This window comes from Nicotiana tabacum, chromosome 3 (assembly GCF_000715075.1).
Source record: "Nicotiana tabacum cultivar K326 chromosome 3, ASM71507v2, whole genome shotgun sequence".
NCBI lineage: Eukaryota > Viridiplantae > Streptophyta > Magnoliopsida > Solanales > Solanaceae > Nicotiana > Nicotiana tabacum.
In genome coordinates, this window is record NC_134082.1 from 64,834,979 (window position 1) to 64,906,147 (window position 71,169).

General features: G+C 36.7%; 5 protein-coding genes and 1 long non-coding RNA gene across 17 annotated transcripts; 1 reads left to right on the forward strand and 5 right to left on the reverse strand.

The window, feature by feature from the left end:
* Window positions 1–17,635: 17,635 nt before the first annotated feature.
* LOC107819913 (D-2-hydroxyglutarate dehydrogenase, mitochondrial) lies at window positions 17,636–26,348 on the forward strand. Of its 2 annotated transcripts, XM_075249508.1 has the most exons (17): window positions 17,643–17,875; window positions 18,850–18,900; window positions 19,005–19,193; window positions 19,309–19,410; window positions 19,764–19,811; window positions 20,019–20,089; window positions 20,618–20,736; window positions 21,028–21,123; window positions 21,209–21,318; window positions 21,411–21,491; window positions 21,836–21,936; window positions 23,052–23,160; window positions 24,366–24,471; window positions 24,782–24,867; window positions 24,946–25,071; window positions 25,841–25,936; window positions 26,026–26,348. In XM_075249508.1, the coding sequence occupies exons 3-17, from the start codon at window positions 19,137–19,139 to the stop codon at window positions 26,038–26,040; spliced, it is 1,323 nt and encodes a 440-aa protein (XP_075105609.1). In that variant the 5' UTR covers window positions 17,643–17,875; window positions 18,850–18,900; window positions 19,005–19,136; the 3' UTR covers window positions 26,041–26,348. The 2 variants fall into 2 exon arrangements, with proteins under 2 accessions (XP_016501581.1, XP_075105609.1); XM_016646095.2 differs by having other exon boundaries at window positions 17,636–17,875; window positions 18,850–19,193.
* A 669-nt stretch (window positions 26,349–27,017) lies between these two features.
* On the reverse strand, window positions 27,018–29,172 carry LOC107819914 (peroxidase 72-like). The gene is made up of 4 exons (XM_016646096.2): window positions 28,733–29,172; window positions 28,362–28,553; window positions 28,092–28,257; window positions 27,018–27,674 (listed from the first exon to the last, which is right to left on the reverse strand). Exons 1-4 carry the CDS (start codon window positions 28,955–28,957, stop codon window positions 27,262–27,264), a joined length of 996 nt encoding a protein of 331 aa, XP_016501582.1. The 5' UTR covers window positions 28,958–29,172; the 3' UTR covers window positions 27,018–27,261.
* Window positions 29,173–31,333: 2,161 nt separating this feature from the next.
* On the reverse strand, window positions 31,334–34,208 carry LOC107819912 (uncharacterized). Of its 2 annotated transcripts, XR_012707597.1 has the most exons (3): window positions 33,793–34,021; window positions 32,328–32,707; window positions 31,334–31,929 (listed from the first exon to the last, which is right to left on the reverse strand). It is a non-coding gene; the product is annotated as an uncharacterized LOC107819912 (long non-coding RNA). The 2 variants fall into 2 exon arrangements; XR_012707596.1 differs by lacking the exon at window positions 31,334–31,929 and having other exon boundaries at window positions 32,139–32,707; window positions 33,793–34,208.
* Window positions 34,209–34,769: 561 nt separating this feature from the next.
* LOC107819915 (uncharacterized) lies at window positions 34,770–35,965 on the reverse strand. Its single transcript, XM_016646097.2, has 2 exons — window positions 35,629–35,965; window positions 34,770–35,313 (listed from the first exon to the last, which is right to left on the reverse strand). The coding sequence occupies exons 1-2, from the start codon at window positions 35,836–35,838 to the stop codon at window positions 35,092–35,094; spliced, it is 432 nt and encodes a 143-aa protein (XP_016501583.1). The 5' UTR covers window positions 35,839–35,965; the 3' UTR covers window positions 34,770–35,091.
* A 13,317-nt stretch (window positions 35,966–49,282) lies between these two features.
* LOC107819918 (bZIP transcription factor 44-like) lies at window positions 49,283–51,498 on the reverse strand. The gene has a single exon (XM_016646108.2). It carries the CDS (start codon window positions 50,140–50,142, stop codon window positions 49,627–49,629), a length of 516 nt encoding a protein of 171 aa, XP_016501594.1. The 5' UTR covers window positions 50,143–51,498; the 3' UTR covers window positions 49,283–49,626.
* A 137-nt stretch (window positions 51,499–51,635) lies between these two features.
* LOC107819916 (thioredoxin domain-containing protein PLP3B) lies at window positions 51,636–55,940 on the reverse strand. Of its 10 annotated transcripts, XR_012707598.1 has the most exons (11): window positions 55,785–55,940; window positions 55,381–55,474; window positions 55,160–55,288; window positions 53,986–54,060; window positions 53,850–53,897; window positions 53,611–53,753; window positions 53,007–53,079; window positions 52,703–52,764; window positions 52,279–52,603; window positions 52,084–52,181; window positions 51,636–52,016 (listed from the first exon to the last, which is right to left on the reverse strand). XR_012707598.1 is itself a non-coding variant. In XM_016646098.2 (10 exons), exons 3-10 carry the CDS (start codon window positions 55,241–55,243, stop codon window positions 51,916–51,918), a joined length of 684 nt encoding a protein of 227 aa, XP_016501584.1. In that variant the 5' UTR covers window positions 55,244–55,288; window positions 55,381–55,474; window positions 55,785–55,939; the 3' UTR covers window positions 51,636–51,915. The 10 variants fall into 10 exon arrangements, 8 of the variants coding, with proteins under 8 accessions (XP_016501584.1, XP_016501585.1, XP_016501589.1 ...); XR_001655812.2 differs by having other exon boundaries at window positions 52,084–52,603; XM_016646098.2 differs by lacking the exon at window positions 52,279–52,603 and having other exon boundaries at window positions 55,785–55,939.
* Between the last annotated feature and the right edge of the window lie 15,229 nt (window positions 55,941–71,169).

Here is a 71,169-nt window from a genome sequence, read left to right on the forward strand (position 1 = left end):
CCCCTAATTCTGTCCAGACCCCTCTTTTATACTGACCTTGCCCCCCTCTCAAAATTAGTCAAGCAGAATACTCCCACTAATTCTGCCCATGATCTTCTTTTAATTCCACTAGAGTATGTTTTTCCTTATTTAATGTTCAAACAGTCATGGGTCACATATTTTAATCAATCCCTTTTAAGCCTTCCCCTACCATTATGTTTTGTTCCCCATTAGCACTAAACAAATGCATTAGTTTAATGTTAATTAAGTGCTTTACTGACAGCCCACTTGGCAGGACCATTTTGCCAACTTTTAAACCCCAAAACTACCCCTGAAATTACTGTGATTTACTATCCTAGTCCAATCCCTTTTAATTTGTGCTTACATCTTTCAGCTATAACCAATCCTTAAAGAAGAACCTAATCACTGATTAACTAAAGCTGAATTTAAACACAACTTAAATTCTATCGGACTCCAAACTCAAACAGAACCACAGTTAGATTCAAACCACTAAACTCACACAACAAATGAACTCACATCAGAACGAACAATATCGCAACCAATATGAAGGGTTTAATGATTCATGGAATAGACTAACGCAATTCTACACTGAACCTAAATACGAGCAGATGAAACTGTAAACACATTGAATGAACAACTGAATTCATATGCCAAATCACGTCACAGAGTAAGGGACCAAACATCACATAAAAATGAAATAATTCGGCGTAACAGCAAACGATTTGACCAACTACTGAACTACAATTAACCCGAATTAGTCGACGAAACATTATAACCATATGTTGGCTAATAGAAGAAGACTGGACTAAGAAAAATCTGATGGAGAAGAAAGAAAGGGAAGTAATTGAAAGAGATAGAACTATAACGAAACTTAATCAGACAAGCCATGAAACAATCAAAAGAAAAAGTAAAGAAAAATAAGTACCTTAGAATTTCAGTCCCAGTTCCCATTTGTTTTAGTTAAAACTCCCACTTGTGTTTGAAGCCGAGACGGACCTTAATCGAGTGTTCTCGACTGAGAACACACGACTAAGGTCGACCACGACCCCAATTCTTTTCCTTTAGGGTTTGCTCTTTCGTTTTGAGATTAGACCAACTCCGCTCTGATTCGCGCAAAACCAGTAAAGGATTTGGGACGAGGGTGGTCCAGTGGATAAAAGGTGTGAGTTTGGTGGTCATTGAATGGATTAGGGTTTGGTTCGATTCTTCGATCTAAGATTCAAAACAGGCTGGGATGATTCGAGGTTAAAGGGGTATAGATTTGGACTGAGGGGGTCAAAGTGGTTTAGGGGTGTGCATTTCATGGTCACCAGCATCGTTGCCGCCGGCTTTCAGGCGAAGGGGTATGAGGGCGGCTAGGGTTTGGTTGGGTCGTTTGGTTCGTCTCTTTGAAAATGAGGCGGGTGAAGGGGTTTGGGGTGTCTTGACATATTGAAACCTAGTTGATTAATCTGGGTCATTGGATGATGGGAACCAACGGTCCAGATTAATTTACTTAAGACAAACGGGGTCGTTTAGTAGTAATGGGGTCGGGGCGGGTATAGGAACGGGTATGGGGAATGGGTCAACACGGGTTATGGGAGGGGTGATCTGGAGTTGATCTGGAGATCAACGGTCCAGATTGAGCGTTACTAAACGACGTCGTTAGGTTTGTCTCTAAGACGGACAGGATTGGGGCGGGTATTGGCTGATTTTCTTGAGCAAGAACTGGGCTTTGGTCTTGGGCTTGGCCGAATTGGCCCAACCAGATTTCCTCTTCTTATTCTTTTTTCCTTTTCAATTTTCTTTTCCTTTTAAACTAATCTTCAAAATTAAAATCCTAAAAATCCTAATTTAAATTGTAAAACCAAATTTAACTTAAAATGCTAATTAACTCTTAAAAACAAATGTCACACAAAATTAAATACAAAGATAATCACGCAATTTGCCATTAAACCCTAAAAATGCAAAGTACATATTTTTGTGATTTTCATTCTCGCAAATCCAAATATTATTTAATTAACTCCTAATTGTAAAATTAAATCCTAAATGCACATGCAACACATATTTTTGTATTTTTCTTAATTAAAGTAGAAATAAATATGCACAGAAAAGTACAAATAAGTCATAAGCAACATAAAACTATTTTATTTTGAATTTTTGGGAGTAGTTCTTGTAGGGCAAAAAATCACGTGCTCACAAAGTGTATCGCAAATCCGAAGATAACCGCCGTATCAGTCATGGTAGCGTACGAAATGTTGAAGAATGGTTTTATACCAGGAAAGGGTTTGGGGTCAGATCTGTAAGGCATCATACAGCCCGTGTCTCTTCCTGAAAACTTGGGAACATTTGGTCTTGGATTCAAGCCCACAGCCGCGGACATAAAAGAGCCAGGGAATTGAAACAGAGGATATGGGTCCTTCCAAAGCCGGTCTCACATCTTTCCAGATCATTTGTCAAGTCCGGTACAAGGAGTCGCCCAGTGACAGCAATTCCCAGTTCTGTGATTGATCCGGACAAGGAGTTAAACGAAAGATTTGAGAAGTTGTTCGACAGTGTGAACATGGTGGAAATTGGAGAAGGTTCTAGCAACGCGGAAGTGCAATTTGTCGGGCCAACAACAAATCTTAATAATTGGAAGGCTACTCCTCTTCCTACTCGGAAGGAGTCTTGGTAGTTTGCTTTGATTTTCCTTTAAGTTTGTACGGATTATTCCAGGGTTGTAATCCAGATTTCATTTTTCAGTCTGTTTGAGTGTGCAAACCTTGTTATCTTTTATCATTCAATAAAATACAATTTCCCTTTTCTTCATCATTCCTGATGGTTTTCCTTTTTGTTTTGTTTTCTTTTATATACAGTTCTTTTTACGTTGGTTCTAATGACGTGGTATGCATCAGGAATCCTCAGTCCAGTCTTAAAAATCAATTCGATTTCGAAATATTAGTTCAAGAAGTAGATTGTGACTACAAATCAGAATACGATGATGAGGATGAAGCCTTCGAAGAAATTAGTAAGGAGTTAATTCACTTCGAAGAAAAACCCAAACCCAACCTGAATGACTCAGAAGCCGTCAATTTAGGGGACACAAACAATGTCCGAGAGACTAAAATAAGTGTCTACCTCGAGCCAAAAATCCGGGAGAAGTTAATCAAAACACTCATCGAGTACAAAGATGTTTTTACGTGGTCATATGACGGCATGCCGGGTTTAAGCACTAATTTAGTGGTCCACAGATTGCCCACTGATCCAGCATTCCCTCCCATCAAGCAAAAGTTGAGGAAATTCAAAACTGATATGAGTGTGAAGATTAAAGAAGAAATTACCAAACAGTTGGATGCAAAGGTTATTCGGGTCACTCGATATCCTGTTTGGTTGGCTAATGTCGTGCCTGTACCGAAGAAGGATGGCAAGATCAGAGTATGTGTCGATTACCGCAATCTCAACAAAGCAAGTCCGAAGGATAACTTCCCACTACCCAATATTCACATTTTGATCGATAATTGTGCCAAGCGTGAGATTGGATCTTTTGTAGATTGTTACGCCGGGTACCATCAGATTCTAATGGATGAAGGAGATGGAAAAAAGACGGCATTCATCACGCCATGGGGAACTTATTACTACCGGGTAATGCCATTTGGTTTGAAGAATGCTGGGGCAACTTATATGCGGGCAATGACTACTGTATTTCATGATATGATACACAAGGAGATTAAGGTATATGTAGATAATGTGATCATAAAATCAAAACATCAGGCCGACCACATCGGAGATTTGAGGAAATTCTTCCAGAGGCTTTGCAGGTACAACCTCAAGCTTAACCCCGCCAAGTGTGTATTCGGTGTTCCATCCGGAAAACTGTTGGGATTCATAGTCAGTCGGTGAGGCATCGAGTTAGACCCATCGAAGATCAAAGTCATACAAGAATTGCCACCTCCGAGGAACAAGACTGAAGTGATGAGTCTGTTAGGAAGGTTGAACTACATCAGCAGGTTTATTGCTCAACTCACGACAACTTGTGAGCCTATTTTCAAGTTATTGAAGAAGGACGTTGCGATCAAGTGGACTGATGAATGCCAAGAAGCATTCGACGAGATAAAGGGATACTTGTCTAACCCGCCTGTGCTGGTACCACCAGAACCAGGGAGATCATTGATTCTTTACTTGACTGTCCTGGAAAATTCATTTAGCTGTGTACTGGGGCAGCATGATGTCACTGGCAGGAAAGAACAAGCCATCTACTATCTTAGCAAGAAGTTCACAGCTTATGAGGTTAAGTATACTCACCTGGAAAGGACATGTTGCGCCCTAACTTGGGTGGCACAGAAATTGAAACATTATTTGTCATCCTACACTACTTACCTCATTTCACGCTTGGATCCATTGAAGTATATCTTTCAAAATCCTATGCCGATAGGAAGACTGGCGAAGTGGCAGATTTTGCTCATAGAGTTTGACATAACCTATGTGACTCAGACTGTAATGAAAGCCCAAGCATTGGCTGATTATTTGGCCGAAAACCCGGTCGATGAAGAGTATGAGCCATTGAGGACTTATTTTCCTGATGAAGTGGTAATGCATATTGACGAGCTAGAACAGGCCGAAAAACCAGGTTAGAAACTTTTCTTCGATGGGGCTGCTAACATGAAAGGAGTGGGGATAGGAGCCGTGCTTATTTCTGAAACAGGGCGTCACTATCCTGTTACAACTCAACTTTGTTTCTATTGTACCAACAATATGGCTGAGTACAAAGCATGCATTTTGGGTTTAAGGCTAGCTACAGACATGGATGTCCAGGAAGTCTTGGTCTTGGGAGACTCGGATCTTCTGGTACACCAAATTCAAAGAGAATGGGAAACACGAGATTTGAAGCTCATACCATACCGACAATGTTTGCATGATCTTTGTCAACGGTTTCGATCAGTGGAGTTTAGGCATATTCCCAGGGTCCATAATGAGGTCTCCAATGCATTGGCTACCCTAGCGTCAATGCTGCACCATCCGGACAAAGCCTATGTCGATCCTTTGCATATTCAAGTACGAGATCAGCATGCTTACTGCAACATGATTGAAGAAGAACTTGATGGCGAACCATGGTTCCATGATATCCAGGAGTACATCAGAATGGGGATATATCCAGTGCAAGCCACGGGGGATCAGAAGAGAATAAATTCGACGGTTGGCAAGTGGATTCTTCTTAAGTGGAGGAGTTTTGTATAAAATAACACCAGACCTTGGATTGTTAAGATGCATAGATACTAGACAAGCTATGGCTGTCATGTCCGAAGTACATTCAGGAGTTTGCGGACCACATATGAGCGGGTATGTGCTGGAAAAGAAAATTCTCCAAGCAGGTTATTAGTGGCTCACCATGGAGCGAGATTGTATCAATTTTGTGCGCAAATGTCATCAATGCCAGATACACGGAGATTTGATTCATTCTCCACCATCGGAATTGCACACGATGTCGGCACCATGGCCCTTCGTTGCTTGGGGCATGGATATCATTGGACCAATTGAGCCAACAGCATCCAACGGGCATAGATTCATTCTAGTAGCCATTGATTATTTCACCAAGTGGGTTGAGGCCAAAACTTTCAAATCGGTGACCAAGAAAGCAGTGGTCAATTTCATTCACTCAAAAATCATCTGTCGATTCGGAATCCCAAAGGTGATCATCACGGATAATGGTGCTAATCTTAACAGTAAATTGATGGAAGAGGTATGCCAACAGTTTAAGATTACGCATCGCAATCCTACCCCATATCGTCCCAAGGCGAATGGAGCAGTTGAGGCAGCCAACAAAAACATAAAGAAGATACTTCGGAAAATGGTAGAAAGTTCTAGGCAATGGCATGAAAAATTACTGTTTGTATTGCTAGGTTATCGCACTACTGTCCATACTTCAGTAGGTGCAACTCCTTATTTGTTGGTATATGGAACTGAAGCAGTCGGAAGTTGAGATCTCATTCCTTCGGATTGTCGCTGAGGCTGAAATTGATGATAATAAGTGGGTCAAGACCCATTTGGAGCAGTTGAATTTGATTAATGAAAAAGATTAGCAGCAGTGTGTCATGGCCAGTTATATCAAAAGAGAATGACAAGAGCATACAACAAAAAAGTACGTCCCCGGAAGTTTGAAGTGGGCCAGCAGGTGCTGAAACGTATCCTTCCACACCAGGCTGAAGCGAAAGGCAAGTTCGCCCCAAATTGGCAAGGGCCATTCATTGTGACCAGAGTATTCTCCAATGGTGCTTTGTGTTTAACAGATATCGAAGGAAAATGCATAGACACGACTATTAATTCCGATGCAATAAAAAGATATTATGTATGATTTCTTTGTTATAACTGTTAATTGTTTGTATTTGACATTATTTCGAAGATTGGAATAACGAAGGCAATTTTTTCTACTATCTAAACACTTCACCCTTTGTTCCCCCTTTTGAGCTTTATGTACTTCTTTCATACCCCTCTTTTGGAATCAATAACGAAAAAGAGAGAAAAAGAAAAAAAGAAAAAGAGAAAAGAAAAGAAGTGAAAAGTATAACAACAAGGAAATTCACGTGTGAACTACGTTTGACCTGATTCATGTTAAGGATACGTAGGCAGCTTCCCGGCTCGGTTATAGTATAATAAAATATCAAAAGATCCCCAAGCAAGAATACAGGGCAGAAGTTGTACTTGTAATAAGAAATGTGATTCCAATAGTTGTAATTTTAAACCCGTGTCAAAATTGCTTTGAGCCTTTGATACCCTTTCTTTCTAAACCCATCTAAAAGCCCACATTACGGTCCAAAGAAAGACCTTCCGATCAGTCTTCGAGAGATGCCAGGTCGAGCAATGTACAGAGAATTCATATCAGGGGCAACACTCCAGTTTAAGTAAGAAAAATTGAAAAATGAGAGAGTCTTATTGGTGAAAACCCTCATAGGCACCATGAGGCGACGAAAGCTAAGAGAAAATAAAAATGAGAGAGTCTTACTGATGAAAACCTTCACGGGCACCATCAGGTGACAAGTAATTGAGGAATCAACAAATGAGAGAGGTTTGTCGGTAAAAACCCTTCAGGGCACTACAAGTCGAACGAGGTCCGTAAGTTGGCGGAAAGTAAAATTGGGTTGTAGAAATCTTGGAGAACAAAGTAAAACAATTGGAAAGGAGATTGGTTAAATAGACTGGGTTGATTAATCCAAATGCATACCATGATCATTGGTGCCGGTGATTTCGCTCAGATAAGTCCCTTTTCCTGTCTCCAACAGTCATCCAAATTTGGATTCTTTTCTTTATTCTTAAAATCCTTGCATTTTATTGCTGTTAATTTTACTTCTCTAAAGCTCTACCAAGTTTAGCCTTGTAAGAAGGAATTTCAAAGCTTACTACCAGTTTCGGAATTGCACAAAGCAAAATGTAGCTGGAACATGCAAAAAATAATATGATGAAAAATGGGACCTATGGTGTAAGCAAAAGTTAAAACTGTGGAATGGTTCAGTAATGTCGCGGGAGATGTACAGTTTCAGGCAGAAAGGTCAGGAGGGTAGAATAGCAGTTGGGGATCTTCCAGTTAAGGATCAGTCAGGAGGTCAAAACGATCTTTTCGATCAGTCCAAAACAGTTGGACGAAGCAAAGAATGGTAAAGAGAAAACCACCTCCAGCATGAATGCCACGATGAACCACCACGTTTTAAACTGACGAAATTTTCTTTGATTTGAAATAGGGGTAAAAATGGCATTTATTTCGGGAAATCATTCGTAGGAAGAGTAAGTACTAGGCAGAATTGATCGCAGAAATTCTCAGGACCCTCTTGGAAAATAGGACTTAGTTTAAAATTCAAAATAATCATGAGTAGCGGAATTTGGCAAGAGTGCACCCTAGAAGATTATAAGTGGAACTTTGAAGTTTGTATGTTTGAGATACACTTTGGACATTACCCCATGAGAACAAAGATTCTGACTTCTCTTCTTTCCCAGAATAATGATTATGATTTTCTGTTTCCTCAACATTTTCCCCAAGCAGAAACGCCATCTTTTTCCGCCTTTTGTAAAATTAGTCAGAAATTTTCAGGACCCTCCTGTAAAATGGGACCTAGTTTAAAAATCAAAACAATCATAAGTAGCATAAATATACCCCAAGGAATATAAGTTGGTTTCAAAGTTTGCATGTTTAAGATAGGATGTAATTAGGAGTTTTCAGGACCCTCCTAGATAATGGAATGTAGCTTTAAGACCCTCTTAGATAACAAGATTTAGCGGAAGTCACACCTTTAGAAGATATAACTTAGATTTAAAATTGTCGTTTAGGTAAGAATTGTCAGGACCCCCTGGATAATGGGACCTAGCTTTCGAATTCTTAGTAATATTTGGTAATATGATTCAGTTTAACACTCACATATGTGCCCAACCTCCAAACTGGGGCAGAAAGTTTTCTTTGTTTTATCTGTTTCATTGAAGTCAGGAGCCCGCCTGGAGAGCAGGGAATACTTTCAAGCGCAGCAGTCAGGAGCCCGCATGGAGAGCAGGGAATACATTTCAAGTTAGCAGTCAGGAGCCCGCCTGGAGAGCAGGGAATGCATTCAAGTTCAGCAGTCAGGAGCCCGCCTGAAGAGCAAGGAATACATTTCAAGTTAGCATTCAGGAGCCCGCCTGGAGAGCAGAGAATACATTTCAAGTCTAGCAATCAGTTTGAAGTCAGTAAAGCGGAGGGTTACAACAAAAATCCCTAGCAGAAATCAGAAGGAAGACCACAAGTCGATCCAGAAGTAAAGAAACAGCGGAGGAAACACAAATCAACAAGACAGCAAGGCAAGAGATGCAAGATCAAGCTGAAGATATAGGAGTTTGCAATTCATAGTTTAGTCTAGCTTCTTGTTTTCTTATAGCATGGTGTAATAAGGAGGTCGGTAAGCAGTAGCAGCAGCATGCAACAGTAGTAACCGCAAAATCACAATCCCATGGTAGTCCCAGCTACCAAAACTTCCCGAACTATATTGACCCGATTCCCTTTTAGCTAGGGATATGTAGGAAACCTTCGAAGCAGAGGTTCGGTCAAATTTTTCAAAAAATGCCTCACACAGAGTACTCAAATGGGCAAAAATCGCTCGTATCCGCTCACTTTATCTTTGCACGAAAACTCTTCGTGTTTTCAGACAAAGAGGGGCAGCTGTGAGCACGTGATTTTTGCCCTATATGAGAATTACTCCCAAAATTCAAAATAAAATAGTTTTGTGTTGTTTGCAATTTTTGTGAATTTTGTGTTATTTTTCTTGTATTGTTTGCATTTGTCTGAGCATGTTTTATCCGTTAAATTAATAAAAAATACAAAAATATGTCGCATTTGCATTTAGGATTTAATTTTACAATTAGAAGTAATCAAGTTTGTTTTACAAAAATGAAAAAATCACAAAAAAATCATTTACTTTGCATTTTTATCATTTAATGTCAAATTGTGTGATTTTATTTTTAATTGATATTTAATTTTGTGTGATAATTATTATTAAGGGTTAATTAGTATTTTTAAGTTTATTTTGGTTTTACAATTTAATTTAGAATTTTTGGTAATTAGGAATTAAAAAAAGGAAATAAAAGAAAAAATAAATGAAAGAAAGAGAGGAGGAATCAGAACCAGGCCAAATTTCTTTAGGCCCAAACCAGTCCTTGTACCCCGATCCATCCCAAACCTGCCCCAGCACTTAAACAAAACGACCCTATTTCGCTTGGGCTTGATCACAGCCGTTGGATTTTTTGTAATCCAATGGCTCACATTAATCCCTTCAATCTAATATATCAAAATATCACAGACCCCTTACCCCCTCTCATTTCCAAAACCCCCCCGTCCCCCCCGTTCAGTCGTCTCTTTCAGAGAGACCAAACAACCAAAAACCCTAATAGCTGCCACCATACTCCACCGCCGGAAACCCGGCGGCCAGTGCTCCGTTCACCACCAAATTCACGCCCCAGCCTCCCCACGACCTCTTAAACCTAACCCCTCTAACCATTCCCCTCGAATCCTGATCAGGGCCTTCGAATCTTCAATCAAAGATCTACCAAAAAAACCTAACTAATCCAATCGATTCCAGGCTAACACCCAACGTCCACCTGACTTCCCTCGTCCCTAAACCACACCTGGTTCCCCTCAAATCAAATCGGAGCTTGTCGAATCTCAATTCGAATGAACCAACGCTGAGTTTTCAAATCAAGAGCCTGTATTGAAGATTTGAGGCCGAAATAGGTTTTATTCGTGTGTTCTCATTTGAGAACTCGTGATTAAGACCTATTTCGACCAAAATCAAAAGATGTCGGATTTTGTTCAAGCCGAGTTGGTCGTTCATTTCAGGTATTTCCCATTTCCATTTGGAGTTTGTCATTTAGCTTTCATTTTTCTCACTTTCTCTTTTTTTTGTTTCATCTCATTTTTTAGGCTTCATTCGATATGTGTCTTTTCGGATTAATTTCCTGCCACGTCAATTTGTTTTGGTTTTGTAATTGGTGTTGACTCGTTAATTTTAGTCAATTGTTGAAGCTGGTCAGTTGGTAGATTTGTTAGAACATTTCTGATTTTGCAATCGATAAATTAAGTTTGTCTGTTTGCTAAAATTAAGGATTAGTTCATCACAATGTTTGAATCGCTTAGTCGGTCGTCACATTGTTTTGAATTGCTTGGTCAGTTGAAATACTTTGAAAATACATGAACTGTTGTTTAGGTTGTCACCTGAACCTACTGTGTCATTCCCTGTAAGGGTGTTCTGAATCATTAAAATCCTTGGACTTTATGTTGTTGCTATTTGATTCAACCTGGTTCAAGCTTAAGCTGTTGTTGAGTTTGATGAATTGAATCCTACTGTTTAGGGTCTGAAATGAATCTGACATTGGTGTGAATTCAGTGTTGATATGATAATTTTAGTCAGATAGTAGTGAGTTATAAGGTTGCATTCAGAACTTAGGGAATTGGTTATAGCTGCAGTCACAAGGTCTTCAGGGGTATTTTGGGGGGTTTAAAAGTTTGGCAAATGGTCTTACTAAGTGGGCTGTCAGTAAAGTACTTAATTAACCATTTATCTAATGTGTTAGTGGGGAACAAAACATAATGGTATGGGGAGGCTTAAAAGGATTTGATTAAAATATGTTGCCCATACCTGCTTAAACTTTAAATAATGAAAAGACAAGGGTTAATGGGGAACAAAAACATACTCCAGTGGAGTTCTAAAGAATATCATGGGCAGAATTAGTTTCTTAATTCTGCCTGAGTGCCCTTACGAGCAGGGTCAGTATTTGGGTATAAATGGAGGGACTTAGGACAGAGTTAAGAGATTTTTAGAGAAGGGAGATCAGTCTTTGATCAGTTTTTTAGAGAGTTAAAAGAGTTCAAAAGGTTCTGAATTTTGAGACCTTAGGAGTTTGAGAGAGGTTCTATTTTTGGTTCCTCTCTAATTAGTATTAGAGAGCAGTATTGAGGATCAGTTTTCAGAGGTTAAATTTAAAAGAATCTTTGAGGAGAGTTGAGTCCAATTTTTGAGAGTTTTAAACAATCAGTTTCTTCTAGAGAGTGCTGGAGAGTTTAAGAATAGAAACCCAAAAGAAAGATACTGTTTCATTGCATCCGTAGGTGTAATTCGAATTCTTGACAGTGATTCTTATTCCTTTTGATTGCTTAAGTGGTTCAGTGGTCTACTGGTTCAGTTTTGGGTTTAATACAAGCTTGGTTGAGTCTGTTTGTTTTGGTATTTGCTGTTGCCGTTGGTTTACAAACTTTCTGGGTTTTTCTGGAGTATTGATTGAGTCGCTGCTGCTGGTGTATTGCTGTTGTATTGACTGATACTAGCCTGTTGCTGACCTCCTTCTCTTCTCATTGTATTGCCATTTCCAGGTATCCCTTGAATCCATAGAAGATGAGATACAGAAATATGTAAAGTTGTAATTACATGAAGCTTGATGAATGAATGATCTTTGGCCTTCAGTCTTCAATAACAACTTGTTTGGAATCCAGTAGCATAATGTGAAAGTAGTTAGTTTAGTCTGTTTCATCCTAGTCCAAGTAGTGTATTCTGGGAACCATGTTGCTCTTTCTTTCTTATCTGAATATTTGTGGTATGTAAAGTTAATTGAATACTTGAGATACTATGTATATGGACTATTAACCTATGCATATTCTCTTCAATAGAATCGACTTTAGTGTGGTTCAATTTTATTATAGTCCAAGTATGGCACCCTGTTCTATAAAGTATTAAAACTGGAATATGATGGAACCTAAAAGGTTAGGAAGAATGTATATATTTGTATCTGTAATTCCATGTATAATAGATAGTAGAAATGGTTTATACTTCATTGTTTAGTGTCAATAACCCTAGCCTGGATATCATGTAGTCATAGTTCAGAAGTTGCATCTCTTATAGCTTCGATATTGAGTTATTATGATTCGCCCACTAATTGCATATTGAAGGAAAGGATTGAGGCATTAGTGTAAGTTCGTTTGGTTAAAGTCTGAAAGTTTCGGACCATGGATATTGGGCTTGAATGCGTGGCAAACAAGCCCAAAGATTTCCAACCCACAGAAAGGTCTCCTAGGGGAGATTAAAAGAACGTTGGGCTCTAGAACTGATCCACGACTTTGAGCCCAAACGCTGGTGGCTGAAATGTCGGGTTGCTGCAATCGTGCACAAGCAAATTCATTATTTGGACTTGGCTGGAAGAATTCAATTCATAGTTCAACGTATTATAATTCAATACATAATGAATTAGGACTCTTTCTTTTATTTTAGAGACAAATAAAGTAGAGAATCATAGTTGCTCTTAGGTTTGCCCTTTAAATAATGAACGAGATGAGCCTCGCCAAATAAAGCACCTAGATTGTGGGGGCCCTCGATAATTGTATATATTAAAATACTTAGATTTCGGGACGGGCCGTTTAGCGAATTTCACGGCCTTCCCCAAAATAATAACGTGTTAGTCTTTAGGCGCGTATTTTAATAACACTACCTCCCTAAACTCGGGTGCGCATTTATGTGACCCAAATCCAAATCCCAACGATGTTAAAGTATGTCCAAAAACCACGGGTGCATTTATGTGACGTGGTTCAAGACTTGTTTAATGACGTTGCAATTTTCTTTAAAAATGAATAAAAGCGGTTAAGGTTAAAATTTGCACATAGGTTCATAATTGTTAAAATCAGATAATTTAAGCCAAATATAACAGTTGAGCGACCGTGCTAGAACCACAGAACTCGAGAATGTCTAACACCTTCTCCCGGGTTAACAGAATTCCTTACTCAGATTTCTGGTTCGCGGACTGTAATACAGAGTCAATCTTTTCCTCGATTCGGGATTCAACTGGTGACTTGGGACGCCATAAATCTCCCAAGTGGTGACTCTAAATCTTTAATAATAAATTCCATTTCGATTGTCCTTTAATTGGAAAAACTCCCTTATGCCTTTGCGGGTGTAGGTAAAAAGGAGGTGTGACAATGCCACATTTTTGTCTTTGATGGTGTCTGTCAGACCCATCGCATCAAGATAAATTTAAGCATCAAGCACCCAAGACATGTAGCTTTTGCCCGATATATCCATGGCTACAAATTTAAGTTTAGAAAGATTTGACATTATTTAGGAAAAGAAAATTCGTACCTCAGATACTTTCAAAGTACTTGCTCGGGATGGCAGAGTCCCGTACTGATAACGTGTTCTAAAATAAAAACTGTAAAGTAAAGACAAGTATAGAGAGAAACTGATATATTATTCGAATTCAAACTGATGTACATAATGAACTGAAATATCTTCTATTTATAGAAGAAAGCTACTGCAATGTACTGTGTAAGCTGCTATTATACCAGATATGGATAATCTTCTACTGAGAGCAATGTTTATCCATAACGGAGTACTAAAAGGATAAGCTTATTATATCCGATATGGATAATCTTCTACCGGGGTAATGTTTATCCATAACCGGGTACTGAAAGGATAAGCTTATTATACCCAGTATGGATAATCTTCTACCGGGGTAATGTTTATCCATAACGGAGTATCAAAAGGATAAACGTATTATATCTGGTATGGATAATCTTCTACCGGAAGTAATGTTTATCCATAACCGGTACCGAAGTGATAAGTTTCTTCTGGAGGCTTATTTCCAATAGAGTACTAAATAGATAAACATATTTACGGCGGAGTCCCATATGCATAAGCTTCTTCAGGAAGCTTATTTACAATAGAGTACTAAATAAACCTCCATAATATAATATATGTTATAAAATAATAAAAGAAGAAGAAGAGTATTTCAGAGCAAAGTAGAGAGAGGAAATTCTTATTGATATGGGATGATTTACATCGAAATAGAACCCTCTATTTATAGAGAGAGAGTGACTTAGCCACCAAGTAATAAACTCTAGAATCTCTCTAAATATAGACATTCACCATAAATAAAATTTTATTTATAACACTCCCTCTAAATGTCTATTCAACAGATAATGTGCCTCGTTAAAACCTTAACTAAAATAAAACCTAGTGGGAAAAAATTCTAGTAAAGGAAAAAGAGTACACATATCTAATAATACGCCTTTTGGATGCCTCGTTAAAAATCTTGCAAGGAAAATCCAGGGGGACAAAACCTTGTAAGGGAAAAAGAGTGCAACGCGCATTAACTCCCCCTGATGAAAGCATCAATTCACATCTTTAAGCATTTGCATTCCAATCTTGTGCACCATCTTCAAAACGATCTTTGGTAGAGACTTGATAAACAAATCAACCATATTAACTTGAATGAATATATTGCATCTTGAAATCATCATTCTTGATAGAGATGTAATGTCTTCATAAACTTCCGTAGAATGGCCTTTTCAATATCTCCATAGAGGTATTTTCGCTATCAAATTATCATGCTTATAGTTATAGCAAGATACATTTGTGCACAAATTACACTGAGGAAGTGGTACTTCAAGATCAAGAATTGTATATGCTTCAAGCAACTTAAATCCTTCATGGATTGTCATAAAAGTTAAGTCATATAAGCCATATAAATGGACTTTAGATGCATATCAAGTTTTTATGTATGCTAGACATATAAGATATCGGAAACTGATTGCACATACCATTGACTTTATACTTTCAAGTATTTGAACTACATGTCTTTCATATTAAACTAATTCTATTTTAATTGTGTATCGTCTATTTGGCCAATATTTTTGTGTCTGTCTCGACAACCTTAAGATCCTCATCTATACTTAGCGCTATGATAGATGTCGTCGACGAACGTTATATATCGATTCCAACATTTTTTCGTAAAGACATAACATAGAGATCTCTTCATTCATATAATCAAGTACCTGAATCTCTCATGAGATTTTATGAAGTGTTATGTCATGTGATCTTCTAGATCACTTGCCTCCTTATTTTGCTCATCTTCATTATCAAGAAGTTTATTTGAAATCGATTTGTCTATACGTTTTAAGCGTACCATAGACTTTGTCCTTCTAGGACTTAATATGAGTATTTCCAATGAGAATATAGTTACTTTCTTTGGGTCAGCAAATGCGTATGGCATGCTTTGCAATATATTGCAAACGAATTATCTTTTTATGAATTTCAAGTTCATATTATCATATTTGAGGATCTAGATATACAAATGATAATCAATTCCAAGTAACTTTTTCTCAACTGTTTATCATGTCTCCCCCTCATGTTAGAAAAACTAACTTGCTTCCTCAATTTTGGGAACCCATCTTTGTGCGTTATGGTCTTAATCAATATATACACCACACATCAATAATAACAAGATGAAATTATTTGGTTCCTGACCCTGAACCACTTGTGAGGGGAGAATGTAATATACAAACTGATATAGATAATTTTGTTCTCATAAGCAATAGTTTAGCTATTAAGTGGAGGTACTACATAAATTATTTTTCTAAATCAACTGTGATATAAACCAACTTATCAAGATAAACTTTCTTGAGTAAAAGATCTGGAAATTATGCTCTAAATCAAATCACTGAGCAAGTTACCTCGCAAACACCATCTTGCGGGTTAATAATAATCGCGCATATAACCATCCCATAGATGCATCTTATGTGGTATACATGGCAGGTGAATGAGCCCATATTCACCTTTGATATTTCCAGCATTCATAGGATTCAATCCCAATTTTAGTTGGTCAATTAATTAATGAGAACAAGTAACATTAGAGAATTCGTAAAGAACTTTCTAGTTCTTTAATATTTACCCATGTGAATTCTCTTTTATTTTTGTACATCATACTTAAATTGATATGACTAAACCAGCTATGCCAACTGGATATCAATAAACTCTAAGTTTATTATGATATGAGTTTTATATCAATAAAGTTCTACTTTATTGTCGCATTCTTTTATTTGTGTGGTACAAACTGGAGAATAAAGCGGGTAACTTTTCACATAAATATTAACACGCTACAAGTTGTAGTAATAGAAGATATTAAATCTTTCCTAGTCTCAATATAACCAAGCGGCTTTCGCGAATACTTTAGAAACTGAATAAGTTTCTTTGAAACTTACTACAACATAATACCTTATTGGTAATCAATTGTGTTTCTCCGAAATAATATAATTGGCTCTTGCAGAGTTCTCAATTAGTTTTGTACTACCACATATTCATCAACATCCATATGGTCATATATTTCTTTCACGGAGAAAGTTATACCATTATGGTCATGGTCATAATTATATGCAAGATATGTTTCTTGCATTATTGTTGTCCTTTAATAATCACATTGCCAAAATATTTTGGCGTACAATAGGTACGTGACTAATGACCATTCATGCCATAATAATGACATTATTTTCTTATATCATCTCAAACCTCATTCTAGAGGTGAGTGTGGTATATTCACTACCACTAGCACATTCATATTCTTCTAAGCATTAATATATATTCATAACTCAGATGTTGTCACATTCTCATCATGAATGGACCATAATCATCTATATGTGTTTTACAAAATCTCATGTCAAATCGATGACAAATATTACTTTCACAAAGTGAAGGATTATTTTGAGAATCCTTATTATTCTCATTATCACAATGATGAGGATTATAATTTCGTCTATTACCACGTCCACATCAATTGATACCTTCACGGTAATAATTTTGTCTTCTTTCAGACTTATCACATATTGCTATCATATTTTCTTAAGGGAATGAGAATGAAGCAAATTCAATGGGACGAGTTTTCACTTCTTGTGCTCACGATCATACATGATTATAATTTCTAACTAACTCCATTAGAGTTATAATTAAAATTTATTGTCTTTGCTTGTATTTAAAATCAAATTATAAAATTTCAAGAATTTAAAAGAGAAAAATAAAGTAAAATATTTACCTTAAATCCAGAATTTAATCATGAAGGAAGTTCATGAAACAATTGACAATCATTATGCTCAATCCCAAAGCTTCTACTCAATTAGTTAAAGTCTCGTGACGATAACATGTTATAAAATAATAAAAGAAAGAAAAGTATTGCAGAGCAAAGTAGAGAGAGGAAATTCTTATTGATATAGAATGATTTACATCAGAATAGAACCCTCTATTTATAGAGAGACCTAGCCACCAAGTAATAAACCCTAGAATCTCTCTAAATATAGATATTCACCATAAATAAAATTCTATTTATAACAATATATTTATAACATTACTATCAATGTTTAAAGTATTTTAAAAGTGAATAGTTGTAAAAGGTGGCCGGAAAAAGAAAAAAGAAATAGTAGTTGTCAAGGTAGAAGTCCCCGGTTACAGAGCAAAGCATCAGCGGTTGAAAACGCAAGGCCAGTTTGCTGAAATGGAGGACTGGAGAGCGACCTACCGTTTACTTGCACACTGCAAACACATTTTTCATGGCCGATCAAGCCCTAATTTTCACAATTCAAAACGTTTTTGCAGCTCAGGTACGGAATCTTATTGCTGTTTTTCATCTAAGTTAATCGTATAATTCAGGCAATCCTACTAATTCCATGAATAGTCAAACAAGGATAAAGGGCGAAATTGAACTGTATTTAGTGGAATGGGCGAAGAAGATCCCTATAGAGTGTGTTTGGTATGATGAGAGTCATTCTTCGTGAAAATATTTTTCTGGAAAATGCTTTCCATGGAAGATATATTTCTGGAAAATGTTTTCTGGTGTTTGGTTGGTGAGTGGAAAATATTTTCCGGAGCAAATATATTTTGAAGATCAATAATATTAGCAAACAGGAGATTGACAAATTTTTTAGTAACATGATGAGTGAGGATTCATGTAGCCGACCCCAATTGTTCTCATAATGTCTAAGTTTTAGTTGCAATAAGTAATATGTAGTTGTCAGGAAAATGAATTTCACCTATAAGTGAAGGAAGTCCCTTTTTGATGGAAAATGTTTTTCTCAGGAAATTCCTTCTGTCACACTAAACAGCAGAAATGACTTCCTTATGGAAAACATTTTCTTAGGAAATGCTTCCTAATAGAAAACATTTTCAAGAGATGACTTCCCTTATACCAAACACGTTGATAGTTGACCTCAATTGATTGGGGACTTAGACGTAGTTATTTGATAATTCCATGTGGAGCTGTCCTGATTCAGAGACTGCAATCATTCAGCTGTAATCGTTCTTGTGCTCAAGGTTGCTTGATGGAACTGTCCTCAATTTTTGTGATTTCTGACAGCAAAATAAACATAGTAACATGTTTTTATGGGTTAGTGATTGAAGAAAAGATCGTTGAAATAGAACTTTCGGATGTTATCTAGCGAGTTTCCTCAGTTCTATGAATAAAGTGGTGTTACATTAAGGTTTAGCTGAAAATCAATCCAAGTGGAACTAAATGTTACGTGTATTTGAAGATTCTCTGATGAAGCTAACTGAGAACTTTCATTTTTATGGTTTGCAGGTCATAGGTATCATTTTAACCAACCTTCTGAGCCGATAAATCCTTATATTGGTAATTACCAACAAGAATTTCAAACATATAAACAACCCTCACTATCTCTGGGTATTAATCAGCGGTACAGATGCAGAAGCCATTATAGATGTTTTGCTTCTCAGGCCACCATTATTCAGAGAAGACCAGATTTTTCAACAATTAGCTCAGAAGACGTGAGCTATTTCAAGAAGATATTAGGGGAAAGAGGGGTAGTTCAGGATGAGGAGACACTGGATGCTGTGAACACGGATTGGATGAGGAAATACAAGGGCACCAGTAAGCTCATGCTCCAACCTCGGTCAGCAGAGGAGGTTGGAATCTCACTTGCTCTTCCAGAAGCTTTAGCTCCTTATTGATAATATAATAGATACTAATATATATACCTTTTGGTTTTCCATTTGGGTTTCTTTGATTTTGGTTCTACAGGTCTCTCAGATTCTTAAATATTGCAATTCCAGATGCCTAGCTGTTGTTCCTCAAGGGGGGAATACAGGTCTTGTGGGAGGAAGTGTGCCTGCTTTTGATGAGGTAAGAAAATCTTAGGTATTAGAAATGGTAAGGATAGTAGTAATCGGCGTCTATCAAACATTGTCCACATTTCCTGAACTTTATTTCATTTTAAACATCAGTGTCGTTGCTACTAGATTTGTTTTTCTTTTATTTTGGGAATAAGTAGAGTGAAGCGGATATAGATGAGCCATATAGCCGATCCCAATTGCTTCATGATTGGGAAGTAGTTGATAGACCGATTGCGATAACTAGTGTTGCTGCTGCTGGATAAGCTCTTCACTATGAATGTTTTGAAAGTTTTCTGACTTAAATATGTTGTCTTATCTTATCTGATTACTGATTTATTCTTTCTTTATTTTGAAAATGTCCAGGTGATAGTTAATACCAGTCATATGAATAAAATCATTTCTTTCGACAAGGTAAGATAATTTATTTTGAAAATGTCCAGGTGATTGTCAATATCAGTTACATGAATCAAATCATTGATATTGACAAGATAAAAGTAACTCTGCTGATCTTCTTTAATTTTTATTCTTGTCAGTGTTACATTTCATGAAAGAAAGAGTTCTTGAGAACTACAGAAAGTTTAAGCAGATAGAATAAGTTCTCTTTACATCTTTTTGCAGGTTAGCGGCATACTGGTTTGTGAGGCAGGATGCATTTTGGAAACTCTCATTGCTTTTCTTGATAACCAAGGGTGATTTTTCTTTCTTACACTTTCTAGAGTTACAATATGAATCATGTCAAAGATATTTTTACTTCTGGATAGTCCTCCTTGTACAATTTTTTAAGTTTTAATCTGGAAAAACGCCTTCAGATACTTAATTGTCATGTAATATGTGCAAATTCTGACCAAAATATTTCTTTCTCCATTTAATTTACATATGAACTCTCTGAAATATTATCTAATATCTATCACATTGACCTATTCTAAGCATTCTTACCATGTCATGGTGAGGTTTTACAGTTTTGTATTTACCATCTAACCAATTTGTTGACTGATCTTCTCCAAACTTGCTTAGCATCTTATTTTATTAGATGGCAATAGAATGAAACGCGGAGTGAAGGATTATGCCTTGTTTCTTACGTCAATTTTCTGTCTAGTTCATTTCTTTTTATAAACTTATTCTGGGTATTTATTTACTGGCTCTTCTGATGCTAATGAATAAGCTCCTTCCTACTCTGCTTCCATATGAAATAAAATGTCAATCACATTCTCTCTTAGGTTTGTTATGCCACTAGATTTAGGTGCTAAAGGAAGCTGTCAAATTGGAGGAAATGTCTCAACCAATGCTGGTGGTTTGCGGCTTCTCCGCTATGGTTCACTGCATGGCAGCGTCCTTGGTAAGATCTGACTGTGCTATGTTATGAAATTTCAAGTTGAAGTTGTTACCCTAAATCAATCTAAGAGTGGGTTAATAGGGCTGATGAAAGATTTAACCAACTAGGAAAATCATGTTCTATCTCTTCGTAGAGCTCCTGTATCCCTGTTAGATAATCTTGGGATCCATTTTGTGACATTCTTTTGAGAAGAAGGCTATGTATGAGCCTTTCAAGATCTTTCCGTCCTTGAAAACCATAATAGTGAAGTCTATTCTCCTGCATTTGTTCTCAAATGTACTTTCATCTCTTCAGGTCTTGAAGTGGTTTTAGCAAATGGAACGGTGCTTGATATGCTCGGCACACTGCGAAAAGATAACACTGGATATGACTTAAAACATTTATTTATAGGTGAACAGACTAAATTTGCTTATTCTGTGTCAGCTGAAGTTGGTTTACATTGTGATAAAGCATTGTATTTTTCTTCATGGCATAGGAAGTGAAGGATCCTTGGGTATTGTAACGAAGGTTTCCATACTAACTCCTCCAAAGCTGTCCTCTGTAAATGTGTGCTTTCTTGCTTGTTCCGATTATGCAAGCTGCCTGGTAATAATGGTTCTACCCTCTCAAGTATGATGCAGCTATTAAGTTCCTTGAAATGATAGCTTTACTTAATGAATTATGCGCTTTGCCTTCAGAAACTTTTGTTAGACGCGAAGAGGAAACTTGGGGAAATTCTTTCTGCATTTGAATTTCTTGATCATGATGCAATGGATCTGGTGAGCTTTATGTATTCTTTTTATCCATCAAGTCTCACCTGTCCATATCACCCAGAAATGTCAAGTTCTTTTCCTATTCAATATTAGTAGCCTTGTGGAAGCTATTAACTTAATGAACTGCAGTGTTACTTCTCTGTTATTCAAAATTGCATGGTAAACTTGCAGGTGCTGCATAGTTGGCAGTGTTTCTGGTGCAGAGCTTTTCATTCCTTACCTGTCAACTTTGTGCTTAGGCTGTTTTTTAAGTTTGAGATTGAGGCCATTTGACGACTATTTTGAAGGTTTTAGGTCTCTTTCATGGCAGTAGATTAATGCAGCATTATCTATTATGTCATGTGGAGCAGGTCCTGAAGCATTTAGAAGGTGTCCGTAATCCATTTCCTTCCTCAATGCATAACTTTTATGTTCTGATTGAGACAACTGGCAGTAGTGAATCTTATGACAGGTAATGTCCTTGTTGCTTAATATGCTCGACTTGTTTAAAATACTTCCTCAAAGTTCGATTGCTCAAATTTATTTTATACCTTTTATTTGAAAGAACTTTAGTTTATGTTATGCATTTTTTATTCTGAAAAAGGTGGAGGAACAAAATCCCTTTTCCACAAAACTTAATCCTCTTAAGGGTGCATGTTTTTTCCCGTGCCTCTCAGGGTATTGAGGCGAGCCAATGGATGTCATTGTGTGCTTCTGTTTTCTGACTTCAAATGTACCCTGAAATGTCTAGACCGGAGGACTGAACATCATCTTAGAATGTCTTTTCATTGTTTCTACCCATATGCTGATTTGTAAACCATTTGTGTCTTGTTTACCATTTTGTAAACTCAATCTCGAGTCTGGGAAAACTCGGGCACATTTTATCCCTTATCTCTTATTAATTAATAAAGTAAAATTAGTTTGAGCCATTCCAATTTTCACTCGTCAATGTGCTTATTAACTTTGGATTTTTCTTGTTAATTGTTTCGTACAATTTCACCTAATGCGTATACGCCCTGGTTATGGGGTGGTAGTAGGTCGTGCTAAAATATATAACCTAAAATATAATTAACTAGGATAGACTTCTTAGAATTGAGAATCAAGAATCCTTGATCAAAAGATTGCTATATTTGTAGGTTATAGAATTTGAAATGCTTAAATAGTAAAATTACCAAGAGAAATTTATTTGATTCTTAAGTTGAGTTGAATTTAATTAAAAAAGTTGTTTCCAGTCTTAATTGTAAAGCAAACGATGACAAATTTTACTTCTAAATTTAGCATTTCACAATTTCTTGGAGATTAGTCAAGTTTTTACTATGGGTTTGCTAGGTACTTTATTATGTTTCACCATCACATAAAAGGTCTACAAAGTAAAGCTATCAATGTGTCATTTTAAAGAATCTATTATCTTTCAGAGTTGATATCTATTATGTTTAGTTGCTTTATGAAGCTGATTGGATGTTTGTAGCGCTCTCAGTTCCTCTGGACTTTGCTGATTTCCTGCTTATTCATTATGCAACTTTGATCACATTGATGAGTTGAATTCGTCCTTTCTTGGATTTTGCTGCTTCGTGTTGACATATGCAGAGAGAAACTGGATGCTTTCTTGCTTCACTCAATGGAAAATGGCTTGATAAGTGATGGAGTTGTTGCACAAGATATAACTCAGGCATCTTCTTGCTGGCATATTCGTGAGGTTATTACTTTATACTTGACAAGTGAATCTTATTCATAAGCTTGTATCGGTAACTTGTGATAATCTACCTATTAGTTTTGGTAAGTAAATGTTTCATTGCCACTAAAGTGAAAACCTCCGTATTTAAGAGGTTTTACGGAATATTATAAGGAACCTTTAAGATCCCAATACTAATTTATAGGCTTTACACAAATTTCATCCAGTCACCTATGCAAGTGGGAACATACTGTGATCTCTACAATAAATAAAAACAGTTCCATCTTTAATTTGGGTAAAGGATTTTCGTGTCCATTCGGAAGCTGTTTAGTTCTTTACCTCCATATGGTCCACATCAACATGAAAGGGGCTACCTTCACTAATAAATTAACTGATTAAAACTTTACCCTATTAATTACTATTATGTATTAAAACCATGGATTTGACGCGTTTCTTCAAGCTTAAAAAGGCCACCCACCATTCAAACATCCAGCTGCCAGATAGCAAATTTGGATTTTCATTTTAAAGTTGCATGAATCCAATGGATGAAAATTTGGACATTCGAAAAATTTCGAATTTCTTAAGCTATCATAGATGTGAAGATGCTTCTCATAGAATGGAGACAAAAGTACATGAGATTTTGACTTCTCGGGAAGGTGGATAGGCAGCAGCATAGAGAGAGAGAGAGAGAGAGAGAGTGGATCGGTGTGTTTATTACATTGTGGGGCTAATGACAGCATCTTTTTGTCACTTAAAACACTGAAACCAGTTCTAATTGGTTCTCAAAATGCTGTGAGGGAGGCAGAAGTGAATATTGATCAGCTAATGACAGTGATTGGTGCAGCCTCTATCACTTTATCTGGGATAAATAGGGAGAGTTGATGAGAGGGAGACCGGTGAATAAGGTGATTCAAAAATAATGCTCTCAGATGAAACCTTTGAGTATGTTGTCCAACAGTCTCCATCATGTGAAGTTACTTGAGCAAATGATTCCTTTATATCAGTGCTAAATTCAAATTAACAGCTAACTGCACTGAACAATGTTTATGTGTGTATTCGGTATTGCAATTAGCAATACAAAAAGATAGACTGTGAAATGAAACTCACACTGACGACACATAACCAAGAACTTTGTTAATAGCCGATTGCTATAAGAAAAGTGAAACTTTCATGTGGTAAGCATCTGCTCATGTTTTGATGAATAAAAGGTGAAATTCTTTATGTTGCAGGGCATTCCTGAAGCTTTGATGAAGGAAGGAGGTGTATATAAATATGATTTGTCAATACCGGTTGAAACAATGTATGATCTTGTTGAGGAAATGCGAGTCCGACTTGGTAAGGTTGTCAAAATTCTTGCTTCGCTGAAAGCATGTTCCATTTTCATTCTTATTCATGTATCTGGATTATTTATGGGATCTATTCTTCATAGTACTTCCTTTATTAAGACTCGGTATTCCTGCAGAAAAAGTAAATGCACATAGTTTATTTTAAATGTCTTGTTCAGAGATGCAATATCATATTAGATGGTTTCATTTTTATCCATCTCTCCTTTTTATGTTGAATCAACAATTTTAGGGGCATGCCGCTGTTAACAGTAACTATCAATCTCAAAGAATTTGATGCTGCCTTAATTGTAAATTTACAGATGCTTCAGCAAAAGTAGTTGCTTATGGTCACCTTGGGGATGGCAACTTACATCTTAATATCTCAACTCCTCAGTATGATGATAATGTACTATCCTTGGGCCTGCCTGTTTCTCACTTAATTTTATTAGTTGATTATCACATTAATTGGAAATGTTGGCTCCAGATTTTATCACAGATCGAGCCTTTCGTTTATGAATGGACTTCTAAGCACAAAGGGAGTATTAGCGCCGAACATGGCCTTGGACTGATGAAAGCCAATAAAATCCATTACAGCAAGTCACCTGAAACTGTAAGACCAGTACTTTTATTTACCATTTAAATAGACATGACATCAGTTTTAGTGAGTTATCTTTCAGGAGATAGTGTTTGGAAGCACCAATTGTCGGCACATGCTGCACATCTCAATATACAAGTTTCTCTTTTCTTTCAGAGAACAAAAGAAGTATCAAATGAACTAGTTAGGGATTAATGAAACTAACATGTAGATAGATATTATTTTTGCATGATGACCCAGAGAATTTACTCCAAAATGCAGAAAATCCTCAGTGTTTTCCTACTGGACATTCTGGAATAATGTGATTTAAGTTCAAGAGACAGGAAGAATAGCAGTTCTTTTCATAGGTTAAGACTGGATTGGGATAAACGATCATCTATGATGGCGTACTGTTATTTCGTACAAACATTGAGCCCTGGTCTTCCTCTAAAGCATCATGTATAGTGGAGATAACATGAGCTTGCTAAAGCATCGCTGCAGCTACATGCCCATCTTGCCAGTGTGGTTAATATACCGACATCTAGTAGACCGGCTCCTAAGCAATGTTTGATGGGTTCTAGACCAAAATAGTATGATAAAAAGATTGTGGAATGTGGATGTTGGTATAGGGTGTCAATATGTCTAATTTAGTCTGCATAGCTAACTTAAAATTGAGCTAAAAGGTGAATGAAAAGATAAAAGATGCTACCTGTACCGTTTCCTTTATTCTATTCTTTGTCCTACCCTCAACGAATAGGTACATCCTTCTTCATAAATTACTGAGACAATGTATTTCTTTTCCCAGGTGCAACTAATGGCTTCTATTAAGAAGCTACTGGACCCTAATGGAATTCTGAACCCATATAAAGTTCTCCCGCCTTCCCTTTTCTCAAAAGCTGAGGTAACTAGCTCAGGTGTCTATACTGATGTGAATAATCAGTGCTTGTATCAGTGAATAACACAGTAACTCGATATCTTATATTGCTTCAGATTTATACAGAATGAACCTCACCTCAGCTTTTCTGTTGCACGGGATGATGATTAGTTTGCTGTTTCTAAATGCAAGTGTTATACCATTCTGGCTGTGCAGATGAGTTGAAGGAGTACAGAATATTAAGGGAGTGAGACAGAGAAAGGTTGTACAGGAAGTGTAACAGTTTGGGTCCAGCTATATTTGTATATTTGCAGAGTCGGATCCAGGATTTAGATTTTGTGGGTTCAACTTTTAAGGTTTAGCATTGAACCCATTGTATTTTTAAAGTTATGTTCAGACTTACCATTTGTTGTATTTTTAATGAATTTTTACGCATAAATTTATGCTCTGTGTAGAAAGTAGTGGGTTTAGATGAACCCGACAGTCAAACTCTTCCTCCGCCCCTGTATATTTGTATAGTGGTAGTAAGATATGGCTCTTTTGTGATAAATACATGATGTCGAGGCTTATGATATAATCCTTCTAAGGGGTCATGACACATAAATTTATGAATTAGACCACAACTTGGCAAATAATTGAAGAATTTCCATTGAAACGTTGAAGCAAGCATATCAGCTCATTGGATTGAGTAGATCGAAGGTAGTGTAGCTGAATGGGTTTCCCTTGAACGATAAACAATGCCCTCTCTTTGTAAATTAAGTCAGAATGGAATTCATAGGAGGACATTATTGCTTTTACGCGGCCTCTAGTTTGAAAGAGCTATTAGTATTTCAAAGTTAAATAAAGAGACGAAGACTTTAGCAGCATCTAATAAGATAAATTAAGGCGATTCCATTTCGTATATCATAGATAGAAACAGAGAAGCTAGGACATGTCACATGATTACTGTTGTCGAAGTCGTTTACCCTTTGATGTCAATATTAGAAATTCGAGATTAAAATTGCTCAACTTTTGCATTCTTGAACATTAATTTCCTTGTAAGATGATATCTTAAGGATCAAATTTCTTTGAGTGAGATACTTAGGGGACTAGTCAGGCAAAAAAAAAATCCAGGAATATTCAGTCTTATTAAACCCATTATTCTGATTACCACACTCTGAAAATGACAGACCAAAATATTCGTCAAACAACAAAAGATGGTCTACCAGGATAGCTACAAGCTTAACATCCTCAAGAACAAATGCAATAACAAAGCTAGAAGAATGTTGAAAGAAACTAGAAAACAGAAAATAATAATAATAGAGCCACATATTAGTATAAGTTTTCTCGTGCTGCCACGTAAGTTGTGCGTTTTAGGAGTTGATCTTCCTGCAGTTCTTCCTGATTTCTCCCCTGGAACCCGTCAAAGGTGAAATATTTCCCATCTTAACCATTGACTTAGCGAATTGCTCAAAGAAAAGCCCATTGTTTTCTGCATATTGTTTCACTAAGTTTAATGATTCTTGATTCTTAGTAACAAGAACTTGGTCCGAGTTCAGTAGACCTTTTGAAGCCAACAAGTTTTTGAAGTAGCTGTTGTCAAATTTTGTGGGGGATACAAAGTCCAAGAAGAATAAGTTTTGGTCACCACCAGATCTTGGGCACTTAGTGCGCAACTGGGCGGCATATGACTGTTCCAATGTAAAGTCTGGTTTACTGTTTCCTGACTGATTGTAGAGTCTCTGCTTGAAGCTGGTGCATCTTGCATTTCCAATTGTGTGGCTCCCTGTAGAACAAACTTTTGGCATTAATTAAGTGATAATTTATTTAGCCTACAGTTTAACTTCTCTAGAATTCACTATAAAAAAATCTATCAGGCCATCTAAAAATAAGACAGCTTACCTGCTATAACAGTTTAAGATACACTGATAATGTAAGATCTCTTTACATATCATTGTAAATAAGTTAAACACTATGGTTTCATGTGTGATAAGTAGTTTAGCTAAACATTTAAAATGTAATTTAACATGTTATAGCAGGGTTGCCTGCTTTATTTTTCCAGGTAAATGTACTTTCACTTATTATAGAAAGTTACCTACAGTTACTTTTTAGGTGGTTTGATTGTGTAAAAATATGCTCTTTTATACTGTTACTGTTTATAAGTTAAATTGTTTATCTAGGAAAGAGAAAGAGAAATTTTTACCAGATAAAGCTACAAGGTCAACAATATCAAGCCCCTTTAACTTGAATTTAGTGAGAATGGTATTAAATGTGTTGTTTGGAGCAGGAATGTTATTGTTGGAGCCACTTATACTGGCACCTCTGGAGTCTCTCCTTCCCAATGGGACCTCCCAATTTGGTCCACCGACCTGTATAAACCAAAAATATGAAAATGTCATGAGTTTTAAATAGTCTCTTAAAAATGTTCTTTTGATCAACTCTTATTCCTATGCATGCTAGCTATTTAACTTACTAAAACTGTTGAATCCCTTGCAGCTAATGCCAAGATGTCTGCACAAGAGACTGTTTGAGGGCACTCCTTTTCTAATGCCTTCTTAATCTCATCAATGACTTCAAATCCACGAGCCGAATTCCTGTTGGGATTTGATCTTTTCTCACTAATTATGCTTCCACTGCTGTCAAGAAGCAGAGATGCATCACACCCCTACATGACAGACACAATGAAAATAATAGTCAGTCCGAGCTACGTGGTCTGAAGGGGTTCAACTGAATTTCCTTCATCGATAGGATGGAAATAATCTTTTTTTTTTTTTTGTATATATCATTGTATGTATCAGACTCAAACAAATATAAATACTGCATAAAATAAGGCGTGAGCTTTACCTTGACAAAGCAGTCGTGAAAATGCAACCTCAATAATGAAGCAGCCATTCGAGCTTCTTTGGCTACAGCCTTGGCAACAATAAACTTAACAATTTCTTTTGCTTGGGGACATGATTGGTCATAAAATTGTGGGAATAAGTAACCACCATAAGTCTTAGTAGAGAAACAAATTGGTGCAAAAGCAAGGAGAACAATAACCATGAAGAAGCTCAAGGATTGAACCATACTTAAAGAGTATTAATAAGGTAACTTGGTATATAAGAGACTAGTTTGAGAATGTAAGTAGGCTATATGGCTTGCTTTGATGAAATTGAAGGCAAGTTACGAGTGCTATATATAGTGTTTAATGAATGGAGTGTTGTTACAAAGGGGAGACATATTGATGGAGTTGGTAGCTTATTAGTTATGATTAGTACTCCGTTTTTTTCATTAGTTATTACCTATATAGTGTAGCAGTGTCATGTGCTTTACAAGTACAATGATGATTGATTTGGTCTGTGATAAGGAAATGACATTCAGCTACGTAAAAGTTTTCAAAGCTCAACTCATTCTTAATGCAATACAGATGTTTGGTAACTACTTCTTACCTTACTAGTAGCTTAATTAGCTATTTTAAACCTTTACAAACTTGATCAAGAATACAAAGTTGATCAAGGTTAATAATATAATAAAACAAAAGGATGTGGACTTGGTATGGAAATTATTGGGGTATTATCACTTTTAGCCCGCAATAGAAACTATTTACATTTGGTAGCCGAAAAAGTATATAAAACTTGTATAATTTTTGTATATAACATACAGAATGTATATATATATAAAAAAAATACAAATTTTATATATTTTTCGGCTATTATTTTTATAACGGCTGTATAATGTCCTTTTTTCAAAATTGAATTGTTCATGGGTTAAAAAAGCCAAATTAAAGGTCTTCTATAACTAAATGTGCATAAATTAGCCAAGTCGTAACCTAACCAAAATCCAAACATATTGTAGCTATCATGCTATATCTAGGGAAATCTTTAACCAAAAGCTATATATAATTTATGGGAGAATGACATGCTTTGGTCAACCACACATCCATTGCTTTAGGGTGAAGGGATGTCTATATGACATACATGCATGAAATATAAAAGTATTCAAAATCTAAAAATTGAGAAAAGTGGGAGCAGAAACACCTGCTCTGTTGACCAAAAAGGACCTCAAGATTTCTTTAATATGACGAAAGATTACTTAATCTCTCAAACATTATACAAGCCTTCCATGTATTATATATACTATATATTAAAGAGTTAATTTATTAGTAATATTTGAAAATTTCAAAGTAAATTAATTGCTTGTTGACTAGCAAAAAAGTATATGGATCAATTTAATTGTTTTGGACAGTGCTTATCCAATATACCTTAAGCTTGTAGTTTATAAGTTTAAGAATCAAATATTAATTCATGTAAGTAGTTGAGTTGTCCTTAAATTAGTAACAGTAACAGTATTTAACTATGCGCTCATGCATTACAGAAGCAAAGAAATATTATGACCTACAAATTGATAAGATTAGCGAATATTAGGTGAATCTGATTGGTCCAAAGTCCAAGGAATGACAAAAAATATAAAGGAAAAAGAATAATTTAGGAGAGCTGCTCCTCTGATTTGTCAAAGATGAACAAATCATCCTTATATTCCGAAACTATTTTTTACGGAGTTGTTTGGTTGAGAAACAAGTTATTTCATGATAAATTATTCTGGAATTAATTATTCCGGATTAGTTATTCCATCCTCCTATGGGGATAAAAAAATACTACAATCCCGGAATTAGTTATACCACGATTTTATCCCAACCAAACGTTGCATAAACTCATCTCAAATTTAATCTCGGGATTAATTATCTCTTATCCCTTGGTTGAAGACAACTTTCTCATGTGAAAGTGTCGAATGTGATACGTCTAACGTTTACCAGGAGTTCTCTAAAATTACAGTGTGTAAATTAAAGGAAATTGGTGCAGCTTGCTAATGTGTCTGTTTTGGATACAAAATGTCACCAGTTCAATTGTGTCATTCCTACTTATTATTGCTCCTTTGAGCAATAACAATATCCTTGTACGGGTTCACAGTGACTCAAAATGTTTATTTTTGAGTTTATTTCTTGCATAGATTTTTATTACGACCATGTCCATATTAAACCTGTATGCTGAACAGTTCTTTTGTCAACTTTTTAAATTTTCATACTCCACTTCAGAGGAGAGCAGTAGGACCCACTCAAATTAGAGGAGCAGCTCTCCTAATCCTTTTTCTCCTGTATTTTTACCTCTCATTCTTGAGACGGTTAACATCTTCATTGTACCTTGAGCCGAAGGTCTATCAGAAACAGACTCTCTATCTCTATGAGGTAGGGGTAAGGTCTGCGTACACATTACCCTCCCCAAACGCCATTTATGAGATCAAACTGGGTTTGTTGTTGTTGTTGTTGTTTCTTGAGACGGTTTACAAGAATGTCATACAAGAAGCCTGCAGATGGTTCAGAGTTCAGACTGGCAAACAGTTTACTAGTACAAATTTAGGTAACCTTCAAAATTCTTTTACTAGTACAGATAGGATGTATATTGAAGTTGGCAGCTATACTTAATTCATTTATTTCCAGCTCTAGATATATAAAGTATAGATGAAAGTCCTTTGAAATATATATCTGTAGTCTGTACTAAGTTCGAACCATTGTCACAGATAAGTAGTATATAGAGGTCTAATCTGTACACACTAACTAATCTATGTAAGTAAACCAAGAAAATGTAAACACAATATTTGCACAGATTTTTCCAACCAAACTAAGCACTTTCATCCTCTCATTTGGAATACTCAACCAGTCCAAAACTAAGCACAGATTTTCCAGCCTAGTTTTAACATGGTAGCAACCTCCATACTCCAGCGCTCTACATAACAACAGTTTAGGCCGGAAACATGAAAGAACTTAGGACTTGTATCAAGATTCCATTATCAAGTAGTCCATCAGCTATCCAAACAGAGTACCTGAATATGCTCACAGTTGTATTCGTAAAATCTTTTGAGCCTCGTTAAAGTATTGAGGAACCTTGGTTCGATGTAACAATTTGCAAGAATCAAGTGAAAGGCTTTGTAACAATATCAAAACAGAATGGAGCCTAATGAACCATGAATCGCTCTTTGCTAAAAGCTGTTCAAACAACGGCAAACTGCAGATGATTAAAATGAACAGAAAATATATGACAGGGTCAGAAGATATCAATTGACAGAAGAATTGGCAGTGTTTCAAATCATCAAACAACTGATCTTCTAAAAAACTGGGAAACTAGTGTTTGCAAAGATTGATTTTGTTTTCCTTCATATCTGAACTGATAGTTATCCATCATAATTATGTTATCAACACAACTAAAGCACCGAATTACCAAAAGCCTCAAATTTGTCAATCACGTAAGAGTTTTGAGAGCTTGTTTCAATGTCAATGTTGTTTTGTTTGAGCTTTCCTCGAATCATCATTTGTTTTGTAGACTGTAGACATTATTGCTGATAATGCCATTAATCCCGTAACATAATATATACATAAAAAAAGAAGAAGAAAGAAAGTCTCTACCCAAAAGCTAAGGCCTTGATATCCACAGAGTTAAAAGGTTGTGAAAGCCATCGCAGTTGCCCTTAAAGCTTCAGACTTCAGAGCATGGTGAAAGCTCCAAAAAATCTTTGGTTCAATAATCAGACACCACGCTATAAGGTTTATGATGACTTTGGCCGGGAAATATCACTTCCTGGCATTATCTGCTTCGTATTTGGCCAGGAAGTATGGGTTCCTGGCTTTGTCTGCATTGTATTTGGTTTTGTAAACCAGGTAGTATACAGAAATTGTTTCTGGGGCCCAACATGATTGCATATAAGCTTAAGCTTCTGTCTTTCCCTCATCCATCTTAATACTATCTTCATGTGCCTTTTGCTTGTCAACCCTCTCAACCCAACATCCTGGAGTTTTGCAGGGTAAAAACAGTTAAGAAAGAGCAGCCTAGAGTTCTCAAAGTTAAGAACAGTAGGTTCATGAGAATCAGAAAAATGGTAACAATTTCACATAATTTTATACTCTGTGCTAAGAAGTACAGCGGCGGGAAAACAAAGACTTAACCATCAACATTCCACCACAACTAGAAAGGCAATAGAACAGCTGTTAATTGTTAGTAAAGCAACTAATTGTCCTTGATATGGTAAATTAGACGCTAGGAATATTCCGTAAACTTAGCGCTCATCTACCAAAAAGCCTAGTGTCAAGCCTTCAAAAAGAAACATTCGCAGGATATTAACTGAACTATTATACAGAACGTAATTTGTCTCTTTAATTTCATTCTAACCGGAGGAAATCTAGCATATACACAGTTGGTGTACGTGCACCAACTGTGTCTATATAGAAAAGTATAAAATCTTATTAGAGTGATGTATAAATATAAAGTGGAGCATCCGCTGCTTCTCTCTATGATTCAAATAATTGAAGGAGAAATGTAACATACGTGTGTTATCTTTTAGGTTAGAGCAGTTAATATGGCGTTTGGGTGAGTTAATGGAGTTTTTGCAAAAACTGTACTTTCACGAACTCCCAAAAGCTCGCCCAAACGCCACCTGAACATCCAGACAGATCCATAAGAAGTAAGGCAATCCTCATGAATTTTTTCTTCTGCAATTTGAGTTTGAAGGGCTACTCTAAGCCCTGAAGAAACTTAAAAAAGAAAAGGACAACTTTTCTTTTTAGTTCATTCAACTATGTCCCAACGTTCATTTCTTTTTCACCACCACTTCCTGAAACTAACATTATCTAACATTACCACTTAGGCAGTCAATCAATCAATTAACTACATGAAAATCCAAACCTAATTGGGCTCTGCTATATGAATCAAATTGACTCTGCTCTATTCGTCCCATCTCATTCAAAGCTCAGTAATGATTCACAAGAACAGATGTAAAACTTCAGAAAATGAATCAAAATTGTAAAAGACAATCAAGTTTCCATACAATAGTTAATTCAAATTAGAGAATTTGCAAAAGCTCATATTATGAATTACCTTGACACGTTCCCAGGTGTCAGCAATGGTGAGAGGGCCATGTTCTTTCAAAATGTCGAAAATAACCCTGGTGATAGTTTGTGTTTGCTCAGGTGGGGTTTTAAGCTCAATGGGTTTCATTTTGGGCTTTGGTTTCCTCCCTATGTACCTTATCGCTGTCGCAAACATGGTTCCTTCCCTATTGGCTATGGCGTATTTTGCTGTTTCAGAGCGGAATTTGACTGTTATAAGCCCTAAGCTGCTGCTGTGCAAAGCAAGATGTACTTTACGAATTGAATTAGGTACTCGAAATTTAATGACAATTTTAGCCTCTTTCCTGTTATCTAATTCCCCGATTTAACCTTGACAGTCCCGACGAAAATTCTAAAAAAGAAACTTCATATCCAGCTCTTTGTTTCCAACTAGATATGGAGATTAATTTTATGACTCAATATAAATTTTCATAAGCATGACAATACTAACACATCAAATCCGTAAATTTTGGCATGCTTACCAAAATTGATGTACGCATTTTGATTATAGCTTGTTTAGCGTAAAAATCAACTTATTTTGAAAAGTGTTTATTTTTTTAAAAAGTTTTTTTTTTCAAAAGAAAGCAGTTTATAATTGATTAATTAATTTGAAAGATATTACTATTTTTTAATCCTTGATTAGCAGTTATTCAATTCAGTACGACTGCTTAAGAAGCAGTTTAATTTTCTGTATGGTATTGGTTCCATGAGAAAGGAAGGTTTTGGGACAGCTTCGTCTACCTTTACTGTTATACTGCTTTATTAAAGGCTTTTGGCAAGGTACTCGAGTTGACTTCATAGGTAGGCAAATTCATGGGCATGCAGAAAATATAGATCGGTGGTAACTTCTATCTACACCTTTTTTGTACACAATGATTATTGACATGTACATCTTATATGCTTGCAGCTGGACGTAATATAATTAATCTAATAACATTAAAGATAATTGATGGGGTATATAAATAATTTATTTCCAAAACCGCATTATATTAGGCATAGGCAACATAACACACAGCATTAATTATAGATACAAACGCAATTGCCATATATCCAAGACAGGAATCAGGGCAACTTGCTTGCTTCTTAAGGAAGCAGGGCATGTCCTAGCTAAGCTTGTTGTATATACAGAAAAGTGGGAACACCATGCTTTATGACTAGCTATATATGTATCACTCGACTTGAACAACACACTCGTAATGAACGAACACTCACACTCAACGCATAGAAAAGAAGGACTTCATAGACGACTCGAATCGTTCATCTCCAAGATGATGATATGATTGAGACTTCAATGCATCCCAGGGATCTTCTCCTTGATTTTCTCCATCATTCCCTTCTTCTCTCCTCCTTCAGTTTGATCAGCAGCAGCAGTAGTAGTTTGTGCAGTCTGTTGATGATCACCTATCTCCTTCTTATCATCAGTAGCGCCTCCAGTTAATGTCTCCTTTATCTTCTCCTTTATTCCCTTATTCTTCTTCCTCCTCCCTCCTTCCCCATCATCCTCCGACGACTGCATCGTCACAATATTATTCAAGTCAATTAATGGGGTAAAAGAAATGATATAATTACATTCTTGTTTTACTTAATAGGACTTTGTTTCCTTTTTAATTAGTTTATTCCAAAAAGAATTACACGTTTTTATTTTTAATTATTCTTTGACTTTAATCATAGAAATGGCATTGCATATTTAAAACAAAAGTTCTAAAGATAATTAATACTCCCTTTGATATGTGTCTGAGTTTTTATTTCTTTCACAACTTTTGTGTTATATAAAATGAAACGAACGGAATATATAGAGACCTTTCGATTATTACAGAGAACTTACAGAGCTAGAACTAGAGCTACCGGAACGACGAAGCTGTTGCTGCCCTTTATGGTGATGTTCATGCTCTTTGTTCATGGCATCAGTACCTGTAGCAGCAGGGGCGAACCCCATAGCAGTTCCTTGAGCACCAGTGCCCCCCATTTCATGAACACGGTTGCCATGTTCATCAACTAGCTGCATTTGGTTTTGGCTTGTACCGTGTTGTGCCATTTCTTTACCTTATCAAGATGCTAAGATTAAGAAAAACCACAGTACTATATCTTCGTTAATTAATAGACTTGAATAAGCTTGATCTTTTGTGATGGTGGAATTCGTTAACAAGAGTGTAGCCACTTATATAGGAAAAGCGAATACTCCAGAAGTAATGCAAGTGTCGACTGAAAAATGGAGCTGAGAATTTTAGGGTAAGAAGAGTGAGCAAGGAAGCGTAGAGTATTAGACAAGTGTGTGAATGGTCGGCAGGAGATTAAGATATATGGAAAACGACTTATATATAACTGACAAAAATTCTGAAAGAAGGCGACCGCGCTACACCGACCTCACTATAAATGATTTTAGAATGGTGTAGTACTCATAATTTTGGACTCTCATATGAATTAGAGAAGCAGATTTAATTAGCCTTAATCGTGGCATGATTTTAGCTATATTATAGCCAAGAGTACAGTACAATATGAGATAATACTATAGAAATATAAAATATTATCCATGAAACATGGTAAGAGAGGGAATAAGGTATGAGTCATCTTACTAATAATGGAAATTAAGGATAAGCTTTCGGCTGTTTTTGACAAGATTCATCGAACGGCTTTGACTTTTTATGTGCTTCCAAGTACAAGAGACTTTAAGCTAAAACTACCGCAACATGTGGATAAATCACAGGCCCCGACTATTACCAAACAAAAAATTGAAAGATAAAAAAAATAATATTTTACCTGAAGATTTTTTCTGCGATATATAATTTCTCCCTTTTCTCCTTTATATATATATCCTTTTAATTGAGTGTTTCCAATTTGCTATAACAGAGTGTTACTGGATGTTAATAAAAAGTGAAACTATCTAGACTTGCTTTTATCGCATCAAATCTTGGTAAAGAATAAGTTTTTCACGCTGGATGGACACGGGAGGACTACCATTTACATTTTGACCCTAACAAAAGAAATCTTAGCATTTTTAGACACCGTCCGGATTTTCTCCTTCTTTTCTTTTCCTTCTCCTACTTCCTCCTCCATCTTCTTCTCCTTTCCCCTTTTCCTTCATCTTCTTCCAACAAATTATGAGCACATAACTAAACATTAAAAAAAAAATTATAGGTTCTCCAAAAAAATATGTGGTCGTAATTATATTCCATTTAGGTTATATTATCTAGCCTCAATGATCTGAATTGGTTTGGTTGGAGAACTTAAAAAAAACATCATTGTTGAATTTTATTGGAATACAAAAATAAATATTGTAGAAGACAAAGTGAGTATTGATTTTGAGGTTTAGGATGAATCTAACTATTGAAGATTGTCTGGATTTGTATTAGAAAATTGTATATCAAAATTAAAGTCATTTGGAGTTAATTTAGATCAATTGAATATTTACCCAGCATGTTATAGTAATGATTAGAATTTTGATAAGAAATTTTAACGATATATTAGGATTTTGAGCCACAAATGCTGAAAAATTCTGGCGATCCATTAGGTATTTATGGAAAAATCATGATAATCACCATATTTGTACACATCATATTATGAAATATCGTGATCACCATGATTTGGCCAATAATATTCATGACAATCACCATAACTTGTTAAACTTCTGACAACCGCCAGGAGCTTGCTTCTAAATTCTAGCGCGGGGGTTAATTTTCCCAACAAAAAAAAGCACGGGACTAAAATTTAAATGGTGGTACTAAATGATCCTATTTGTGCAAATCACCCGGTAAAGATCAAGTGGCTTGCAGAATCAACTCCGATCCCTTTTTCATATTTCTAATTCTAATAGAAGAATTACTATATTTGTTGGCCCGTGTAGGCCTCTAGCCCAATAGATTCTAGAAGAAAGAAAACAAGCATTGACACTGTATTTGATGACTCTTACAGGCATAACCTGTACAATTTTTACTCCCTTCGTTCTAATTTATGTGAACCTGTTTGATTAGGCACGGAGTTTAAGAAAAAAATAAAGACTTTTGGAATTTGTGGTCCTAAACAAGTCCAAATGGGGCCTAGAGTATTTATGTGGTTATAAAAGCTTCTCATTAAGGATAAAGTTGTAACTTTAAGCTAAATTGTTACCAAATTTAAAAATGGCTCATTCTTTTTAGAACGAACCAAAAAAGAAATAGGTTAACACAAACCGAAACAGAGGGAGTATTTTGTTTAATAAAGTCCATTCGATTTTAGAAGCTGGGTGGTTCCCAAAGATAAAAAAAAAAAAAAAAAAAAGAGGCAAGGAAGAGGAGTTAACATAAATTCGACCAATCAATAATCTGGGAGTGGATAAAGCTATATATGGCTTGTGGATAGTCTTTGATGAGCTAACTTTTCAAGTATAATGCAACTAAATTCACCCTTCCATAAAGCAAATTAATTGTTTTGGCCTTTGGCCTCTTGTAAAAGGCAGAATAAAATCCATTGATTTGTTCTTTTTTTTTTTTGGTAACAAAGGGAAATATTCATATATATTAAGTCATGGACAATGGATGTCTCATTACAGTTGCTTTGAGTAGATAGTACACATAGGTTTCCAAAACTAGCAAACTTAGTAGACATAGATATGAGGATTCTTCTAGTGGACAACACGCCTTTTTTGTCTGATTGTAAGGTTGAAAATACAGACGTCGACGGATAGTTTAAAATATATATATTATCACTTGATTGCTTCTTATACCCTTCATTTGCCAAAGCATGCGCTGCTTTGTTTCTCTCCCTGAAACTATGCCGGATGACTGGATTCCCCAACCTCTTCAAGTGAGACCTGTAAGAGTTAATTAAATTGTTAAAAATAGGGATTGTTTCATTTAATAGTTCAATTACCTCGATAGAGTCTGTCTCAATTTCCACCGGAGTTAGTTGGTGGTCTATTACTAGATGTAACCCATGCTATAAGGCACTCAACTCGACATGAGTGTGGTTGAGTGCACAAACCTTTTTAGAGAATCCTATGACCCATTCCCCATTTGCATTTCTTATAACCCCTCCAATACCACCAGTCTTGTCTTTAGCATAGAAGGAGCCATCCGTGTTAAGCTTAAAGGATCCTGGAGGTGGAGGGAACCACCTGACATGGATGTCTTTTGTAGGGATGGAAGATGTGGAAGTCCCTGTACAGAACATGTACTCCATAGCCCGCATGCACATAGTTTTAATATCAACCAACATGTTAGTTTCATTAAAGACATTATGGTTCCTGTTTGTCCAAATGTGCCACAGGGCAAAAGGAAAGAAAAAGTCCCAGGATAGAGGATAGTTAAGGATGGAAATATGCATGTCCTTAATTAAGTGAAGCCAGTGAGTATAGTGGTAGAGGAGGGCAATGATATTTAATCCAAGGTCCAACCAGAATTTTCGTGCAGTAAGGCACTCAAGAAAAACATGGTGGATGGATTCTGAGGGATGCTTGCAAATGGTACTATTAGAGGTTACATTGACACCTATATGATGTAGATAGCTATTTGTTGGCAGCTTATTATGGGGGCAAAGCCATAGAAAGAATTGGATCTTTGGCAATCTATTTAGAGTCCATATCCAGTTAAAACCATACTTATGGTCAGGCGATGGATGAATTAGGTTATTAACTGACTTTGTGGAAAAAATGCCATTTGTATTTAACGACCAGTAGGGGGGTATCAACCTTATCCCGTCTCAAGTAAATTGTCTTAGTTTGATTGAGAAACTCTTGTGGGATTTCCATAGAAATTCTTGAGCAATCCTACTGGAGGTCATCCCAAATGTTGTGTAAATTAAGTCTTTGGTCCTTTTGGGTTAAGGGACCTTGAATAATTGAATGGAGAGGTGGTGAATGAGGAATCCATCTAGAGTTCCATAAATCGATGTTAGTTCCTGACCCTGGATCCCATGCTACAGCTTTAGAGCATATAGTACCACCCTTTACAATATTTTTCCAAACAAAGGAATAGGAAGAGGAAGTGCTTTTTGGACAGTGTTTTTTAATTAGGGTTTGTGTCCAAAGGGAGATAGGTTGAGAGAAGAGTCTTCAAGCCAGACTTGTTAGTAAAGTCATGTTTTTATCATGGGCTTTTTGAATGCCTAAACCACCTTGGTCCTTTGATAGGGTGACATTGTCGCAGTTGATATAGTGAATCTTCTTCTTTTGAGGAGTAGTGCCCCATAGGAAGTTCCTCTGGATTTTATCAATATTGTGACAAGTTTTTTTAGGAAGAAGGAAGTATTGCATGACATATGTTGGGATGGTGTTGAGAGTGGATTTGATGAGAGTGAGTCGCCCTGCTGGAGTTAGGAAATTAAGTTTCCAGTTAGCGAGCTTGCTTTTCATATTATCAATAATGTATTGGAAATTATGGGGTTTAGGTTTATTATTCAGGATGGAAAACCAAGATATTTACCAAAAGTATAGGTAGATTTTATTTTTAAAAGACTTTGAATTAATTCACGAGGAGTTTCTTGGCATCCCTTTGAAAAAATAACCCTAGATTTGGTAGGGTTAATTTTTTGCCCTGATAAGGTGCAAAAAAGACTTAGGCTTTTGTGGATTGATTGAATTAATTTTTTGTTAGCTTTAGCCATAAGGGTAAGATCATCTGCAAAGAACAGATGTGAGAGTTGAGGTCCATTTTTGTTAAGGGTGATGGGATCCCAGAGCTAAAGGTCAACTTGATGGTTAATACAGGTGGATAGAAGCTTCATGCATAGAATAAAAATGTACGGAGATATGGGATTGCCTTGACGTATAACCCGGGAGGGAGAAAAATAGTTGGTTTTGATACCATTGACCAGGATAGCAATGTTGCTTGTAGTAATGCAGTTTAAAATGAGCTTGGAGATTTTTGGGGGGAATTTAAAAAACTGAAGAGTGCGGTAGACAAAAGACCATTCAATACGGTTAAAAGCTTTTTCAAGGTCTATTTTAATAATACACTTGCCCTCAGTCCCTCTTGTTTTATTAATATGGTTCATGACTTCCTGGACGAGGATAGCGTTATCACAATCCCTACATCCTTTGAGGAAGCTAGTTTGGCATGGTCCAATAAGGTCAGACAAGTAAAACTTGATGCTGTTTGCAATAATTTTGTAATTATTTTATAGACGGTATTGCAAAGGCCAATTGGTCGAAAATTCTTGAGGTCGTTTGCATTGTGGAATTTAGGGATAAGACAAAGATATGTATTGTTTATAGAGGTAGGCAATTCTGGGTATTAAAGACATGTCTACAAAGATTTATTATGGAATTCCCGACTATATTCCAGTATTTCTGAAAAAAGAAAGGGTGCAGACTATTGGGTCCCGGAGCTTTAAATGGTTTAAAAGAGAATAGAGCTTGGGTGACCTCATTGTCTATTAAGGGTTTATCCAAATGGGAGAGGTCGATATTATAGAAACTCGAAGGAGTTATTTTCATATTACTCCAGTCAGTACTTGAGTGACTAGTAGTGTAGAGGTTTTTTAAATAATTACTAGTATGATTAACAAGGCTGTCATGGTCAGTACTCCAATTAACATGGTCATCCTTAAAAAAATAGACTTCATTCCTTCTCCTACGATTGACAACGGACAAGTGGTAGAACCTAGTGTTAGCATCACCATTGTTCAACCAATTAATTCTAGACTTAATTTTTCAGAAATCCTCTTCCAATCGAAGAATGTTATTGTATTCAGCGGTAAGGGTTTTTTCAAGGGATTGGAGAAAAGTACTAGTGGTGTAAGCTTGTGAATGTTGAATACCATTTAATCTAGCCAAAATTTTGTTTTTCCTATAGAAGATGTTACCAAGTGTTTCTCTATTCCAGGAGGTAATGTTATGTGTAAAGAATTCAGTTGCCTCAACAAATTCCCTATGTTGCCAACTCTTTTTAACTATATTCTCAAATTCAGGGTGGGAGCACAGTAAGTTTCTAAACGGAAAGGCTTTGTAATGGTATTAGGAGATTGTCTAAAGACATTATTAGTATTAATAAGAAGGGGATTATGGTCAGAATAGGTTTTTGGTAGATGAGTGATTGACACATTAGGATAGTTGACAAGCCATTCTTCATTGGCAAAACAACGGTTTAATCTTTCAAGAATTAAACCGTTATTATTCCTACAATGGTTAGACCAAGTATAACGACTTCCTTTAAAACCTAAATTGATTAACTTACAAAAATTAACGCAAGACCAAAATCTAGTGGAACGTGACCTATTGATCCTTCTGCCTCCAAACTTTTCTACTTGTCTAAGGATATCATTAAAATCCCCCGCGACCATCCAAGGGCCATTATAGCTAGTCGATATATTTTCCAGATTTTCCTAAAGTTTTCTACGATTTACAGCTTTTGTAATAGCATATATGGTACTAAATAGCCAAGGGGGTGATTTGGGTATACCTGAATCATGGCATGAAGTTTTTGAGTAGACTGTCTAAGCCAAGTAACAGTCACCATGCTGGTGACCCAAAGGAGAACAATTCCTCCTGCTCTTCCTTGAGCAGGGACCTCCATAATGTCATCAAAGTGGAAATCGTCTCTAAGGGTTGCATGATCTTCCATCTTTGTTTCCAACAGGGCGACCATGCATGGGGTGTGGATATAGATGAGGTCCCTAAAATTCCTCCTGAAAGTCTCATTGTTTTCCCCCCTTGTGTTCCAAACAATAAAGCTCGTAGGTTTATTCATGAGGATCGTTTGATTGTGGGGATTCATTGAGACTTGGTTCTCTTGCATTGAGAATTGGATTCCCCTCAAAGTTGGGGTTAGCAATACCGCATATTTTGCGGCAACTCTGTTCACTGGTGGTCGTATATCGAACGAGCACTTCATGAGTGCCACTGGGCAATTGTAGATGAATTTTTTGTCCCCTCTCTCCGGGAATAGCATAAAGGTTGCTTCTTTGAGGTTTGATATTTCAGTGAACGAGCTTGTGGGCAGTGGAAGGTCCATGATCGTTCCTCCGTCTCTATTTTTTCTTGTTCTTGGGGTGGTGGGATATCCATTTGGTTTTGATTGAGGGGTAGTCCTGGGCTTGCTGGGGTTGCCAAGGAAAGATTAGTGGATTGCCAATAATCATCTCTAGTGGGGAGAAGAATGGGAGATTCTGTGGAATGTTCATGTTGAGAGGGGAATTGAAGTGTGGGGGGAGGTTCCAATGGTGGTGCATGTTGTGATAAAGTGCAGGTGCTAGGGCTGAGGCTAGGGGATCTAGCACGTTGGCCATCCACATGTGGTTTAAGTAGTTTTCTAGGGACAACCTCATGCCTTCCGATATCATATGGGCCAGAAAGGTTGGATTCTAGCACTATCAGTACCTCCACGTCCTCTATATTCATGGTGAAGAAGACTGCTTGACCCTGCAGTCCTTGTTCGATCCATGACCGTGGATGTTGTGCAGGGTTGGGAGGATGTGCTACATACACTAGTTGGTGATGAGCTATGTGAGGGGGCATGGGAGGAAGGTTGTCCATTGGATTCGTTGAAGGCTTGAAGTGGTAGAGAGTTGGATTTCTTGTTAATATAGGAAGGATGGGAATTGTCATGTTGGGATATTGGAGAGGGCATTAATGGAGCCTCATGAATAGGGTGAGGATAGGAGAGTGATGATTGAAAATTTCTGTCGTGAGATTTATTAGAGAATGGATTGGTTGATTCTTGTGTGGAGTAGTGTTTATTAGGGGCTAGTGTATCAATCTGCATGGCCATTTGTCCATCCGTCATAGCCGCGTATATTGGTGAGGATTTCTGAGGATTTTGATTAGGTTATTTTTTTGCAACTTGGGGCCTACCTAATAGGTTATTAGAAGGTTCTGAGGGACTTAAAAGAAATTCGTTTTCATTAGGTGTAATAGGTTTACGCACGTTTGTGACACGTGTCCCATTTGATTGAGAAGTCTGCCTTGTTTGTATCGAAGAAGATGGAGAGTGCAGAAAGGTTGCGTTAAACAATTGATTTGGCTCTTCATCTTCTTCATCAGGAGAGTGGAGTGTATTAAATTTGTTGGCAAGAGTGATCTTCTCTTTAAAGGAGCTTTCTTGCATTATGCTCATGTTGTCAACGATACCTTTTTTGATGCAGTTATTAGGAGGGGTTTTATTCAAGGTGTCTTGGTAGTTTATGTCTATTTTCCCAGGTTGCTGTGTAATTGATTGGGATGAGTTGGTATGAGAATCATTATTTTTAACCTTGAATGAAAGCTTTTGAGAGGAGAGGTACTTATCTGAGTCTGCTGCATAAATCTTAACGTTTATACCTAGGACTTGGATATTCTTGGTGGGTAGCAGTCATGGCTTGTTCCATTTTTGCCTTTACCCTATTGTTGTGCCTCTTTTTCCTTCCAAAGAGTATCGTCTGCCACTTTTCCTCTTGTACATGATTTATGATATGCTGGTTGTTGGTCCCATCCTTTGTCAATTTGTTTTGATCATGGCCTTTGATTTCCTGATACGGGCATATTGATCTTCTATGGCCCAAACTTCCATATAGTTTGCATAAAAAACCCTCCCATTCATATATTATTTGCAGCAAATGTGAGCCAATAAGGATTTGTGTAGTGACTGGTTCCTCTAATGGAACTTGGATGCACAACCTAGCATACCATCCTCTAAGAGTGGCACCCGTACAACCATCAATTTTTAGCAGTGATCCGATAGAATTCCCAATTTTCCTCAGTAAGGATTCATCATAGAACTCCGTGGGGAGTTGTGGCAATCGTACCCAAACCGCAGAGACAGTTTGCTGGGCATCTGGAGCCACAAAATTTGGTTCCCAACGCTTAATCGACAGGAAGTGTCCATTAACGAACCATGGCCTATTTGTAGTACATTCCGCATGTTTTTTTCTTGTGTGAAGTTAACAATGTAATAATCATAGCCCAGATCTATTAGAGGGAATTGTTCCGTAGGTTTCCACAACTCTTGTATTTTTGCTTTTAAGTAATGGTGAACTATTCTTTTTCCAAAGAGTTTAATAATCAAGTAGAATTTCCATGGATAGTGAAGTCTTTCTTTTTCTTGGTCTGTGAGTGTAATTGCTTTGATTCCACCAACGTATGAAGATGACTTCTCCTGTGGTTGGGTAGTAGTTGCAGTACTTGAATCTTGCATTTGTCCATCGTCAATGGGATCCATTTCCAAATCAATTTGTTCTTCATTTGCAAGCAACTTTTCCTTGAAGTTGAGTGGGGGACTGTTTTGCAGTGTGTGTGTGAATATTTTTGGTGAGATGTCTGGTGGTTCTGGGTGAATTTGCGTTGTTGTTTCTAGGCACTGAGTATTCGTGTTTGTATAGAGCATTTTTTTCAATTTAGCCAAATCCATTGATTTATTCGACTTGTGCAAAAAGGCTTAATCAGGTATTTGGAATAAAATTATGTAAAACAACAAGTTTACATTAGCTACACAATAGTAGTACTAATTGTTTATATTCAATTGTGGAACATAGAGATGGACGGAATGTTGCATGACTTTAGATGGTAAATTTCATAAATGATAGTGTAAATATGATTTTTTCCCCACTTAAGTCATAACTATATTTTCTCACGTAAAAATTATAACTTCCACTAAGTCACATAAAAATTATAGTGACTGGAAAATATAACTTGCTGTAGTATTTCTTATCCATACTCCAATTATTTTTATTTTCAGTCTAATAAATAATAACCAGATTAAAATAGGAATAACTCAACCAAATACTCATATAATTAAAAAATAATAATAAAATTGAATCATTCCCTCAAAATATAGTATACTTTTATTTTTATTTTCATTTTTATTCTTCAGATTTTCATTATATCCAAGAGCTCTCAGATTATTCATACCTTTTATTTCTTTTTTTTTTTTTAATCAGAATCACATGCGAAATACTCCAAAGAAAGAAATTACTTGGAAAAGCCATACATACATACATATACACACACACCACATATTGTCTATCTGACAGAATTAAAGTATAGTTTGGTCCATGTACTATGAGAAAATATTTAAATATATCATTTGTTATACTTTGAGTCTAAATATACCACTGCTATAATATTATTGGTTCAAATATACCCTTCTCCTGTTAAGTTTGTCCAAGGTTGACATCCAATCCTATGTGGCATTGATATTTGATGAGCTGGATGTCACATGGCATGCCACCTCAGTGCCCCTAATCCATATATAAAAGACTAAAATTTAAAATACAATATTTTTTACGGCAAAGGGCTAAATATACCCCTCTACTTTCAAATATTGTTTACTTGTACCCTTCGTTATACTATTGGGTTATCCATACCCCTACCGTCATACTTTGGAACAAAAATACCCCTATTGTCATACTTTGAAACAAAAATACCCCTATTTTGGATAGAGTGCCACGTGGCAACACCAGATTATAACGACCAATTTCTCTTTTTTACTTGATCCGTTTTTAAAAAAACCCCACAAACCGACCTCTATTTTCATTTTTTCCAGTTTTTTTTATTTAAAATTTCAGTTTTTAAAAAACGAAAATATTTTGTTAAAAACAAATTTTTTTTCCTGTTTTTACAAATTTGTTTTTCCAATTTTTCCAAAACAAAATTCTTTTAAAAAACTGAAAAAATAAAAAATAAAAATTCAAAAACGAAAACATTTTGTTGAAAATAATGTTTTCAATTTTTAAAAAATGAAATATTTTGTTAAAAAATGAAGATATTTTTTTTCTATTTTTACAAAAAACAAAATCAGTTTATACAAAAAAATTTTGAAAAATGTTTGTTTTTCATTTTTTTCATTTTTTTAAAGATTTTATTTTTGTAAAAACTGAAAAACAAATTTGTATAAACTAGATTTTTTTTTTGTAAAAACAGAAAAAAACATTTTCGTTTGTAACAAAATATTTTGTTTTTTAAAAACTGAAAACATTATTTCAATAAAATATTTTCGTTTTTGAGTAATATTTTTTTTTTCATTTTTTCAGTTTTTTAAAAGAATTTTGTTTTGTAAAAACTGGAAAAACAAATTTGTAAAAATAGAAAAAAAAAAAATTTACAAAATATTTTTGTTTTTTAAAAACTGAATTTTTTTAAAAAAAACTGGAAAAAAATGAAAATAGGGGTTGTGTTGTGGGTTTTTTTAAAAACGGATCGAATAAAAAAATGTGTCGTTTTGATATGGTGTTGCCACGTGGCACTCCATCCAAAATAGGAGTATTTTTCTTTCAAAGTATGACAATAGGGGTAATTTTGTTCCAAAGTATGACGGTAGGGGTATGGATAGCCCAATAGTATAACGGAGGGTATAGTTAAACAATATTTGAAAGTAGAGGGGTATATTTAGCCCTTTGCCGTATTTTTTATGGTGGCAATAGTGATGGAGAGGAAGAAAATTTAAGTGGTGGAAAAAAATACAAGGGAGAGCTAAAATGGATTAGAAATGCTGAGGTGGCAAGCCATGTGACATTCATCTCATCAAATGTCAGTGTGAGGTAGGATTGGATGTCCACTTTGAACAAACTTAACAGAAAATGGGTATATTTAAACCAATAGTATAACGATAGAGGTATGTATATAGACTCAAAATATAACAAAGGGTACATTTAAACCTTTTTTGATAGGACGAAGAATATTTGGCTCTTTGGAGTTTTTTCCATGAGATTCTGAAAAAAAAAATGTATGGATAATGAGAGAGCTCCCGAAACAATAATGCAATTAATTTGAATGAAAATTTTTAAAAGGAAAACAAAAAAAAAAATACAAGTTTCGTGTATTTTTGGGGGAATGATTCACTTTTAGTATTATTGTAATTTATGTATATACGTATTGGTTTGGTTTAGTTTGGGTCGGACCGAGTCGAATCATACCTATTTTAATTGAATTATTATTTATTAAACTGAAAATAAATTTAAAAAAAAACGTAGAATAACAAAAAACTATCGGAAAGTTGTTTTTTCGGTCATTATGATTTTTGTGTGAGTTAGTAAAAATTTTATGATTTTTATATAAAAAAGCATCAATATATGACTTTGGTAAAATCATAGTTATATGACCATTTATGAAATTTACACTCTAACTTTAGCAGGTTAGCAATTTACCCACTTTTCAGTTTCCTTAACCGAACAGAGTACCTATATACTTATCAAAGTTTTTCTCTCTCTTTCTCTCTCTCTATATATATATTTATTTATTTTTTTAATTTTTTTTTCGTATCTACTTTTGCCTCCCGGCCCTTCATGGGTGAGAAGTAATCTCCTTTAATTAATATTAAGTTGAATACTTGATTGACTAGTAGTATCATAAAGAGTTGAATCTGGACTGGTTAATTAATCGATCTCAAGTAATAAATTATAAACTAAACTATGTCAAATGGATCGGAAAGGGACAATAAGAATTCTGCATACCACTGTGGTTAAAAATATGACATAATAATAATAATAATAATAATAATAATAATAATAATAATAATAATAATAATAATAATAATAATAATAATAATAATAATAATAATAATAATAATACTCGTTCTAAGTGATATCATCTACTCCAATAAATTTCTTAAGCATACACTCTCCCTTATAAGGAAAACGAGTGCCACAACATTAAAAATTGCTCCTTCTTTTAGTTGCTAATTTCTTGTCACTATTATATACTAGTAAGCTGGAAGCACAAAGCAGTGGAGGTTCATAATAACATGAATGACAATTTTGCCAATAATTCAAGCCTGATATTTCAATTTATGCACGCCCTACACTTCGAGACCTTTATTAGCTGAATTAAATAAACTTTCACCGCCAAATTTCCACTAACTAAATATTTAACAATTGTACATAACGATTACATTTTCTATTTGTCAAAGGCCACTGTAGTGAAGGATTGTGTAAACTAAACCAAGTAGGGAAATAAAAGCTGTGAATTATTTAGCAAAATAAATTAATAAATTCAGAATAATCTTGAACACCCAATAAAAAGTCTAATGAAGATAAAATAGACCGACATCCCAAAAGAGTCATTAACTTACTCGATAAGAGAATTGCAGTGATTTAATTTACTCACATAATAATGGAACTTGTATTATCTTAATAGTAATAACTAGAGGTGGACCCAGGATTTGAGCACGACGGGGGCACCGTTAAAAAGGGGGTCTATGATCAAAAGGGTGTTCAAACTTCAAAAATTATAAAAAAAACTTACTAAACAAATCAAAATTAAGAGTGTGCTAATAGTTAAAAAAACTGAAGAAAAACCTCAAATTCTTAATTAGTTGTCATTGCTGAGTCAGAGTTGACGAATATCCGCTACTTTATCAAAGTGATTGTTGAAGAAAGTTGTGGAAGAAAGATTTGCATTTTCTACTTCTGGAGCACGATAAATTGGATTTGAGGTTTTTAATTTTAAGGGAGTGATTTGAAAAAGATTAAACTTAAGTAAGTTGACTATTATATATTAAAACTAAACTACTTCTGAAGCGCGATAAATTGCAATTTAAAGCTTTTAATTTTAAGGGTGGGATTTGAAAAACAATAAAATTAAGTTGACTATTATATATTAAAACTAAACTATAATTGAATTCAAACAAAGATAAAAGTAAAAAGTAAAGCAGGAGAAAGTGGTGAAAATGGGTTTAGAACCCACGACTACTTAAGCGTCCCCACAAAACCACCCTTTCCCGTCGCCTCTTTTTGTTTAGGGGCACACGAAAAATATTTAAGGGGTCTCAGTTGTATGCAGAGATATATATATGATATAATATAGAGGTCTTGCCGAGGCTAACGAGGTCCCATGACCCCTCAACCATCAATGTAGGTTCGCCCCCGGTAATAACAAAAGACAACCAATTATCAACTCTCATTTTCTTTTTTTCTTGAAATCCATTTATCATTCTAAATGTTTTTATAACGACCAAATGATCTGTTCATCATTAGAAGCCATGGTAAGCTGATTAACATGGAGCAAATTCAAGGAATCATCTCCACCATTAATATCAATATTATTCATGTTTTCTCCATAATAGTTCCATAAATCCTCAGTTTCTTTAGTTGTCGTTGCAGCATTTGCTGAAGTCTTGTAGTCAATGATCTCCTTTAGAGACTGCAGCCTATGGCTTAGCTCAGCCATTTGAGCTTTGAGAACAGAATTCTCTGCTTTCACATTCAAGTAAAGCTGATCCACCATGTTTATGTTAGTCACAATTTGGTTGTTTTCCTCCTTGAGTTGACTCATTTCAGCCATTAGGTCATCCAAATACTTCTGTTTCCTCATTCTTGATCTTCTAGCTGATTCCCTGTTGGATATCAACCTTTTGCGTTTCCTTTGATTTATTACTTGTTGGAGATGATCATCATTTTTGGAACCATAGTTCCTCAATTGGATTACTGACCTTGAAGATGTTCCACTAGAAGAAGCCATAACTCCTTACCAATGGTCTTGCAATTACAATATCATAGTACCCAAATTAGAGTTTAATTTGTATAAAAAGAATTTTTACCCCATTATTATATCTTTTTAAAAGACAACTATAAGTAATTGTTCGTGAAATTAGTTACCTGGAAAATAAGGTAGGCAACCCTGCTACAAAAGGCAAATAACAACTGAAATGTAGTCAAGGGGCTGGGATCTTGAATGAAGTTTAATGAGTAAGAAGAAGGAAACTGAGGTTTTCTGTTTCATGAAAACACGTAGAACCAGTAGAGGAAGACGACTGAGAAGGATTGAACTAAGTGAGTACGACGATGAAGAGTTGAGTTAATGGTAAAACCAGACAGAAGAACTTCACTGATTACTGGAGACATAATCCCGAACATCAAGAATCAAAGCACCACATCTATGCATCAGCAGAGAGACTAAGGCTAATTAGAGATTTCATTCATAACAAATTTTATAAGAAGAGAGTTTCGGCAGGAATATAAAGATATGAAAGAAGTGGAGAAAAGGAAAATAAGAAGGAGAGCAGAGTTGGATGATAGCACTGGACATCCATTTATAGAGATATTAATGCTCAATATGAATGGAATAAAGCAAATATTAAATTCCAAAAAAATTAAAGCAGATTACGTAGAGCTTTAGAAAAGATTATGGTATGACATGAAAGCTTCAAAGAGGGATAATGCGCTTATGCTAAATAGTTTTACAATTTGGAAGGTTCTGTTATACGGTGAATATTTCTGATGTACATATTTTCCGGAGCCTCTTGTGAAAAATGGAATGAATCCATACCTCTTTGCAATACACTTCATTTTTTTGAAAGAATAAGAAGCAACAGATAGAAATGTTAAACCACTACAACTGACAATGGCACCACTCATTCAATCTTTGGTACATTTCTAGCCTGTTTGGCCAAGCTTTTCAAGGGGAAAAAAATGCTTTTTTTCCCAAAAGCACTTTTGTTTCCTAATTTGAGGTGTTTGGCCAAACTTATTTGGGAAAAAAAAGTGCTTTTGGGAAGAAGCAGAAGCAATTTCAGAAAAGCAGAAAAAAGTAGCTTCTTTCCAAAAGCAGAAGCAGTTTTGACTTTTCTTCTTACCTAAAATACCCTTAACAAAATATAGTATATACCAAAATAACCCTTAAACCTAATACTTAGGATATTAATTTATAAATATTTCTTCTTATTTTTAGGAAAACTTTCTAATATATAGTAACTTTAAGGGTGAATGCTTTTATATTTGTTGAAGGAATTTTAATATATTTAACTTATCTTAAAAGAATTAAGTACTTTTAAATTTTATTTTCATATTTTACTTAAATAAAATGATTTTTTTTTTAATTATTGCATGTAATAACAAAATTTTGATATTATTTATTTACTTATAATATTAATTATTAAGTAAATCTATTCATGTCCTTATTCGTAATTTGACACTTAAAAGCACTTTCTAAAAAGCTTGGCCAAACACAAATTATTTCTCAAAAGTGTTTTTCAAACTGATTAGCCAAACACAAACTGCTTCTCTCCAAAAGTACTTTTTTCAAAAGCACTTTTGAAAAAAACACTTCTCAAAATAAGCTGATTTCTCCAGCTTGGCCAAACAGGTTCATCTCAAGAAAAGCAAAGACTTTGTAGTAGATACTCCGAGGCATCCCAAGGATTAAAAAAAATAAAAAATAAAACAAAATAAACCAGCAACAAAAAAAGCTGATGAATAGTCATTTGATTCAAAACTGGTGACCACTAATCACTCATCAGTCTGAATCAGAATCTGGATTGATTGACGATCTCACTGTCCTATTTCTTTCACCATATGAATCATCATCTTCTTCTTCCTTGTTCTCTTTGATGATTCCTGCACCAAAGATGGTTTAGTGACTGCATTAAGCTATGGATAGGAATCATCAATTAAAAAGCATTACCTTTCTTTAACAGAAGACCCTCCAGAGTCCGCGTGCTGAAATCATCTTTTCCTCCCAAGTCTTGAAAACCAACCAGCCTATCTGAAGCTACTCCATTCCTGAAAAGCAAAATTCTTTTAGGTGTAGAACAAAAGGAAATGACAACTGTAACCCTTCCCTTTATCCACTGTTTTGATGAGGCCACAAGTTCGTAACTTCAAACTATGTTTGTGAAGATCACGATAGCTCCCTCATCTAATTTACAATAAAATAGGGCACCTCCCTTGCCTAATCAAATCCAAGACCTGAAACAATTAAGACAGTTAAGCCCGCTACTCAAATGTTAACTGCTAGCCAGCCTGCCCTAAACAGTTAATTCCACATGACAGACTGATATTTTACTTCCCTCCGTGCATTCGGCCTGTTTTGACAGATCATTTGATCTACATTTTGAGACCAATAAGATAGGAGAATTCAGGTGCATTCCTCTTGCTTGAAGGAAAGTGCTATTTTTAAGTTCTTAATTTTGCCTTGAAAACAACTGTAGAACCACCCAAACATGGATAAATATATGAGAAAGAACAGAGCAGTGCAAATCAGAGTACCACCCTAAAGGCTAAATAGGCCAGGAGGCACTAACCTGAAGAAGATGACACATGGTAGAGTTTTAATTCCCAGCTTTGTAACGAAAAAAGGAGCATTCTGCATTAAGTTATATGAGACACAATGAGAAATAGCACGAAAATGAGATCCAATGAACAGTCCTCAAAAGGTTATAGAGCCAGTCTTTCTTTCCTTCCTTCACTGATAATTGAAATTTCTTTTTTCGGTTTTACTTGTGTTATCTTCCACGCGTAGGTGGGTGCAGATATTTCACAAAATTTCAGGACTCTTCCTACTGTACATAATCTGAGGAAGAATACAAAAACTCAAGATATATAAACCTCAGCATCCAACTTTAGGAACTTTGTATCAATGTGTCTTGGTGCAAGAGACTTCAAATGCTTATCCATGATCCTGAAAGAGCAATGAATACCATTATGTTTGTGTATGCCTGCATGTGGATATATACAAAGCTAGATTCCTACTCGTTTTCCCTTTCACAAGTATGTATAGCTAGATTATTCTACTCTGAGCATCGATGCATTGAAGTAGGAAGAGAAGCAAGAGAATAGTCACAATCTGGCTAATAAATTTTGGATGACCAGTTAACCTTGTTTAAGCTGTGGGCTGTCACAAACAGAACCTTCAAGATGCAAATTCAGGCAACACTTTTATGGATGTCAAGCTTGTTGCATCAGATTACAGACTAAAGTTCTTGCACTACTGACTTTAAAAAAAACTCGAACTACAAATCTATAGTATGAGATATACCAGAATTATTCTAACTTCGGGAATTACTCCCCACCTTCCTCTCTATCTCAAACACAAGAGGCAGCATACAATAACAGAAACAGGTATCCAGGTTCCAGAAAGAACCCTCCTCTTATGTCTTTTTCTTTTATGTGGGGAGGGCAGTAAATTGTGAAACATGAAGTAAGTCCTTACTTGCAGCGATAGAACTCCCGATGGTAGAAGTGACAAATCACTTTCTCACTACCAGTAACTTCACCCAAAAAATCTCCTTCACTAATCTCTCTATATTCTCCATGCCCTTGCCTTTTTAAAGCTTGTCGCTTCTCTGCTTCTTTCTGTAGAAGAGAGTCCAGACAAAACAATTGTTTAACGATCAGGCACTCCAGATATAACTAACTGTGTTGACCTGCAGGCAAGACAAAACAACAGACCTTGAGAGCCGCAATCCTATCTGCGTGCAATTTTTCCAGCTCAGGGTCCTGTTAAAAGCACAGTGAGCAAATAAACAAGACATACAAATTATATTATGTGCCTAGAAGGAGAAACAGTGATGGATAGCAAACTTACATCCATCAGTTCATCAAGATCTATGTCTTGATTAACAGAAGATGATGCTTGTGCCTTCTCTTGAGCCAGCACTTCCTAAAGGGTGAAGTTGGATTCAAATGATAAGTAGTTAATACCTGCTAACTAAAACTGCTGGATGTTTTGAGGTATATTACAATGATCTAACTAAAAATCTCAAATATTAAGTTCATCCAAAGGAACAGCAAGTAATATCAAAGATCAAACTCCCTTGAAATGTTGAAAACCCCCGTAACTGACTGGTCTTTTCTTAAGCTACTGGAGTATAACTAAATTTTCATCCAACATTACTCATCATATCTATACATGATTCACAAACCATCTTAGCTTCTTAACAAAATAGTGGTCTTAAATGGTTAGTAATTGGAGTGTAGATATTGAAATAAACAGATAAACATAGTAAATAATTCTCAGTATTTCCCATAGAGGTACATCTTTATCCTGAGACCGGAGGAGGCAGCATTAATCTAGCCACACAATAGAGACACAGCTTACAGCTCTGAGTTGCTTGGCTACTGATGTAAATACTGTTTTTGCGCTTTCTTAGTGTCATTTTAATATAATTAATCCATTAGATAAGCTTGAGGGACCAGAAAAGTATACTTCGCATTAACATGCCACAATTACCAAGAGTTTCATACCAATCCTTACTAGTTGTAGGAAAAAGTATGTAAACTCTACTGATTTTGAAAAGACAGTAGGTGAACCCTCTATAATTTTCTTTCTTGATAAATGCACCCTCTTTGATTAATTTGTTGAAAAGCAATTATCCAAGTCTCAAGGAGAAATGGTGCATGCAGATTGTGGCTTCGTGGTCATTAAAACTATTTAAAGCTCCATTACAAACATTTGGATAGAATTCTAGTATAGAATTTTAAGAATTCATTTTATCTATATACATAGAGTTACACCTGTCTTATATGAATACATAAAAATCCAAATTTTACAACAAGAAAAACCACACCTCAATCCCAAACCAGTAGAGATTTGCTATATGAACCTTAATAACACTTCCGCTCAATTTGGACACAGATATCCAAACTTTACTTTATTTCTGCATATAAAAACGCAAACTTTACTCTAATCAAGTTCATTTAATTGACCAAATTAATAAAATAAGAGAGATTAAAATCAGAAGAAAAAAAAGTATAAATACCTTCTGGTAATCACGAGCAGCAGCAGCCATTACATTTCCAAATGCTAAATTAGAGAGAGTTGATTTCACTGAATCCGGATCCATCTCCTCTCCTTTTTTTCACTTTTAGTAAGATAAATTTACTGTAACCTAAATCCAAAGAATACAATCAAAGAAGATTAAAATGCGAATTTAAAACAGAGAATCTGTGGATCGAACCATCGGAAATAGCTCAATTATACCCTCCGTTTGCTTTTGGTGCTAAAAATATCCTTGCCGTAACTTTTTGGGACCATAAATGCCTCAGAACTAACAGATGGCACAAGAAAACATACCCTGAGCAACATGGAAAAACAGAGTGGCTAGAAGACCCACACATAAATATCATCCAAGAAGCTTCAGAATAATCATCCCAAATACAACACAGAACCTTAAAAAAATTCACAGAATCGTGACTGATCCCTATGCTCGAAAATGACACCTTAAACAAAAAAACAGTAGTATTTTTCATCCAAATAACAGTACATTACTATTACGTAAAATAAAAATTTGAAATTACCCCAAAATCGTAAACCCTAGTCACAAATAACCCATGACCTAAACCAGCTAATAATCGTTGAAAAGCTTAACTAAGATGAAGGCTTACCTAATAGCTTCAGATAATGGTAAATAATCTTCAATTTATCTTGTTATTCCTCTGAAATCGCCTCTCTAAGACACCTTTACAAGGGTAAGTGAGAAAGGAGGCGTAAAATCATTTTACCCCTTTAATTAGAAGATCGGGTCGCGGGTTACCATTTAGGTTAATGGGTAAATTATATGGGTTAGTGAGTTGTCAAGTATTTTATTACACGTAGGATATACATGTGGCCATCTGTTAGTTTTGAGGCAATTATGGTCCCAAAAAGTAACGACAAGGATATTTTAAGCACCAAAAACAAACAGAGGATATAACTGAGTTATTTTTAATAGTTCGAGGATATTTTTGGATATTTTTCGTTTAAATTTTAACACATCTTTTTAATTGATAAAGAGAAAAAAGGACAAAATATGGTGCCTTATCTTTGGGGTTAGGTTCCAATGGTCCTTAAATATATTGCAGGCTAGGGATGTTCATAAAAACCCGAAAAACCAAACCAAACCAAGCCGACCAAAAAAACTGATATTTTTTGGTTTGGTTTGGTTTTGGTTTTGAAATTTAAAAACCGATCAAATTTGGTTTGGTTTTGGTTTTAATAAAAAAAAACGAACCAAACCGAATATAGGAGTAGCTATTTTAAATTTAGAATTACACCTATATATATGTATACTTTTATACAAAGTTTCAAAAATTTTATAGTAAATATTAATCGTTTGCATTTTTAGTAAAGTTCTTTACCTTTACATTCTAGTTTGATTGGTAGTTTTCTTTTGTTAAGTGTAAGAATCTATTTCATGTTAAAAATAATATATTTTTAATTGAGTCCTTAAATTATTCATCACTATTTGATTCAATTATCATCAATATATCTTGGTAAATAATAGATTTCTCAAAGGGCAATTGATTTGATAGTGTTACGTTAAAAATGTGGTCGCCGAAATATGTGTTTGGTAGTGTATGTCTTATATTTAAGAAAAAAACCGATAAATAACCGAAAAAACCAAAAAATTGACATAAACCGAATCGAGAAAAAACCGACTTAATTGACTTGGTTTGGTTCTAATATTTGGAAAACCGACTTACTTGGTTTGGTTTTTTTTAGAGAAAAACCGATCCAAACCGAACCATGAACACTCCTATTGCTGGCCAATTTTGGTCCATATATTTGTTAAAAACGAGCATTTTTTGGTAGGGGTGTGTGTGAGCACGTGATTTTTGCTTCACGGAAACTACTCCAAAAGAAATCAAAAAAATAAAAATAAAACAAATGTCCTTTAGGTACAATTTTAAGAATTTGCGTGGCATCTTTGGATAATTGTTTGTATTTTTGTCTGTGAATGTTTATCTTGTTTTAATTAATTAAAAATACAAAAATATATGATGCATGCACATTTAGGATTTAATTGTGCACTTAGGAATTAACTGAACCATGTTTTGTTTTTAAAAGAAAGAAAATCACAAAATATGTATTTGTTGCATTTTTGTCGTTTTATTGTCCAATTGTGTGATTTTGTTTTTTAATTAATATTTAATCTTGTGTGTCAATTATTATTTAGGTTTAATTAATATTTTTAATTTAATTTTGGTTTTACAACTTATTTTAGAATTTTTGGTAATTAGGAATTAAAAAGGAAAATAATAGAAAAGAAAAACAAGTGAAATAAGAAACACATTCGGAACTGGGCCATTTTTTTGGACCCAAAATCAGGCCCAAAACACCCCATTTACACGGTCCAATATGCCTGATCTCTCAGATGACTCAAACGACGCCGTTTAGGCGTCTCAAATCTAAACCGTTGATCAAACAGATCAAACGGTCCAGTTCAGCCCCAACATTGGTTCAAACGACACCGTTTCAGGTGATTAAATCTGAACCATCCGTGCCTTTTGATCTAACGGTCCCAGGATTCCCCCATAACCCGGTCCATTTCACCCCGGGTCGACCCAGTCTCGTAGCATGGCCAAACGATGTCGTTTTCTATTAGTAAAATGATCCAGGCCGTTGACCGTGATTGATCCAACGACCAAGATCAAACGCCCTCTCCCGTATATAACCCTAATCCCTTACCCCATGCCCCCAAACCAAACCCCCCCTCACCCCATCGTCTCTCTCTCAAGCTCAGAGACGAACCAAACCAAACCCTAGCCGCCATTGTTACACCTTCGCTTGAAACCCGGCGGCAACAATACCGCCGGTCACCAAATTAACACCCCTAAGCCATCTGACCACCCTCGTGCCCAAAATACCTTTGGCCTGGTTCGAATCTTGCTAGAACCATTCGAACCCCAAATGGAACCAAGACCCCTATAAAGACCAAACCTGGGTTTTGTCTGAAATTAAAGGAATTTGGGCGTCTAATCGACCTTAGTCGAAGTGTTCTCCGTTGAGAACACTCGATTAAGGTCCGTTCGACCTCAAAAAGTTCGAGTCAAGAGTTCGACCTGGGTTCGTCTAGTTTCTGTTTTGTTAAGGTATTTTTTTCTCCTTTCTTTCTTGTTCTATTTTTGTTACGGTTAATTGTGTTTAGTTTAGTTATAATCCAGTTTTTGTTCATTGCTTCTTCTTCTTCTTCTCCAATCAGACCTTTTTATTTGGTCGAGTCTGCTTCTGTTCATGGTCGAATATATGTAATTAGCCATGTAATTTGTTAGTTTATAAGTTCCCTATTTTTGTCAATACCACTCGAATCACTTGTTGGTCTGTTTATTCTGATTGTTTGTTGTTAACTGCTAAATGTTATAGCATGTGTAATCAATTGAATAGGCGTCGTTGTAAGCACGTGATTTTTGCCCTATGAAAGAATTACTCCCAAAAAAATTCAAAATAAAACAATTTTCCTTTGTGTGCAATTTTTGTTATTTTTGTGGTATTTTTGTATAATTATTTGTATTTTTATGAGTGCATGTTTATTTGTTTTAATTAATAAAAATATAAAATATATCACATTTTCATTTAGTATTTAATTAAGTTTGTTTTACAAAAAAATGAAAGTCACAAAAATAGGAATATTTTTGCATTGTTAGCATTTAATGTCAAATTATGCAATTTTGTTTTAATTGGTGTTTAATTGTGTATGATAATTTTTGTTAGGAGTTTAATTAGTATTTTTGGAGTCAATTTAGTTTGTAGCTCAATTTAGAATTTTAGTTTTATCAAAAATAAAAAATAAAATAAAAAAAAAAGAAAGAAAAGAGGGCTACAAGACGTTAATATTTGAATTGAGTCTAATATAGCTATTTTGACTATTTTATCTTATTTCGCCGCAAAAGAAGACTACAAAAATATATATATAAATTTTAGTTTGTGTATTTCTCATAAACTTGAAAAAATACAAAAATTGTACCTTACTTTTGTACTTTATATAATTTCGAAAATTACCAAAAAAAAAATATATATAGTTCTATTAATGTTTTGTAGTCATTTTAATTTTAAAAAAATACAAAAATATTATTTTATATTTTATCTTTATATAAAAACGAAAATTACAAAAATAGTTTTATTAATATTTTGTAGCTATTTTAATCTTGAAAAAATATTTAAAAAGATATAGTTTTGTCTTAAATATTAGTCTTTTGGTAGTTATTTTGCTTACATAATTAGTTGAGCAACGTCGTGTTCTTATTTCTCGGGTCCGGGCAAAAGAATAATATTCGGGTTCAAACTACCCGTTTTTAGGCCTAATTTTCGGGCCTAGCCCATAATAATCCGAGTCCACCACGCGTGGGGAACACGGACGGAACACGACACACGGGGAACCCCACCACGCGTGGGGGACACAAGTCTTGAACCCCACCACGCATGGGGGTCCATTTTTCTTTGCAAAAGGGTACAAATGCACGGGCAAAGGGGTTGGACTGGAGGAGTTGAAAAATTTTGGGGGCACTGTTCATCGTCTTCTTCCTCAAGAGAAGAAGAACAAAAAACCCTAGCAGCCCTACCCCACGACCACTCCTCCTCCTAGCTCCATCAAACCATTTTCCGGCGATCCTCCATTAAATCTGACGAACACTGCTGCTGCTGCGTCACGTTCTTCTCCTCTAAACCAACCATACCCTAAACCCTCGTCACCCTTCCAAAACCAGTCCGTCACTATCCCCCGACCCTAATCCCTCACGTCCAGACAACACCACCAAACACCACCACCAAACAGACCCTTCCACCACCCATCACTGCCCATCGTCCACTGCCCAAACGACCCCTCGCATCCCCGGAAGTGAACCAGTAACGCCACCACCAAACAGGCCCGTCAGCAGCCCCCCTCTCGTCGACCTTACTGCTGTCGTCATTGTTTCATATTTCGCGAGCAGCTGTTGGTTGTTGCGATTCTGCCTTGCCGAGTTTTGTTGCCGCTGCTACTCCTCGACGCCACGACACCCTCGTCCCTCTATGCTAATCCGCCGTAGTCCAAACATCCAACTGCTGCTTCGTCCTTTTTCAACGTCCACAAAACAGTCCGTTCAACCTCCAATAGTTCAACTCCGAGCTCGACTTGGGTTCGTTCAAGTTTTAAGATTTCTTTCAAGATTATTTAGTTCATTTTTATTTATTTTCTGTTATGGTTTTGGTTTTAAATGTTGTTCCTAATCTTGTTTTTTTATTATTCTATTTTTCGGATTATTGATTCTTTGTTTAAAGTGTTATTTTGTAATCTTGTTTTGTTCATTAGTTCTCCTTCTTCTTCAAGACCTTTTTATTTGGTCAAGATTTTTCTTCTATTTGTTTGAGTGTGCGTTATAAGCTACATTCGATTTGAACAACTTCGTCGAATAGTTAGTTTATGACTGCTTTGTTTGGACGAATACAGCATGAATCACTTCGTTGGTATGTTTTGATGCTTGAATCATTTTGTGTGAATTTGACTTAAGGATTGGTTGTAGCTGTGTAGTGATTTGGTGTAGTTGTAAATCAGAGAGGTTTAAATACATATTGCTAAGAGTGAGGGCAATGCAATAATAATAGGGGATTTTTCAGGGGTATTTTTGGGTGTTAAAAGATTTAAAATGATTAGTGTTAGTAGCCTGCCAGTTAATATTCAGTGTATAATTAATGAATTATTTAATGAAAAGGAAATTAGTAGTGCAGAATACACCCTGTCTGGTATCTTTAAGGGTGGAAAATCAGAAAATAAGTATGAGATTAATGATAAAAGTGTATAGATGCACATGAAAGAGAATATACAGGCTGAAAGTGAAAAGCTTTGAATAAATAATGTTTAGTTCTAGCCTATAAATAAGGGGAGTTGATATAGAGAAAGGGGACTGGAAAAAAAAAGGATTGAGACTGGAAGTTGAGAGAACAGAAATTTTCAGAACTTAAAAGTGAGAGATAGGCTAATTTTTCAGAACTAAAAATCAGTCTTTGAGAGCTAAAAACTGAAAGTGAGGTTCTTTTCTTTACTGCTGAAATCAGAACTTTGTTACTGCCATCTGTTGGATTGCGTTTAGTACTACTGATTTTCAGTCAAGCTTTCTGGGGTTTTCAGTTTGGTTCTGACCATTGTTACATTGGTTATTGCTGTTTTGTTGTTGTTATTTGCTGTGGGATTCTGTTGCTGTGCTACTGCTGTACATTGTTGCTCCTGACCTCTTTTCTCTATTTGTAGTTCGAATTCCAGGTACACATTCGAATCTTGTAGTGATAAAGCTTTGAAGTTGAAATGCAGCAATAAAATTGAACCGTTTCAATAAAGCAGATAGTAGACAATCTGGTCTATTTAGTTTTTTTATGAACTGTTTTTTTTTTGTATAATTGGATTGAAAAGAGAAGGAATCATATAAATGGTCATGCGCTAATATAACATGAACCTTTCAATTTTATTAGATTAATGGGGTAAATCATGATAAGTAGCATATCTCTAGTTAGTTGTTTGTATGCATATATTCAAGTAGTCCATAAATGAGATAGAGTACTTAGTCAAAACCCAATTAGTATTTCGTTTAGATGGTTAAAACTAATTTCCATTAGTCCTCTTAAGTGATTATACTCTCATCAGTATTGGCATTAATTCATGTTACAAATAATCTCACATAGATAGATTGTGGACTTGATAAAAATGTAAAAATAAGGTGGTTGGGTAGTGTCAACATTATAGCTCCAATAATAATAATAAAAGTAAATAAATAAATAAATAAATAAAGGTCGTAGTCGATAATTTTATGTATTAATAATTAAGTATACTTACACTAATATAGAGTAGTTTCAATAAAATATAGTTAAATTGCGAATCCATTAGGGTTAATGAATTAGTCTATAGCTTTGATCATTTAGTTAACCTCACCATAGTTAAAAATGGCTAATTGTAGTAACGTTAGTCAATCTTGTACGTTTTTTATATACATAATTCCATTTTTAGTAATATTAGCTTATGGAATAAGGCGCGAAACAATTTTTCATTTTTACAAGTTCAAGTATAATTTTCGTTAGCATCTGTTGTAATCTATTAATTAAATAAGTTACGGTTTTTTTAGCATGTAATTAACTAGGATTTTTCTTTATTTAGAGACAAATAAAAATAGAAATGTAGTTACTTTCCTCTTAAAAATAAATAAATAAATAAGTGAGGCGAGCTTCGTCAAATAATAAAAATAATAATAAAAAATTTGCGGGGCCCTCAGTAAATATTTGTTTTAAAATTGCTTAGACTTCGGGATGGACCGTTTAGCAAAATTCCACGGCCTCCCCGAAATAATGATACGCTAGTCATTTTAGGTGCGTATTTAATAACGTTATCTCCTTAAACTCGGGTGCACATTTATGTGACCCAAATCCAAATCTCAGCGGAGTTGAAATGTGTCTCTAATCACGGGCACATTGATTGTGACGTGGTTCGAGATGCGTGTCCACGACGTTGCCAATTCCTTTTTAAAAAAAATAAGAATGAGATGAGATGAGCCAAATAAAAATACAAAATTGCGGGGCCCTCAATAAATATTTGCCTTAAAATTGTTTAGACTTCGGGATGGACCGTTTAGTAAAATTTCACAGCCCTACCCAAAGTAAATGATACGCTAGTCGCTTTAGGCGCGCCTTTAATAATTTAATTTCCTTAAACTCGGGTGCACATTGATGTGACCCAAATCCAAATCTCAACGGAGTCAAAGTGTGTCGACGACCACGGGTACATTGATTGTAACGCGGTTCGAGATACATTTTCACAACGTTGCAATTCCTTGTAAAAAATAATAATAATAATTATGAAAGCGGTCAAAAGTTAAAATTTGCACATAAGTTCATATATGTATAAAATCAGATAATCAAGCCGAATATAACAGTTGAGCGACCGTGCTAGAACCACGGAATTCGGGAATGCCTAACACCTTCTCCCGGGTTAACAGAATTCCTTATCCGGATTTCTGGCGCGCAGACTGTAATATGGAGTCATTCTTTTCCTCGATTCGGGATTAAAATTGGTGACTTGGGACACCCTAAATCTCCCAAGTGGCGACTCTGAAATAAATAAACAAATCCCATTTCGATTGTCCTTTAATTGGAAAAACTCCCTTGTACCCTCGCGGGTGCGGAATAAGGAGGTGTGACAGCTCTGGCGACTCTGCTGGGGAGGAAAGACCCAAAACCACTGGTTCAGGGTTAGAAATTCGAGCTTGGAATAATTGTTCTATTTGGCTTTATTTATTATCTGATATCCTTATATGTGATTCATGTGCAAAATGATGTGTGTTACCGCTTTGATATTATTTGACTGTATATATAAACTGCGCCGAAACCCTTCTCTTCTTACCTCCGGGGAGAAGCTCGCTGGTCGAGACTCCCTATTCTGTTAGTGTCATACCCAAGTAGAAAGAGGCTCGGATAAGTTACAAAGCCGGACGACCCCGCGGGTCCCCGGTACGTAGCCCCCTCCTCAACTCGAGTTGTCCGCTCGTGTAAGCCAGGTCTAGAACAAAGCCCAGTTTGAAGCTTAGTAAAACATAACTTCATGCCGGATCCCTAGTAGGAAAGCGCTTATTTGCATCACGTTGCATTTGACTTAGGGGGCTCAACACAGGGGTTGGGCCCGTCTAGGAATAGCAACCTGGAACAAAAAAAGACCATCATGTGGCATTTTATCTGTTATCGCATTAATTTGCTTCAAATTTGCATGTTGACCGGCAGGTGGTAACGAGAATTTTGAATAAATAAATAAATAAAAAATAAAAAAAAAAGATGAAAAAAGGAATTTCAAAATTTCTCGCTTAAAAGGCAGTGTCCAAATATTTTTGAAAAACCGTGATAAATTTCTTACCCGAACTACGTCGGTTTGATTCCCACCGGATGTGGGATACGTAGGCAACCCTTATCGGGTCCAACTCCCCGATTTTGTTTTACCAATAATTATATATATATATACCCATGTATGTATATACACATATTATTTCTTTCAAAAAAAAATGTTTGGAGTCAAAATAAAAAAATAAAAAAAATTTCCTTGTCTAAAATCACCTTAATAAATGTGCAGAATGAGCACAAGTAGGAGTTCATCTGAGGCCATTATAAACAAAGTTCCTCTGGGCTTACGCATGTGGTGGAATGACTTGGGAGAATCAGGGCAAGATACGGTCAAAATATACTTGGGAAATTTGGTTGGATTGCTGGACATCGATCCACGAGGGGACGTTATCAGGGCTCTAATTTCATTTTGGGACTCGGCTCACAACGTATTTCACTTCTCAGATTTCGAACTCACCCCGACACTGGAGGAGTTGGCAGGGTACATTGGATGTCCTAACATCCCTATGAAAGAGCAGTATCTCATTGCACCAAGGACCGTAACCATACACAAATTCCTGGACATCGTAAAGATCCGCAGAACGGTACATAACCCAGAGTTATCAAAAGGGTTTTGTAGTTTTGCATTTCTGTACGACAGGTACGGTCATTTGGGAGGGTTCAACAATCCCGAGAATAAGATTTGCAGTGGAGAAAGCCGTTTGAAATGGGAATGGCATAGATGTATTGCTTTCATGATAGCCTTTCTAGGTTTTCTGGTGTTCCCTAGAAAGGATGGGAAAATTAACATACAAATCGCTGGGGTCGTCAGCACTTTGCTCAAGCAAGAAAATAGCACTCTAGCACCAATGATAATAGCAGATATTTTCCTCGCACTCACTATTTGCAAAACCGGAGGGGTTTTCTTCGAAGGATGTAACATACTACTGCAAATGTGGATGATAGAGCATCTATGTCATCGCCCTCAATTGCTGAAATATGGGTCATCACAAAAGACTTGTATAGAAGAGTTTCCCATCAGGATCGACGGTTTCAGATTGCCGGAAGGGGTCACCGAATGGGTCACACTACTGCGCTCTATTTCAGCAAACTAGATAGAGTGGACATTCGAATGGCTACCCATAGAGGAAGTCATAAACATGTCAGCCACCAAATCTTATTTACTGTTGATGGGTCTCCAAAGTATCCAGCCCTACGCACCATGCAGAGTATTGAGACAGTTGGGACGATACCAAATAATCCCAAAAGAAGAGGATCTCAGTAGTCAGGTGATCGAAATCGGGCCTGGTGGGCAGTTCCCTGAGGCGGTCGTTTGGAGAATCTGGAATGAATGTCAAACCCTGAAGGTAGATACTTGTGTACGAGACAGGGCCAAGGGCGAAGTGTCGCCAAAATACCTCACGTGGTACCGAAGAGAGCTTGAGCACCAGAGACCAACTAAGAGAGCTCACATCCAAGACTTTGAGGAATCATCACATGCACAATGGGGCTGGTTAAAAAGAGAGGAAGGTTACCAGGCTGAAATCGGGAAGCTAAAACAACAAGTTGAAAAGCTTGTATTTGAGAACAACGTGCAAATCGCCTCTGAGCGGGTTGAGAAGAACAAGTTAGCCCAAGAAAACCAGACACTAAAGGCCCGCATTCGCCAAGCCAGTAAGAGTAACATCGACTGACAGAAGCGTCGCTCCGACGAAAGATTGATAGCAAGTTTGAGAAATTAGGTCATCCAAAGCCAAGGAAAATTAGAACAATCAGAAGCTTGCGTAGCAAGAATGAAGGTCAGATGGGCAAAATGCACAATGGCCCGGAGGCAGCGTCTGCAACAGGTCATAAGGGATTATGAAATGAGCATTGGGATATTAAGGAAAACGAACTCCACTCTTCATGATCGGATCATCAAACAAGCACGAGATGCCCAGGCCGACAGAAGACATTGTTACGATGCAATGGCCTGCATGGAAAGACAAATGGAGTTGTTCCAGGATCGATTGCCGACAATGCTCAGGCACTGGGATTGAAGAACCGACGAATCAGGCAATTGTTCGTTGAAAGGGACAACATTCGAGGAAGGATCGACGAAATTGGGCATTACATCTACATGAAATGCCTATCATGTGAGCAAATACCTCGGAAGACCCTCCTTATTTCCGTCATGGGCTGCGTCCACCGGATTATGAACGAGTTGAAAAGCTTGCAGAGAGACCTCACACCAAGGGCCGCGGAAAGGCCGAATGATGCCTCGCGGGCCCCTAAGTTGGAAAATTAATCTTTGGTCGAGTCCTGTTTATTTGACTTTGTTGCTTTCCCATATGTTGTTTTCTTTTCTTTTAGTCAAATCGAGTTAAGAACTGTGGAGTCTGTACCATTGCTGTTCCTTGTTTGAAGTAATTTATAATAGCAAAATTTTGAGAATTAATTTAATGATTCCAAAAGAAGTTTGTGTTTCTTTACTTTATGGCAGAACTACGCCTGGTCTGATTCGCGCGAGGATGTGATACGTAGGCAATCCCCATAAGATTCGACCACCTTTAATAAGGAAAGAAAAAGAAAAATAATAAATACAAGAATAAAATAAAATACAGGGTTTCCCAAAGTGCTTTAAAAGGACAAATGAGCAAGCCGGGATGACGCATGTTGTTTGAAGCAAAGCATGTTAGAAACGGTTAACTGCCTAGGAGCATTGCATCCTCGATGTGTTGTTATCAAATCTGTTAAGCTCTAACGCTAACAAAGTTTGTTGTTGTCTGCATCCAGACAGTTAGTTGTTGAAGAATTCTGGCAACACACCCTTACCAAACCAGATCCAAAGGACCAGTAGCAACAAGCATGACTACTTCAGAGAATAGTACCGAGGGAGAAAGACCGATGAGCCAATTGTTAAAAGAAGCGATGGAAAAGATTGAAAGGATGGGACTATAGATGAATGCAATGCATCTAGCTTTAGCTAAAGCACAAAAGAACCCTGAGCCACTGGGGCACATGCCGGAATACCATCACTCCGGCCCTTCAACAAGCCTCACAAATCCCCGTTATCATCAAGAAAGAAGCCCCCCACGATTCCCAAGCTCCACCACCACATCAACCTCTCCCAACACCAAATGTTCCCACTTTTGCAGGACCCACATCAGCCACCCTACAGAGAACGGCCAGCGAGCCATTGTTTCAGGCTCCCGATACGCAATACTATCCCCCTGAGCCTACATTCCATGCCCCCGAAACACATGCCTACAATCCGCATTTGGAGGTACCGGCAGAAATTGAAAAGCCGGTTAAAGCCCCAGAACTAGATGAGGTATTGAGGAAATTCAAAAGCCTGGAGCAGTCCTTTAGGAACCTGCACGGATTGGGAAACCAGGTCAGCGTGGCCTACAAAGATCTATGCCCTTTCCCGGATGTCCAACTCCTGGCTGGGTTCAAGATGCCTAAGTTTGATTTATATGAAGGGCACGGTGATCCCATGGCGCATTTGCGAGGATTCTGTAGCAAAATGAGAGGGGTAGGTGGCAAAGATGAGCTGCTGATAGCTTATTTCGGCCAAAGTCTGAGCGGATCGACACTAAAATGGTATACCAGGCAGGATTCCAGCAGATGGTACACTTGGGATGATCTGGCGCAGGTTTTCGCAGGTCATTTCCAATACAATCTTGAGATAGTCCCTGACCGTCTCACATTATTGAGGACCGGGAAGAAGCCCGGGGAAAGTTTTCACGAGTACGGGTTCCGCTGGAGAGAACAAGCAGCTAGAGTGGATCCTCCCATGAGAGAGGGAGAAATGGTGGACTACTTCTTGCAAACACTGGATCCAACCTACTTTGGTCACTTGGTGACGACGGTTGGAAAATCCTTCAACGAGGTAGTAAAGATAGGGGTCATGATAGAGGAGGGTCTGAGGTCTGACAAAATCCTGAATTACTCGGCACTCAAGGCCACAACCCAGGCTATTCAGAGCGGCACGGGAGGTGCGCTGGGAAGAAGGAAGAAAGAAGAAATTGCCACGATTGAGGCAAGCAGTTGGCCCAGGTCTGGCAAACCCCACTACAACCAACCCAGGCCCCACAGGCCAAACTACCCATACAGCCCAACACAACACTATTACCCACCTCGAGAACCACATTTCTCCATACACCAAGCCCAGACATACACTCAACCTCCGGTTCGCACGCAATGGCGCGCGCCGGCTCCCCAGAACACATATGCACCACCACAAAACACATATCCTCCACCGAGGGCATATAGAAACTCTCCAGGGGCAGGCTTTCGGGGAAATCCGGATGCTAGGAATGACAGGCTGCGAAAACACAGAACTTTCACCGAGTTGGGAGAAACCTACACCGCTTTGTTCCATAAATTGAGGCAATTAGGTTTGGTTAGTCCTGTCCAGACTCGAGAACCAAATCCCCCACCCCAGAATTTGGACCGATCAGTAAGCTGTGAGTACTGCTCAGGGATGCTGGGGTATGATACCGAAAAGTGTTGGAAGTTGAGGCATTCCATACAGGATCTTATTGATACCAATAAGATCGAGGTCCAAACACCGGAGGCTCCTAACATCAACCAGAACCCATTGCCAGCGCACCACGAGACTCACATGATTGAGTTGGTGTATGAGGGAGGAGAGTTGAGAAAACCCTCACAAACAGTGATGATGATCCAGGCCGCTCCAAAAGAAAGACCGACCAGTGGAGAAACGGGGGTACAGTCCCAGGGAGAAGGCATCAAGCCGGTAGTGATATTGGGAAATAGCCCGTCCGCCAAGCAAACCCGAGCCAAACAAGTTGGCAATATCAGGGGCTCCGCCCACACCTGCGGTTGTGTTAAAAGGGGTATACAGGGAACTGATCACCATAAAGCCTGTAGTTCAATTGCCGATGATTGATAGAAAGGCTGTGCCTTGGAAATACGAGAAGGCAGTGGAGATGTACAAAGGAAAACAAGTGGAGGAAGTTAGTTGTGAAGCGCAAGGGCTGACTCGATCAGGTCGGTGTTTTGCTCCGGTAGAGCTGAGAAGAACCAACCCCGCTACAACCAATAAACCTGTGTCCGAAGAAGAGGCTGAGGAGTTCTTGAGGAAGATGAAAGTACAGGTCTACTCCGTGGTCGAACAGCTGAGGAAAACACCGGCCCAGATCTCGCTGCTGTCATTACTAATCCATTCTGAGGAGCATCGTCGGGCCCTGATGAAAATATTAAACGAAGCTCATGTACCCAACGAGATTTCTGTAAACCACCTGGAAACTATTGCCAACAAGATTTTTGAGGTGAACAGGGTAACATTCTCAGATGATGATCTGCCAGTGGAAGGTACGGAGCACAATAAAGCTCTCTACCTAACTGTCAAATGCGAAAACTCGGTAGTTGCTCGGGTATTGGTGGATAACGGTTCGAGTGACAATATTTGTCCATTATCCACTCTGAACCAGTTAAAGATCGACCACAGAAGAATCCACAAGAATAGCATCTATGTCCGGGGATTTGACGGAAATGGAACAGCCACTGTGGGGGATGTTGTGCTTGAATTGATCATCGGTCCGGTCCAGTTTACCATGGAATTTCAGGTATTAGAAGCCACAGTATCTTATAACATGCTGCTAGGACGACCATGGATCCACGCAGCCAAAGCAGTGCCTTCCACCCTACATCAGATGGTCAAGTTCGAGTGGGATAGACAAGAGATCGTACTACCCGGCGAGGACACGTCATGCACCATGAGTGGCGCCATTGTGCCATTCATAGAGACCGATGATGACAAAGGTCCTTGGGTCTACCAGATTTTCAATACAATGTTGGCAAACAAGATTTCTGAGGGTAAGATCCTTCAGTACCCTAGGGTAGCTTCCGCAACAATCATGATGGTCTCGGAAATGCTGGGCAACGGGTTCGTACCGGGAAAAGGCCTGGGAGTTGAGCTTCAGGGGATTGTCCAACCTGTCTCCCTGCCCAAAAACTTGGAAAACTTCGGTTTGGGGTTCAAAACAACCGCGACAAATAGGAAGTAAGCGCGAAAAATGAAGAAGAGAGTTTGGTTTCTGCCCAAGCCGCTGCCACGTCTCTCAAGGTCTTTTGTCAGAGCAAGCGCCAAGGGGCCGCCAGTCCCAAATATTCTAGGACCATTGATTGGTATGGATGGGGACCTGAATCAGAGTTTCGAGAGGCTATTCGCTGATGTCAGTATGGTAGAAGCTGGAGAGAGTTCCAGCAGAGCGGAGATACAATTTGTGGGGCCTGAGGCCAAGACCAACAATTGGACGGTTACTCCTCTTCCTGTCCGAGGGGAGTCTTGGTAGTAGGCTTTGATTTATGTTTTTTGTTTGTTTTGTTTTGTTCGGATTATTCCAGGGTGTAATCCAAATTTTACTTTTGTTTTGTAAAAGTGTGAACCCTTTTATCCCGCAAGTTTAATAAAGTTCTCTTCTTTTGTCTCATTTTAATTTTGTCTTGTTCTTTTTCTTTCTGAACAGTTCTCTTTTTACTGGTTCTAATGACATGGCATGCACAGTGGATCTTCGACCTAGTCTAATAAATCAATCTGCATCCGACTTAATGATACAAGAGGTCGTTTATGACGATGAATCTGAATATGACGAAGATAAAGCCTTCGAAGAGGTAAACCGAGAACTGTGCCAATTTGAAGAAAAACCCAAACCTAACCTAAATGACACTCAGGCTATGAATCTAGGAGACGCTGATAATGTCCGAGAAACCAAGATCAGCATCCATATTGAGCCGAATGTCAGGGAAGAATTGATCAAAACCCTCGTGGAATTCAAAGATGTTTTTGCATGGTCATATGATGATATGCCGGGATTAAGCACCAATTTAGTGGTTCACAAATTGCCCACTGACCTGGCATACCCTCCGGTCAAGCAAAAGCTAAGGAAATTTAAAACAGAAATGAGTGTAAAGATCAAAGAAGAGGTGATTAAGTAGTTTCAGGCGAAGGTCATTCGGGTCACTCGATATCCCGAGTGGTTGGCCAATGTGGTACCAGTTCCAAAGAAGGATGGGAAAATCAGGGTGTGCGTCGACTACCACAACCTCAACAAAGCAAGTCCCAAGGACAATTTTCCATTGCCCAACATCCATATCTTGATCGATAATTGCGTTGGGCGCGAGATCGGATCCTTTGTGGATTGCTATGCGGGTTATCATCAGATCCTAATGGAC

Coding starts and splice junctions, on each gene's coding strand:
- LOC107819918 (XM_016646108.2), bottom strand. CDS start 50,142: ATGGCTTCTTCTAGTGGAACATCTTCAAGGTCAGTAATCCAATTGAGG.
- LOC107819913 (XM_016646095.2), top strand. CDS start 17,770: ATGGAGGACTGGAGAGCGACCTACCGTTTACTTGCACACTGCAAACAC. Junction 17,876..18,849: donor AAAACGTTTTTGCAGCTCAG/GTACGGAATCTT, acceptor TATGGTTTGCAG/GTCATAGGTATCATTTTAAC. Junction 20,090..20,617: donor GCTTTTCTTGATAACCAAGG/GTGATTTTTCTT, acceptor ATTCTCTCTTAG/GTTTGTTATGCCACTAGATT.
- LOC107819914 (XM_016646096.2), bottom strand. CDS start 28,957: ATGGTTCAATCCTTGAGCTTCTTCATGGTTATTGTTCTCCTTGCTTTT. Junction 28,258..28,361: donor CAAGGGATTCAACAGTTTTA/GTAAGTTAAATA, acceptor TGGTTTATACAG/GTCGGTGGACCAAATTGGGA. Junction 27,675..28,091: donor TGACCTTGTAGCTTTATCTG/GTAAAAATTTCT, acceptor TTTGTTCTACAG/GGAGCCACACAATTGGAAAT.
- LOC107819916 (XM_016646104.2), bottom strand. CDS start 55,243: ATGGATCCGGATTCAGTGAAATCAACTCTCTCTAATTTAGCATTTGGA. Junction 54,061..55,159: donor CTGCTCGTGATTACCAGAAG/GTATTTATACTT, acceptor TTCACCCTTTAG/GAAGTGCTGGCTCAAGAGAA. Junction 52,182..52,702: donor CCATGTGTCATCTTCTTCAG/GTTAGTGCCTCC, acceptor TTTGCTTTTCAG/GAATGGAGTAGCTTCAGATA.
- LOC107819915 (XM_016646097.2), bottom strand. CDS start 35,838: ATGGCACAACACGGTACAAGCCAAAACCAAATGCAGCTAGTTGATGAA. Junction 35,314..35,628: donor GTAGCTCTAGTTCTAGCTCT/GTAAGTTCTCTG, acceptor GTGACGATGCAG/TCGTCGGAGGATGATGGGGA.